Here is a 72,089-nt window from a genome sequence, read left to right as displayed (position 1 = left end):
AATCACTGAATTGTACATTTAAAATGGGTGAATTTTATGGTATGTAAAGCATACCACAATAAAGTTGTTGATAAATAAATTGCTTCACAATGACTCCCCTACATATGCCTCTACACTTGACAAGAATACCAAGGAAACAAATTACCTTTGCCAAGACAACAGGAATAATTTTATAACATTTTAAGTTTGACTTTCAGGACAATAATATAGGTGTAATGGGGTTCAAAGCTTCAATATCGTGATCTGAGGGTAATTCCACCACAGGTGTACAGCTTAACAGGGTGTTAATTGAGAAGCCCGTGAACGCCTCCTCCACAGGCAGCCCAGAAAACTGCGCCAGGATTTGCTAGTGAATAGAAGAATTCAAGAGCCAAACCCATGATCAAAAATCAAGAGAAATTTAACTTGTTTTTATACTGCTGCCATTACCACACAAAATGACTTAAAGCACATTTTAATTGGAGCTGAAGGCTTTTTGATTTTACCACTAATCAGAACCACTTCAGGTTTTGGAAATATTTCTCTGCTGTGGAAGGAAAATAAAAGAGCCAAATTAAGGGCTGAGGTTTTCTAATAGAAATAACTTCCCTACATTTAGTAGGTTGGTTTACTCAGCATGGGTAAGAAAAAGGTCTTGCTGATTCCCTGGGGAATCAGACGTCCAAGGTTTCTACATATAATAGAAGCATGGCTAACTGATAATGTACTTTTCCTCTCTGATAATGCACATTGCTCCTCCCAAACTCTGAGCCCCCAGCTACTAGAGTAGGGGATGGTGAAAAGCTCTTTTCTGGGAAGGTAGCTAACACTCTCTGGAACTGAGAGAACTCAGGACAAGAAATTTGCATTCTAATTGGAGTCCACAGGGTTCTAAACCCTACATCTTTAGCTTGCCCTGGATGTCCATCCCCTGCTCTTCCTGGAAGACTCGAAGAAATAAGGAATCAATTACTCTCCAGGGACAAAAGCCACCGGCTCAACAATAGGATGATTTTGAAAAGCCTCAATGCCTTTCCCTAGGTAGAAGAGTCTTCTACATTTATGGGAAAATGGTTTGAAATGAAAAACTTCTGGGGGACTTCCCTTCCCTGGTGGCACAGTGGTTGAGAATCTGCCTGCCAATGCAGGGGACACTGGTTCGAGCCCTGGTCTGGGAAGATCCCACATGCCGCGGAGCAACTAGGCCTGTGAGCCACAAGTAATGAGCCTGCGCGTCTGGAGCCTGTGCTCCGCAACAAGAGAGGCCGCGATAGTGAGAGGCCCGCGCACCGCGATGAAGAGTGGCCCCCGCTTGCCGCAACTAGAGAAAGCCCTCGCACAGAAACGAAGACCCAACACAGCCAAAAATAAATAAATAAATAAATAAATAAACTCCAATCTCTAAAAAAAAAAAAAAAAAAAAAACTTCTGGTGATATTATTAAATAAGATAGCTTTCCGAGAGCCCTAGTCCCATCCAAAGAGTAATGGATAGCAATCTTGCTCTTTTTTAACCCTCTTAATACATAAGTGTATAATATGCCTAAGAAAAACAGAAATTCTCTTTCTTATATCCAACAATATTTGTAGAAAAATGAAGTCTAAAACAAAGCATAAAACTAAGAAGGCATGGCTGTCCTTCAGGAGGCCCCAAACTTGCCTTATGGGAAAGGCAGTGTTTTCCCACAAACATTTCCAATCGCTTCATCCCAATCTAACATTGCATAAAAGCAATTATCCCCAAATCTCTACAACCAACCAAGCTCTCTGAAAACACAGAAAAATTGCCCTGTCCTTGGCCCAGTGCCAAGTACAGTTTGACATATTAAAACGTGCTAAAACAGTCTCTTAGCATTTGCCATGAGTGATTTGAACCACGTAATTTAATGAGATCCACAAAACTAAATTTCACTTTAGGCATAAGAAATGAAATTCTTAAGTTTTTTGATATCCAGATTGAAGTAAACTCTTTACTTTCCAACTTGTTCTGCCTTATCTTGGTACTACTTTGGATAGAAGATATAGAATTTAGACCTAGTCCACTGCAGAAGCAGCATAAATTTAGAGTAATTTTTTCCAGTGTGTTTCACAGGACAAAGTTAAACATACAAGACTTCTTAGAAACTTTAATGTGATCATGTTCATTGCGAATCTCTAAAGTGACTGTATAGTACAGCATGTCCTGAAATTTCTTTAACCATGGTCCCCTTTCCTGTAGAAAATCTAACATAATAACATTCTGAGGACCACACTTTAAGAAATATAGTGGAATGATCACAAGGGACCGGGGCTCCAAGTCTGCCAGTAGCTACCTGAGATTGCAAAGATAAGCCACTTGACTTTTTCACCACCTTCATTTCTTCCTTTTCATAGTCTGGTCTCCTTTACTTCTTCTTTTCTGATTTGGATAAATTTTATTTCTTTTTCTTCTCTGATTGCTGTGGCTAAAACTTCCAAAACTATGTTGAATAATAGTGGTGAGAGTAGGCAACCTTGTCTTGTTCCTGATCTTAGTGAAAATGGTTTCAGTTTTTCACCATTGAGAATGATGTTCGTTGTGGGTTTGTCATATATGGCTGTTATTATGTTGAGGTAAGTTCCCTCTATGCCTACTTCCTGGAGGGTTTTTATCATAAATGGGTGTTGAATTTTGTCGAAAGCTTTCTCTGCATCTATTGAGATGATCATATGGTTTTTCTCTTTCAGTTTGTTAATATGGTTTATCACATTGATTGATTTGCATATATTGAAGAATCCTTGCATTCCCGGGATAACCCCACTTATTCATGGTGTATGATCTTTTAATGTGCTGTTGGATTCTGTTTGTTAGTATTTTCTTGAGGATTTTTGCATCTATGTTCATCAGTGATATTGGCCTGTAGTTTTCTTTCTTTGTGACATCATTGTCTGGTTTTGGTATCAGGGTGATGGTGGCCTTGTAGAATGAGTTGGGGAGTGTTCCTCCCTCTGCTATATTTTAAAAGAGTTTGAGAGGATAGGTTTTAGCTCTTCTCTAAATGTTTGATAGAATTCTCCTGTGAAGCCATCTGTTCCTGGGCTTTTGTTTGTTGGAAGATTTTTAATCACAGTCTCAATTTCAGTGCTTGTGATTGGTCTGTCTATATTTTCTATTTCTTCCTGGTTCAGTCTCTGAAGATTGTGCTTTTCTAAGAATTTGTCCATTTCTTCCAGGTAGTCCATTTATTGGCAAATAATTGCTTGTAGTAATCTCTCATGATCCTTTGTATTTCTGCAGTGTCAGTTGTTACTTCTTTTTTTTTTTTTAAACATCTTTATTGGAGTATAATTGCTTTACAATGGTATGTTAGTTTCTGCTTTATAACAAAGTTAATCAGTTATACATATACATATGTTCCCATATCTCTTCCCTCTTGCATCTCCCTCCCTCCCACCCTCCCTTTCGACCCCTCTAGGTGGTCACAAAGCACCAAGCTGATCTCCCTGTGCTATGCGGCTGCTTCCCACTAGCTATCTATTTTACATTTGGTAGTGTATATATGTCCATGCCATCTCTCACCCTGTCACATCTCACCCCTCCCCCTCCCCATATCCTCAAGTCCATTCTCTAGTAGGTCTGTGTCTTTATTCCCGTCTTGCCACTAGGTTCTTCATGAACTTTTTTTTCCCTTAGATTCCATATATATGTGTTAGCATACTGTATTTGTTTTTCTCTTTCTGACTTACTTCACTCTGTATGACAGACTCTAACTCCATCCACCTCACTACAAATACCTCCATTTCATTTCCTTTTATGGCTGAGTAATATTCCATTGTATATATGTGCCACATCTTCTTTATCCATTCATCTGATGATGGACACTTAGGTTGCTTCCATGTCCTGGCTATTGTAAATAGAGCTGCAATGAACATTTTGGTACATGACTCTTTTTGAATTATGGTTTTCTCAGGGTATATGCCCAGTAGTGGGATTGCTGGGTCGTATAGTAGTTCTATTTTTAGTTTTTTAAGGAACCTCCATACTGTTCTCCATAGTAGCTCTATCAATTTACATTCCAACCAATAGTGCAAGAGTGTTCCCTTTTCTCCGCACCCTCTCCAGCATTTATTGTTTCTAGATTTTTTGATGATGGCCATTCTGACCGGTGTGAGATGATATCTCATTGTAGTTTTGATTTGCATTTCTCTAATGATTAATGATGTTGAGCATTCTTTCATGTGTCTGTTGGCAATCTGTATATCTTCTTTGGAGAAATGTCTATTTAGGTCTTCTGCCCATTTTTGATTTGAGTTGTTTGTTTTTATGATATAGAGCTGCATGAGCTGCCTGTAAATTTTGGAGATTAATCCTTTGTCAGTTGCTTCATTTGCAAATATTTTCTCCCATTCTGAGGGTTGTCTTTCCATCTTGTTTATGGTTTCCTTTGCTGTGCAAAAGCTTTTAAGTTTCATTTGGTCCCATTTGTTTATTTGTGTTTTTATTTGCATTACTCTAGGAGCTGGATCAAAAAGGATCTTGCTGTGATTTATGTCATAGAGTGTTCTGCCTATGTTTTCCTCTAAGAGTTTGATAGTGTCTGGCCTTACACTTAGGTCTTTAATCCATTTTGAGTTTATTTTTGTGTATGGTGTCAGGGAGTGTTCTATTTTCATACTTTTACATGTACCTGTCCAATTTTCCCAACACCACTTATTGAAGAGTCTGTCTTTTCTCCACTGTATATGCTTGCCTCCTTTATCAAAGATAAGGTGACCATAGGTGCGTGGGTTTATCTCTGGGCTTTCTATCCTGTTCCATTGATCTATATTTCTGTTTTTGTGCCAGTACCAAACTGTCTTTATTACTGTAGCTTTGTAATATAGTCTGAAGTCAGGGAGCCTGATTCCTCCAGTTCCATTTTTCTTTCTCAAGATTGCTTTGGCTATTCGGGGTCTTTTGTGTTTCCATACAAATTGTGAAATTTTTTGTTCTAGTTCTGTGAATAATGCCAGTGGTAGTTTGATAGGGATTGCATTGAATCTGTAGATTTCTTTGGGTAGTAGAGTCATTTTCACAATGTTGATTCTTCCAATCCAAGAACATGGTATATCTCTCCATCTATTTGTATCATCTTTAATTTCTTTCATCAGTGTCTTATAATTTTCTGCATACAGGTCTTTTGTCTCCTTAGGTAGATTTATTCCTAGGTATTTTATTCGTTTTGTTGCAGTGGTAAACGGGAGTGTTTTCTTAATTTCACTTTCAGACTTTTCATCATTAGTGTATAGGAATGCAAGGGATTTCTGTGCATTAATTTTGTATCCTGCTACTTTACCAAATTCATTGATTAGCTCTAGTAATTTTCTGGTGGCATTTTTAGGATTCTCTATGTATAGTATCGTGTCATCTGCAAACTGTGACAGCTTTACTTCTTTTTTTCCGATTTGGATTTCTTTTATTTCTTTTTCTTCTCTGATGGCTGTGGCTAACACTTCCAAAACTATGTTGAATAATAGTGGTGATAGTGTGCAACCTTGTCTTGTTCCTGATCTTAGTGGAAATGGTTTAAATTTTTCACCATTGAGGACAATGTTGGCTGTGGGTTTGTCATATATGGCCTTTATTATGTTGAGGAAAGTTCCCTCTATGCCTACTTTCTGCAGGGCCTTTATCATAAATGGGTGTTGAATTTTGTCGAAAGCTTTCTCTGCATCTATTGAGATGATCATATGGTTTTTCTCCTTCAGTTTGTTGATATGATGTATCATGTTGATTCATTTGCGTATATTGAAGAATCCTTGCATTCCTGGAATAAACCCCACTTGATCATGGTGTATGATCCTTTTAATGTGCTGTTGGATTCTGTTTGCTAGTATTTTGTTGAGGATTTTTGCATCTATGTTCATCAGTGTTATTGGCCTGTAGTTTTCTTTCTTTGTGACATCTTTGTCTGGTTTTGGTATCAGGGTGATGGTGGCCTCGTAGAATGAGTTGGGGAGTGTTCTTCCCTCTGCAATATTTTGGAAGAGTTTGAGAAGGATAGGTGGTAGCTCTTCTCTAAATGTTTGATAGAATTTGCCTGTGAAGCCATCTGGTTCTGGGCTTTTGTTTGTTGGAAGATTTTTAATCACAGTCTCAATTTCAGTGCTTGTGATTGGTCTGTTTATGTTTTCTATTTCTTCCTGGTTCAGTCTCGGAAGGTTGTGTTTTTCTTAGAAATTGTCCATTTCTTCCAGGTAGTCCATTTTATTGGCATATAATTGCTTGTAGTAATCTCTCATGATCCTTTGTATTTCTGCAGTGTCAGTTGTTACTTCTCTTTTTTCATTTCTAATTCTGTTGATTTGACTCTTCTCCCTTTTTTTCTTGATGAGTCTGGCTAATGGTTTATAGATTTTGTTTATCTTCTCAAAGAACAAGTTTTTAGTTTTATTGATCTTTGTTATCGGTTCCTTCATTTCGTTTTCATTTATTTCTGATCTGATCTTTATGATTTCTTTCCTTCTGCTTACTTTGGGTTTTTTTTTGTTTTTCTTTCTCTAATTGCTTTAGGTGTAAGGTTAGGTTGTTTATTTGAGATGTTTCTTGTTTCTTGAGGTAGGATTGTATTGCTATAAACTTCCCTCTTAGAAATGCTTTTGCTGCATCCCATAGGTTTTGGGTCATTGTGATTTCACTGGCATTTGTTTCTAGGTATTTTTTGATTTCCTCTTTCATTTCTTCAGTTATCTCTTGGTTATTTAGTAGTGTATTGTTTAGATTCCATGTGTTTGTATTTTTTTTACTGATTTTTTCCTGTAATTGATATCTAGTCTCATAGCGTTGTGGTTAGAAAAGGTACCTGATATGATTTCAATTTTCTTAAATTTACCAAGGCTTGATTTGTGACCCAAGATATGATCTCTCCTGGAGAAAGTTCCATGAGCACTTGAGAAGAAAGTGTATTTTGTTGTTTTTGGATGGAATGTCCTATAAATATCAACTAAGTCCATCTTGTTTAATGTATCATTTAAAGCTTGTGCTTCCTTATTTATTTTCATTTTGGATGATCTGTCCATTGGTGAAAGTGGGGTGTTAAAGTCCCCTACTATGATTGTGTTACTGTTGATTTCCCCTTTTATGGCTGTTAGCATTTGACTTATGTATTGAGGTGCTCAATATGTATTAAGGTGCTTATGTATGTTGGGTGCATAAATATTTACAATTGTTATATCTTCTTGGATTGATCCCTTGATCGTTATGTAGTGTCCTTCTTTGTCTCTTGTACTAGTGTTTATTTTAAAGTCTATTTTGTCTGATATGAGAATTGCTACTCCAGCTTTCTTTTGATTTCTATTTGCATGGAATATCTTTTCCATCCCCTCACTTTCAGTCTGCATGTGTCCCTAGGTCTGAGGTGGGTCTCTTATAGTCCACATATATACGGGTCTTGTTTTTGTATCCATTCAGCCAATCTATGTCTTTTGGTTGGAGCATTTAATCCTGTTACATTTAAGGTAATTATCAGTATGTATGTTCCTATTACCATTTTATTAATTGTTTTGGGTTTGTTATTGTAGGCCTTTTCCTTCTCTTGTGTTTCCTGCCTAGAGAAGTTCCTTTAGCATTTGTTGTAGAGCTTCTTTGGTGGTGCTGACTTCTCTTAGCTTTTGCTTGTCTGTAAACGTTTTAATTTCTCTGTCAAATCTGAATGAGATTCTTGCTGGGTAGAGTAATCTTGATTGTAGGTTTTCCCCTTTGATCACTTTAAATATGTCCTGCCACTCTCTTCTGGCTTGCAGAGTTTCTGCTGAAAGATCAGCTGTTAACGTTATGGGGATTTCCTTGTATGTTATTTGTTGTTTTTCCCTTGCTGCTTTTAATATTTTTTCTTTGTATTTAATTTTTGATAGTTTGTTTAATATGTGTCTTGGTTTGTTTCTCCTTGGATTTATCCTGTATGGGACTCTCTGTGCTTCCTGGACTTGATTAACTATTTCCTTTCCCATGTTAGGGAAGTTTTCAACTATAATGTCTTCAAATATTTTCTCAGTCCCTTTCTTTTTCTCTTCTTCTTCTGGGACGCCTATAATTCGAATGTTGGTGCATTCAATGTTGTCCCAGAGGTCTCTGAGACTGTCCTCAATTCTTTTCATTCTTTTTTCTTTATTCTGCTCTGCAGTAGTTATTTCCACTATTTTATCTTCCAGGTCACTTATCCGTTCTTCTGCCTCAGTTATTCTACTATTGATTCCTTCTGGAGAATTTTTAATTTCATTTATTGTGTTGTTCATCATTGTTTGTTTGCTCTTTAGTTCTTCTATGTCCTTGTTAAATGTTTCTTGTATTTTCTACATTCTATTTCCAAGATTTTGGATCATCTTTACCATCATTACTCTGAATTCTTTTTCACGTAGACTGCCTGTTTCCTCTTCATTTGTTTGGTCTGGTAGGTTTTTACCTTGCTACTTCATCTGCTATGTGTTTCTCTGTCTTCTCACTTTGCTTAACTTACTGTGTTTGGGGTCTTCTTTTCACAGGCTGCAGGTTCGTAGTTCCCATTGTTTTTGGTGTCTACCCCCAGTGGCTATGGTTGGTTCAGTGAGTTGTGTAGGCTTCCTGGTGGAGGGGAATAGTGCCTGTGTTCTGGTAGAAGAGTCTGGATCTTGTCTTTCTGGTGGGTAGGACTGTGTCCGCTGGTGTGTTTTGGGGTGTCTATGACCTTATTATGACTTTAGGCAGCCTCTTTGCTAATGGATGTGGTTGTGTTCCTGTCTTGCTAGTTGTTTGGGATAGGGTGTCCAGCACTGTAGCTTGCTGGTAGTTGAGTGGAGCTGGGTCTTAGCATTGAGATGGAGATGTCTGGGAGAGCTTTCACCATTTGATATTACGTGGAGCTGGGAGGTCTCTTGTGGACCAGTGTCCTGAACTTGGCTCTCCCACCTCAGAGGCACAGGCCTGACACCCGGCCAGAGTATGAAGACCCTGTCAGCCACACGGCCAGGTTCGTGGGGAGTTTCTTGCCTTTTGGGAAGTCTGAGGTCTTCTGCCAGCATTCAGTAGGTGTTCTGTAGGAGTTGTTCCACATGTGGATGTATTTCTGATGTATTTGTGGGGAGGAAGGTGATGTCCACGTCTTACTCCTCTGCCATCTTGAAGGTCTTTCGAGTTATATACTTTACATAGGTAAATTTTATGGTATGTGAATTATATCTCAATAAAGCCAAAGGCTGCAGAGATCCCACAGTAGGACATGGGGACTGGTCCAAACACACAGGAGAACCAAGCAGCTGGAGGTAACGGCAGCATTCGTGTGACCCAGATTTGCATCCCTAGAAACCAAAAGTTGGCGTCCAGGGTCATCACACAATCCACTAAACACTTGTATTTTGACTTTAGTTTTATTGGCACATTAGGTAAATACATGTTTAAGAACCACTGGGATATAGATTATGGCCTAGATTGAGATCTCTTTGCCTATTGGTATAAATACTTTGTTACAAGGTACCTGAAACAAAAAGTCAGATTGTGTTGATATAGTAGTTGTACTTGCCCACTTGATAAGAAAATTGAAAATTTGTGTCTTTTTGTTTCTTTAGGAAAACACTACAAGTGAGAGCCATAGTTATCCTTTACTTGCTTTTTATTTCAGCTATCTAAACTGCCTCAATTGAGCACTGTTCCAGGTCCTGACATGGGAGGGGGCCTGACAGGGAAGGAGTGGTAGAAAGAGAGAGGCTGAGAAGCCTGAATTCTAAGTGTGGTTTCTGAGACTGTAACTCTGATCCTCCGTTTCAGATGGCAGACCTGTCCTTCACTATAGTTGTCCTTTTCCTTTCCCCAGTTCTCCACTTTGCTCATTTCCTTCTTCCTCTCCTTTTATTTTCCTTGTTCTTTCCCTTACCTCCTCTTAATCTCCTTCTGAATAAATTGCAAATCCATCCTTCCTCCCTCCCTCCCTCCCTTCCTTCCTTCCTTCCTTCCTCAAAATTCCATGCAGTGCAGCAGTCAGAGGCTGAACAAAAGACACTACTGTATACAAAATATATCTATTTTATGCAACAAGGACCTACTGCATATCATATGGAACTATACTCAATATTTTGTAATAACCTGTAATGGAGGGACTTCCCTTGTGGTCCAGTGGTAAAGAATCTGCCTTGCAATGCAGGGAAATGGGTTCAATCCCTGGTCAGGGAACTAAGATCCCACATGCCACAGGGCAACTAAGCCCACACGCCACAACTACTGAGCCCGTGCGCATCAACTAGAGAGAGAAAAAAAAAAACCTGCATGCCACAACTAGAGAGAAGCCTGCACGCTGCAATGAAGAGCCCACACACCACAATGAAAGATCCCACATACCGCAACAAAGATCCCACATACGGCAAGTAAGATACAATGCAGCCAATAAATAAATAAATAAATAAATAAATAAATAAATAAAACACCTATACAGGAAAAGAATCTGAACAGGAATATATATATATCTGAATCACTGTGCTGTACACCTGAAACTAACACGATATTGTAAATCAACTGTACTTCAATTTAAAAAAAGACAGTAGACTTTCTACTTCTGTTAACCCCTACATCTTTGGCTACATGTAAACTCCATGACTCCTCTACCCCAAGCCTGCCCAGTTGAGTTCTTCATGCCAGAGTAGAGAACCTTACATTTATTCTTGTTGCATTTCATCCGCTGTGACTCAGCTCAATCATCCCAACTTTTCAAGATCTTCTGCAATTCTTTTTCTGTTACACAGGATATTGCTTGCCCAGATGGTCATCTAGAAATCTAGTAAGTATGGATAAAAAATGTTGGCTAAAGGAGTTCCCTGGTGGTCTAGTGGTTAGGATTCGGTGCTTTCATTGCTGTGGCCCGGGTTCAATCCCTGGTCAGGGAACTGAGATCCCACAAGCCACGCAGTGCAGCCAAAAAAAAAAACATGTTGGCTAAGACAGGAAAAAGAAAGAGTTTGGGTCTGGGAGAGGGTTAAGATAGTCTATGGGTTGATCTAGTCTATAAACTGTAACTCATTGTACTGCAAAGATATTATTGTACTATGAGAGCAAAGAAGATGTGGAAAGGTAGGCATGGTTTTCCACAGAGGACAACCCATGGATTTGGGTCTGTAGGATTCCTCTCTCCCGGACCCCCATAACTTTGAAGTTACTTTAGAATCTCAGAGCAATTGGACATGGAAATGTTGGTGAAAGCTGAGATGATGACCATGAGTTCCCTTTATTAATGTTTGTGAGTCCTCATCTATTAATGAAAGTAGTTTATTTTCTATCAACAAGTGATTTGAACAGAATTTCATCCATGACCCAAACTTTCAGTCATCTGTCTCCGAACTGATCTCCGAACAATTTAGTGCTCCTTTGTTAAGGAGAATGTCTGACTCCAAATAACCTAAGCAACAAGTAAATACCTGTTTGCCTAGTAGAGAGGGAAACAGTAAGTAATAACGAAGAGACTAAATGAAGAGCAGAGGTCTTGGTAAAGTTAGAAAGACCTAGTTTTTGAAAGATTCTGAGATGGAAAAACACTTTTTTGTTAATAAAACTTCTGCCCTGACTTCAAATATAAATTTTGGAGCAGGAAAGTAGACATGTGCAGGTTCTCCTTAAAAGCCTGTTGTCTACATCCTCCTTTCCTGATCAATGTGAAAACAATGTGATTATTTATTTTTAAGATTTTTCTGATTATATTGAATTATAGGTTATTACAAGATATTGGATAAAATTCCCTGTGATATACAGTAAACCCTTGTTGCTTATCTATTTTATGTATAGTAGTTTGTATCTGTTAATCCCATACTCCTAATTTGTACCCCTTCCCCTCTCTCTCCCATTTGGTAACCATAAGTTTGTTGAAAACAATAGGATTAAACCTTTCATTTTCTGATTCCTGAAACTATGAGAACCAGAAGCATGAGAAATGAGAATAAATTCAATAGAAATTGCCCAGTTATTTTTATTATGCTAATGTCTCTTCATTTTAGGGGTATAGAGGAAGTATTGCATACATTTATGTTAGCATAAAAAGCGATTTTTAAAAATTTTGTTCCATCTAAACAGAAGTACTGGATTCCTGTTGATCAGTTAGCTTGATATCTCATACTGTTTTTTTCCAACCCATAAACCAATTATGGTGATCTTTCAATTGATTTAGAATAAAAAAGCTCATACCTCATACCTTATACTTTAATATCTGCTTATACATCAAGCACCATGTATCACAGCAGGTGTTCGATAGAACAGATCTTTTTACAGATGGTTGAGTGGGAGAATCCCCTATAAGTTTGAATCTTTCTTCAAAAAAATCTTTAAACATGGGTGGGCTTTTGGGGGTGTTTTATGGGTTTTTTTGACACCACCTAATTTATTGTAGGTTGTCAACAAATGTTTTTGAAATGATTTGTTATTGTGTTACATAAAGGGTAACTTAGTAATAATAATTTCAAGCTAATTAAAAAGCCTAAACATTGATGCTGACAATCTACTGTGATGAGATAATCAGCCTTTGTTAGCACTGTTAATTTAGCAAATGTGGTTCTTTAAAAACACATTTTTGAAACTAACAATTTATAAAAATGAGAGAGTCAGAGAAATTACTGCTCAATTTTAGGATTATATCAGAAGAGAGGTCCAAGGAAAACTAGCCAAAATGAAATAATTACTTCATGTTGCCAGAATATGAGGGGCTAAGGATATTGTCCTATTCATCTTGTACACTTCATAATACCTAGCATACAGCCATGTACAGGTTGGCCTTTAATGGATTTATTTTTTGAATCACTAAATTTTTATAAATCAAACAATAGTTGGAAGTCATAGACTTTTAGAGCTAGCAGTGTTCTTTTAATATAGTGGAAAGAGCACATGCTTTGAAATTAGAAAGAATCACTTTCAAATATCAAATCTACCACTTAGCAATTGTGTCCTTAGGCAAGTTACTTACACATTTTGAGGTTCAATTTCTTCTCCTGTAAAATTATGAGGATGTTATTATGCAAGAATTAGGTGAGATAACATATGTAAATAGCTTTGCACATTTCCTGGCTCAATAAATGTTAGTTATTTATTATTTCAGTATTATTATTTTTAAGCATAGATAGGACAACCATTTGACAGATGGGAGATAATAGAAATGATAATGGTTAATGTTTATTGAGTATTTGTTATATGCTTGTTATTGTGCTAAGTGGTTTATGAGCCTTATTTCATCTGTTTACTTTTTTTAAACAGCCCATCAGGTAAATGAACCCATCAGGTAAATGAACCCATCAGATATTTACTTAGACTTTACAGATAAGGCAACTGAGGCTAATAGAAGGTAAGTAATCTGACTAAATTCACACAGCTGGTGAGTAGCAGCCATCCAAGCTGTGTAGGAATAGAAGGCATTAATCTGAGTCCCAGGCTTGAAGGTAGATGTTCAACATCATCCTGATGGATAAAGTCAGAGTCAAGATTAGCATTCAGAGCTTCTTCTTGCTTCTGAGCCTGTTTTTCCATTTACCTAAGAGGGAGATTAATCCTTTGTCAGTTGCTTCATTTGCAAATATTTTCTCCCATTCTGAGGGTTGTCTTTCCATCTTGTTTATGGTTTCCTTTGCTGTGCAAAAGCTTTTAAGTTTCATTAGGTCCCATTTGTTTATTTTTGTTTTAATTTCCATTTCTCTAGGAGGTGGGTCAAAAAGGATCTTGCTGTGATTTATGTCATAGAGTGTTCTGCCTATGTTTTCCTCTAAGAGTTTGGTGGTGTCTGGCCTTACATTTAGGTCTTTAATCCATTTCGAGTTTATTTTTATGTATGGTGTTAGGGAGTGTTCTAATTTCATTCTTTTACATGTAGCTGTCTAGTTTTCCCAGCACCACTTATTGAAGAGGCTGTGTTTTCTCCACTGCATATTCTTGCCAAATTTATCAATGATAAGGTGACCATATGTGCGTGGGTTTATCTCTGGGCTTTCTATCCTGTTCCACTGATCTATATTTCTGTTTTTGTACCAGTACCATACTGTCTTGATTACTGTTGCTTTGTAGTATAGTCTGAAGTCAGGGAGCCTGATTCCTCCAGCTCCGTTTTTCTTTCTCAAGATTGCTTTGGCTATTCAGGGTCTTTTGTGTTTCCATACAAATTGTGAAATTTTTTGTTCTAGTTCTGTGAATAATGCCAGTGGTAGTTTGATAGGGATTGCATTGAATCTGTAGATTGCTTTGGGTAGTAGAGTCATTTTCACAATGTTGATTCTTCCAATCCAAGAACATGGTATATCTCTCCATCTATTTGTATCATCTTTAATTACTTTCATCAGTGTCTTATAATTTTCTGCATACAGGTCTTTTGTCTCCTTAGGTAGGTTTATTCCTAGATATTTTATTCTTTTTGTTGCAATGGTAAATGGGAGTGTTTTCTTAATTTCACTTTCAGATTTTTCATCATCAGTGTATAGGAATGCAAGAGATTTCTGTGCATTAATTTTGTATCCTGCTACTTTACCAAATTCATTGATTAGCTCTAGTAGTTTTCTGGTAGCATCTTTAGGATTCTCTATGTATAGTATCATGTCATCTGCAAACTGTGACAGCTTTACTTCTTCTTTTCCGATTTGGATTCCTTTTATTTCTTTTTCTTCTCTGAGTGCTGTGGCTAAAACTTCCAAAACTATGTTGAATAATAGTGGTGAAAGTGGGCAACCTTGTCTTGTTCCTGATCTTAGTGGAAATGGTACCTAATAGGGAAAATAATCCCATCACAAAGGTTTAGGAGATAATGTGGGAATAGGACATAGGCTAGAATTTATGAGAACATAAGGGCACCAAGAAAAGGAGATGAGAAGAAATCAAAGACAAAGCTTTCTGACTTCAGAATTTGGCCTGGAGCCTACCCTTTGGCAGGCAGGAGGACTGCAGATCCCTGAGAAGGCAGTTTATTTTTATTCATTCATTCATGCATGCATTTATTCATTGACTCATCCATCCATCCACTTGTTATTTATTAACCACTTATAATGTGCTCACCCCTTCTAGGTCTCAGGGGTACAATGGTGAGCACAATACAGATAAGGAGCCTGTTCCTGATTTTGGCTGGATGCTGCCAAGATTTGGGGAACCTCATGGAGGCTAAGACACCTGTTAACCACTGGACCTCTGAGCCAGAAATAAGATTCCTACTACTCCTGCTTGCATCTTTTGTATTTCTGGCCGAATCCAAAGCACTGGTCAACTTGCTGGTCCCATAATGTTTGGGTTTTCTGAGGACCAATAGAGACAGGTCTGGAAAGGGAAAGTGGCTTATATAATGAAGGAGAAAAGCCTCGTTAAGCCAACATCACACAGGGATGTATATTCAATAGAACTAATTGCTCTGCTGTATTTGTTGAGTAGTCCACACTGTAAATTTATGCTAACAATAAATGGCTTAGTGCAAACAAGGTCAAGTCACTTTGCTAGTGGATAGCTTTGGCTTTACAGTTCTCTGAGTATAGTAACTCAGCTTGAAATTGTTAGAGGCACTTTATCACAGAAAAGGGTAGTTTCCAGTTATCACATTGCAGCTTGGTTTATTTGCCTCTTGAAGATTTTGTGACATTCCCTAAAATTAATTTGCATTTACTACATGAGAAATAATATCATACATAGTATCTTTTTATTGGGAAGGCTTATTTTCTGATAGTGGTCAATATGATTCTCTCTTAAGGGAAAGTATCAGAATGTTTCCTTTTAAAAAATAATAAATCTGTATTCTATCATTAATATCCTAATGAGAGACAAGATAAAATATATATTATTAAAACTCAACAGTAACCACAGCTTTGATTTAGACCTTAGGTGTACTGTCTAATATGGTAGCCATTAGCTACATGTGGCTATTGATATGTGAGCACTTGATATGTGGCTACTTCAAATTGAGATGTGCAGTAAGTATAAAATACACACCATATTTCAAAGACTTCATTCGAGAAAAGAATATAAAATATCTCATTAATATATTTTATATTAACTATACGTTGAAATGACAATATTTGGGATATATTAGGTTAAATAAGTTTATTATTCAAGTTAAATTCACTTGTTTCTTTTTACTTTTTAAAATGTGACTACAAGAAAATTTTAATTTAATAGCCTTTCAAAAAAAGAAATGTCTGGGCCCAGATGGTTTTACCAGTGAGTTCTACCAAATAGTTAAAGACAAAATGATACCAGTTCTCCATAATCTCTTCTAAAAAATAGAAGAGGAAATACTTCCTAACACATTCTATGAGACCATTATTACCCTAATAACAAAACCAGATAAAGATATTACAAGAAAGGAAAATTACACCAATATTTCTCATGAACATAGAAATAAATATCCTCAACAAAATATTAACAAATGAAATCCAATAATGCATATAAAGAATTATATACCACACTCAAGTGAGATTTATAACAGGTATGCAAGACTGACTCAACATTCAAAACACAATCAATGTAATCCACATCAACAGTCTAAAGAGAAAAAAAATCACATAAACATATCAATTGTTTTAGAAAAAGCATTTGACAAAATTCAGTACCAATTCATGATTTTAAAAAAAAGAAAAACTCTCAGCAAACTAGGAATAGAAGGGAACTTCCTCAAATAGATTAAAAAAAAAAATCTACCAAAACCCTACATATAACATCACAGTTAATGGTGAGAAACTGAGCACTTTCCCCTAAGATCAAGAACAAGGCAAGGGTGTCCTCTCTCACCTCTCCTACTCAATATAGTTCTAGTTAATGCTATAAGGTGAGAAGAGAAAATAAAAGATATAGAGACTAGAAAGGAAGAAATAAAACTCTCTACTTACAGATGACATGATTGTCTATGTAGAAAATCCCAAAAAACCAACAAAAATCTCCTGGGACTAATAAGGAACAAGGTTGCATATGCAAATGTCAATTGCTTTCCTATATACCAACAATGAATAAATGGAATTTGAAATGTTAAAAAAATACCATTTATAATAGCACTTAAAAAGCAAATACTTAGGGATAAATATAATAAAATACATACAGTACCTGCATGTAGATAACTACAAAACTGATTAAAAAATCAAGGAAGATCTAAATAAATGGAAAAATAGCTCATGTTCATGGATTGGAAGACTCGACCCACTTTTCTTTCTTCTCCTTCTGGGATCCCTATTATGCATGGGTTGGCATGTTTTATATTATTCCATAGATCTCATATGTTGCTTTCATTTTTTTCATTTGTCTTTCTGTCTGCTGTTCTGATTGTGTGGTTTCCATTATTCTATCTTCCAGATCACTTATTCATTCTTCTTCATTATTTAGTCTGCTATGCATTGCCTTTAGCTGGGTTTTTATCTAGGCAATCGAGTTGTCTAATTTTGATTGGTTCCTCTTTATAATTTCTAGTTCCTTGTTACAGTCATCTACATTTCTAATGATAACCTTTCTTATTTCCTTTAGCATTTTTATTACCTCCTTTTTGAACTCGGGGTGTGATATACTGGAGAGGTCTGTTTCATTGTCTGTTCTTTCAGGAGATTTCTCTTGTCCTTTTAATTGGGAGTATTTCCTCTGCTTTTTCATTTTACTTAAATTTCTCTGACTCTATGAATTTAGGAGAAACAGTTATCACCACCTGTGGTCCTGAAGGGCTGTTTGTATGTGGAAGCATCCCTGTGTAGACTGCGAGAGTCCAATATTTTGGTGTGAGGGCTGTGCTTGGTATGGATGCCTGCCACGTCTTTCCTCAGAATGTGCTGGCTGTTGTCCTCTTGATAGGGGGTGTTTTTGGTGTTGTGGTGACAAGAGCCTGCACTAAATGTTAGGCGGAGCCTCCTCTTTGCTCTATGGCTGTCACAGTCCTGTTGGGGGAAGGGTCTGCTCCCCAGTTGTTGGAGTAGAAGCCCCCAGATCTGGTTCTAAGCTGCAGTGTGAGGTAGGTGGGACTGGAGCACTCTCACTGGGAAAGGAGCCACTGGGTATTCCTCCCCAGGTGCTATCCGCCGGGGACATGCAATTCTGTGATGTCACCCACCACCCAGTGTGCATGCCCACAGTCCGCTCCTGCTGGTGCCACCCCCAGACTTGTCCCCACTGTGGGAGCACTGACAATTGGCTTGGAGGTCAGCCCTACCGCTGGTGAGTGTGAGCTCCCGAAGGGCACCAGAGCCACATCCACTGTGGGAGCACTGACAATCAGCAATTTTATGCTCTGTAAATGACAATGTTAAAAGAATGAAAAGACAAGCCACAGACTGAGGAAAATATTTTCAAAGCACATAGCTGATAAAGGACTATTATCCAAAATATACAGAACTTTTTTTTAAAACATCTTTATCGGAGTATAATTACTTTACAATGGTGTGTTAGTTTCTGCTTTATAACAAAGTGAATCAGCTATATGTATACATATATCCCCATATCTCCTCCCTCTTGCATATCCCTCCCACCCTCCCTATCCCACCCCTCTAGGCGGTCACAAAGCACCGAGCTGATCTCCCTGTGCTATGCAACTGCTTCCCACTAGCTACCTATTTTACATTTGGTAGTGTATATATGTCCATGCCACTCTCTCACTTCGTGCCAGCTTACCCTTCCCCCTCCCTGTGTCCTCAAGTCCATTCTCTATGTCCGTGTCTTTATTCCTGTCCTGCCCCTAGGTTCTCCAGAACCAATTTTTTTTTTAGATTCCATATATATGTGTTAGCATATGATATTTGTTTTTCTCTTTCTGACTTACTTCACTCTGCATGACAGTCTCTAGGTCCATCCACCTCACTACAAATAACTCAATTTCATTTCTTTTTAAGGCTGAGTAATATTCCACTGTATATATGTGCCACATATTCTTTATCCATTCATCTGTCGATGGACACTTAGGTTGCTTCCATGTCCTGGCTATTGTAAATAGTGCTGCAATGAACATTGGGGTACATGACTCTTTTTTTTTTTTTTTTTTTAAATGTATTTTTTTTTTTTTAAAGTTTTACTTGATTTTATTTATTTATTTATTTATTTTTGGCTGTGTTGGGTCTTCGGTTCGTGCGAGGGCTTTCTCCAGTTGCGGCAAGCGGGGGCCACTCTTCATCGCGGTGCGGGGACCGCTCTTCATCGCGGTGCGCGGGCCTTTCTCTATGGCGGCCCCTCCCGTCGCGGGGCACAGGCTCCAGACGCGCAGGCTCAGCAATTGTGGCTCACGGGCCCAGCTGCTCCGCGGCACGTGGGATCTTCCCAGACCAGGGCTCGAACCCGTGTCCCCTGCATTAGCAGGCAGACTCCCAACCACTGCGCCACCAGGGAAGCCCCCATGACTCTTTTTGAATTATGGTTTTCTCAGGGTATATGCCCAGTAGTGGGATTGCTGGGTCATATGGTAGTTCTATTTTTAGTTTATTTATTTATTTATTTATTTTACTTATTTAGCTTTGGCTGCATTGGGTCTTCATTGCTGCACACAGGCTTTCTCTAGTTGTGGTGAGTGGGGGTTACTCTTCACTGCGGTGTGCAGGCTTCTCATTGCGGTGGCTTCTCTTGTTGCAGAGCATGGACTCTAGGCATGTGGGCTTCAGTAGTTGTGGCACACAGGCTCTAGAGCGCAAGCTCAGTAGTTGTGGCGCATGTGCTAATTGCTCCACCGCATGTGGGATCTTCCCGGACCAGGGCTCAAACCTGTGTCCCCTGCATTGGCAGGCAGATTCTTAACCACTGTGCCACCAGGGAAGCCCTATTTCTAGTTTTTTAAGGAACCTCCATACTGTTCTCCATAGTGGCTGTATTAATTTACATTCCCACCAACAGTGCAAGAGGGTTCCCTTTTCTCCACACCCTCTCCAGCATTTATTGTTTGTAGATTTTTTGATGATGGCCATTCTGACCGGTGTGAGGTGATACCTCATTTCAGTTTTGATTTGTAGTTCTCTAATGATTAGTGATGTTGAGCATCCTTTCATGTGTTTGTTGGCAATCTGTATATCTTCTTTTGAGAAATGTCTTATTTAGGTCTTCTGCCCATTTTTGGCTTGGGTTGTTTCTTTTTTGATATTGAGCTGCATGAGGTGCTTGTATATTTTGGAGATTAATCCTTTGTCAGTTGCTTCATTTGCAAATATTTTCTCCCATTCTGAGGGTTGTCTTTTCGTCTTGTTTATGGTTTTCTTTGCTGTGCAAAAGCTTTGAAGTTTCATTAGGTCCCATTTGTTTATTTTTGTTTTTATTTCCATTTCTCTGGCAGGTGGGTCAAAAAGGATCTTACTGTGATTTATGTCATAAAGTGTCAAAATGTACAGAACTCTTAAAACTCAATGACAAGAAAAGAGACAACCCATTTAAAATGGGCAAAAGACCTAAACAGACACTTCATCAAAGAGGACATACAGGTGGCAAATAGGCATATGAAAAGATGCCCAACATCATTTGCCATTAGGGAATTGTAAAATAAAACAACAATTGGATACAACTACACACCTATTAGAAAGGCTGAAATCCAAAAAACTGACAATACCAATTGGTGACCAGGATGCAAAAGCAACAGAAATTTTCACTCATTGCTGATGGGAATGCAAAATGATACAGTTTTTTTGGAAGACAGTTTGGCAGTTTCTTACAAAACTAAATCTAATATTCTCATATGATCAGTAATCTAACAACTAAGTGCTTACCCAAATAATTTGAAAACATGTTACACAAAAACTTGCATTCAAATGCTTATAGCATCTTTATTCATAATTGCCAATCCTGGAAGCAACTGAGATGTCTTTCAATAGATGAATGAATAAACAAATGATGGCACATTTATATTATGAAATTTTATTCAGTGATAAAATGAAATAAATTATCAAGCCACAAAAAGACATGGGTGAATCTTAAGTGCAAATTACTAAGTGAAAGAAGCCTGTCTGAAAAGGCTACACATTGTGTGATTCTGATTATATGATGTTTTGGAAGAGGAAAAGCTATAAAGACAGTAAACCGATCAGTGGTTGCTAGAAGCTTGGGGTGTGAGGGGAGGGTTGTATAGGTGAAACACAGGAGATTGTTTAATTCAGTAAATCTATTTTGTGTAATATTGTAATGGTGAATATAAGACATTTAAGTATTTGTCAAATCCCATAGAACTTAAAATACAAAGAGTGAACCTTAATGTATGTAAATTTAAAAAAATCATTTAGAAAGTTGGAGGATTCCAGAGTGGAATGCCGAATGTGACAAAATAGTCTAACTGTATTACAAATGTATAAAACAACCTCACTGAAGGGGATGGGGGAATAAGGTGCTAACCTAAGTAATTTTGGAAATGAGTGGAGTTGTAAGAATAAAGGCAAAAGGAACTATACATAAGTACTGCTCTAGCTGATAAAGTTTTTCCCCATGGGCATATGGGGTAATAAACAGCTATACGTACATGTACACATGTATACTGTAATAAACAACTAAGTAAATGGATAATGGATAGTGGGTGCCAGGTTTCTCACTGTTGGAGCAGGAGATTACAGATAGGCAAGAGGAAGAGGCTAGAATGAGTTGTTGATATCCATATGAACTCATGATTAGCTTAATAGAGATATACATAACTACATATAGGAACGTTTGTAGGTATATGTATATACATGGGTTTGTATACACACATATGTCTTTTTGCTCCATCAACTGAGAGGGCCTACAAGCAATGAAACCCCAATATCTAGTACCCAGATCTTGGTTTCTAATATTGTTCTCCAATAAAAGGAACCAAGGCCCCTTGGAGAAATGGCAGATTTTAGGAGGGAGACAAGAAATATACAAGATGAGTCTGGAGCATCTCATAGTGCCAGAAAGTAAGGAAATACAAACAAATAAATAATGATTGGCATATGTCAAAGGGATACAGGAACCAGCTGACTGAAGTAATTATTGATAACCAAAGCTGGGGCAATTTGAGAAAAAAAATAAAGTAGTATTGGATTATAACCCAAAGAATAAAATAAATATTCCTAAGTCCACACTGATAGAAATAAATGAATAAATAAATGGGGGAAAATAGACAAACTTCCTGTACAGAATTCCAAATAGTTTATATAGACACTGCCTTTCAAGGAGGTGGAGCTTAACTCTTCAACCCTTGAGTATGGTCTGTACCTAGTGACTTGCTTTCAAAGAGTATAGTATAGAGGGAGTAGCTGTACAGTGGAGAAACCTGACAAACATTACCTCAGCCAGATGATCAAGGTTAACATCAACAGTGATAGGTCATGTTGATGGTATGGACCCTTGATATGACGTGATGAGAATGGCACTTCACCTCTGTGATCTTCCTGCCCAAATCCCATAACCCCAGTCTAATCATGAGAAAAACATCAGACAAACCCCAATCGATGGACATTCTACAAAATATTTGACCAGTACTCCTCAAAACTGTCAAAGAGCATCAAAAACAAGGAAAGTCTAAGAAATTGTCACAGCCAAGAGGGGTGTAAGGAGACCCAATAATTAAATGTAATATTGTGTCCTGGATAGATCCTAGAACAAGAAAAGGACACTAGTGGAAAGCTAAGATAATCTGAATAAAGTATGAACTTTAGTTAAAATAATATATAATATATTGATTCATTAATTGTGACAAATGCACTATTCTAATGTAAGATACTAATCATAGGAGAAACTGGATTTGAGGGGTATGGGAACTCTCTGTACTATTTTTACGATAATTCTGTAAATCTGAAACTATTAAAAAATAAAAAGTTTATTTTAAAAAAGTATATTGATCCTATCTATTCCCCTAGCAGTTTTTTTTTTTTCATTTTTTACTATCCTTGAGAATTATCAAAACAATCCAAAGCTTCTACAACTCTTCTCCTGTTGCCTGCCAATGGTAGGCAAAGAGAAACAGGAATCCCATTGGGGAATGTCATTTTCTCTGAATCAAGACAATTGTTAGGATGGTGCTGGCAATGGCGTTTGCGTCATAAATGTTTGACTTTGTGCATGATGTATCTTAGTCTTCCAAGACCTCTTTCTTTGATAGCAGGAGGCTGAAATTCTTACATATCTTATTATTCATAAATCCCCAGAGCTGAGGGCTCCTGGCTATTCCTCACAGACATTTCTCGGAAAGAAGGATGGATGAGCTAGAGAAAGATTTCATTCTCTTGAGTAAGTACTGATTGTTATAATGCTAAGCATCTTAGACATACTTAGCTGTGGATTATGGATTAAAATTACCCTGCTTTATTTTTCTAGCAGGCACAGTGTTACTAATAAGGTTCACAAAGTTTGAGTTTTTTTCTTAGGAAGTAAAAGGAACACGGAGCTCATTAACTAGTTAGATCTTTTAGACAATAGTGCTCAGAGGAAGGAAATGTGAGAGAGCAGTAGGGATTGGGGGAGGCGTTTACAATTTACAGCTCAATGAGATGCAAAAATATTCATTGTTAATAGCTTCTGCTGGGAGTTCAGCAACCCCAAAAAGAAAAGGAGTATTGACTCGTTGGTCTATAGAGGCCACTTGCCTGCTTCTTCAATTGTTTTGAAGGAGCCAGTAAGTGCCCCATGAATCCAGCCTGGCACCTGCATGGCGATATCTTGGGTGAGCTATGTTAAATAGAACATGAAAGCGGTCAAACTCACACATTGTTTTCTAAAAGTTACGTGCAATGGGTAAATGAAATGAAAGGGAAATCTGAGTAAAAGAAGAAAATTGTGAAGACTTTATTTTACCCATTGTACACAACTTTTAGAAAACAATGTGTGAGTTTGACCACTTCTCTACCTTTTTCCTTCCTAACATCTACCATCAGCATCACAAATGTTCTAAACTTACCGGGAAGTTGGAAGCTTCCTTAATGTGGCACAAAATAATGAAGTAACTGTGTATTATGTGGTCCTGGGAGAGTGCTCTTTTACTGCCCTACTGCTGGATGATGCTCTTCTCCTCTACAAAGGCCACTGGGGCTGCCCTTAGAAGGTGCACATTAAGTCAGGGTTAGTGTCAGAATGATAATAACAAACACGCATAGCATTTACTATGTGCCAGGCTCTCTTCTGAGCGTTTTTCATAGATTACCTCATTGTAATCGAGTCCATTACTCGATAAGGTACATGTAGTTTTATTTCTCCCATTGTTTAGATGAGGAAACTGAAGCACAAAGGCTGTTTTTGAGATTTTTACTGGTTGATGCCTCACCTGTGCTGCACAAGCCCCCATAAGCCTTGGATTTGTCCTTAAGGAAGGTAATTTCGTTTGTTTACGGTGTTTGCCTCACTCTCCACTGCTTCTTTTCCTAAAGCTGGCATTTCTGACCTGAGAAACCTTGGTATGCCTGTCTCCCGAAATCCTTTCCCTTTCCATGTAAAGATGGATGGGGTCCTTTTTGGTATCAGCCGCTCTGGCATTTCCTCCCATCTGCGCATACCTACATACTTCTTGCGCTCAAAGCTGCCTGCACCTCAATCTTTGCCCTCAGCACCTCTTGCCTTAGCTCTCCTGACAGACCTGCTTTGCCTTCACCCTCTCTCCATCTGTTTCCGGGTGACCCGCATCACCACAGAACTGCAAATCTTTGGAACTGATTTCATTTAGCACAGTAGGTTCCCTTTTCCCTTTCTGGTCTTCCCACTTATAAGGGGGAAGTCTTTTTTATGTCTTTATCTTATTTCTTTCTGGCCTATAAGACCTTGACATTCAGCCTCTGCAGCCAGTTCCTAACTGTGCTGAAACATCACTTAAATTGTCTCTATCTATTGATTACTTTTCTTCCTATTTAGGGATTCTGCACTGTATTTCTGTTTAGGCTCACTAACACATTTGGGTAACACAGAACCAAAGGAGCCCAAATTACGGACATTATGTAATGTGATAAATATGGCTACATTGGCAATCATATTACAATATATAAATGTAACAAAATAACAGCTGTACACCTTAAACTTACACGTTAACACATCAAATTTATTCAATAAAAATAATAAGAATGTGCTACTAAAGTGCTCCTTTTGTTGCATTATAAATCTTAAACATAAGCATATTCTAACCTAGTATATATTAACAAAAAAATATGTTCTGACAGCACATACTGTGTTCAGAAACTTTACTGCTCTTGGAAGAAGTAATACAGGAGACACGAAGATGTATTTAACAATATCAGTAGGGACTATATTCATAGTGAAGTAAAATAAATCATAAGTGGTGCATAGATAACTCAATACCAATTAATACTGTGTAAAGTGTTGTGGAAAATATAAAATATTGGATTGGTCCTGAGTGGTGAGAGGCACAAAATCACCCTGGCATGAAATTCCTTTAACCGAGAACAGTTATTTTTCATTCTATTGTACATGAAGGATAAAATATTTACTTGAGAATGCTGTTTGCAATCAGCTAACTAATTAAGGGTTGTAAATAATTTCCTGTTTTGATAGCAGGAAGGGGTTTTTAACAAGGAGAAGACATGAAGAACAAAAATGTATATACTGAATATTCAGAGTTACTGAGAAGGAGGTAAGGGAGTCACCGAGAGGGAAGAAAGGGAGAAGAAAACTCGCTCAGACTTTTCAATGTTACCTATGGTTGTCCTGATTCTGCTGAATCACTGAAGCAACTACCCTTCCTGAAATTCTTGCTGTGTGCTAAATGTTGTTGTTACTTATATTTTCTCTAACCTAACAGCAAGCCTATATTGTAGGTGAGACAATGTCCAAAGTTAAGTAACATGTCCAGGGACACAAAGCTAGCACGTGGCAGAGCTGGGGTTAGATCTCAGGCCCAGCTCACTCCCACACCCTCTTCTCTTTCCTGTTCAGCAGAGCTGCTTGTGTGCACTATTCATCAGCACACCCACGCTGCAGAGGAGGGGATGCTGCTGACATGTGGCTGTGTATGCGTGTGTAATTTCTATGATTTATGAAGATGGATTTTTTTATTGAAAAAAGCATTTATTTCATAAAAGTAATGCATGTTTGAGATTTAAAAATCAGAAACATGCAAACAAACAGAAAACAAGGAAATGTAAACTCTTCCACAAACCCTTCTAACATAGAGCCAGCCAATCTTGGCATCATCCTATCTATTCTTATAGCCTGTAAGCATATATAAATCAAAAGGCACAGGCATTTGTAAGGCTTTATTTAAGCACTGCCATATTGCCAGAAACATTGTTTTAGCATAGTATACAATATTAAAATGAAACTTCATTATTGGGAATTTGCTAATTGAAGTATCATGGAATCATGGTCAAGCTTCTGTGACATCTCTGAAATTTCCTTCTAGAGAAACCTCTAAGATTTTATCATATAAATTTTTTTTTTGCTTAAATAACAAATAGTTAGAATTTATAATGAAGGAAAGCACCACTTTTACAATAGTGTCAATGACATTGAAAAAGCATAGGAGTATATTTACCAAGAAATATCAAAAACATGTGAAGAATAATTTAAATCACTTTTGAAGTACACCCAAGAAATGAATGGAAAAGCAACCCATGTTCTTGCATGGGAAGACTCAATTTGCAAAAGCTGTAAATTCTAAGTTTATTCATAAATTCAATGTGATAGCAATATGAATTGCAGTAGATATTATTTACTTGTTTAATTTTGATGATGTGGGTAGGAATAAGACAAAATCACTCTAAAACTCATACAGAAAAGTAAATAAGAATAATGGGGAAAATTTAGAAATGGGGTAAAGTAGGGAAGACCATCTCTACCAATCAGAAAAACATTTTATGAGCCCTCAACAATGTGATATTAGTGCATAAATATTAAGGCAAATAATTGAAACAGAAGAGAAAATACAGAAGTAGACTGAAATACATACAATAATTTAATTTATGATATAGGTGGCCTCTCAGATCAGTGCTGAAAAGACAAACATTCGATATATTGTTTTGGAAAAACTAGGTAACTATCTGGAAAATAATAACTTTGGATCTATACCTCACAGCATCTGCCAGGATAAATTCCAAGTAGATCAAAAATGTAAATCAAACCCTATAAGTGCTGGAACAAAACATGGAGAAATTACTTGATTACCTCAGAGTAGGGAGGTTCTTTTAAATTTCAAAATTCGGAAACTATAACATTAAAAATGGATAAATTTGACTACCTAAAAAATAAGTTTCTGCTTAAAAAATCATCAAGTCGAAAGACATGGAAAAACTAAAAAAAAAAGTGCAATTTATAATACAAACAGCTCATACAGCTCAATATCAAAAAAACAAACAACCCAATCAAAAAATGAGCAGAAGACCTAAATAGACATTTCTCCAAAGAAGACATACAGATGGCCAACAGGCACATGAAAAGCTGCTCAGCATTGCTAATTATTAGAGAAATGCAAATCGAAACTACAATGAGTTACCATCTCACACCAGTCAGAATGGATATCATCAAAAAGTCCACAAATAACAAATGCTGGAGAGCGTGTGGAGAAAAGGGAACACTCCTCCACCATTGGTGGGAATGCAAATTGGTGCAGCCACTATGGAGAACAGTATGGAGGTTCCTTAAAAAACTAAAAATAGAACTACCATATGATCCAGCAATCCTACTCCTGGGCATATATCCAGAAAAAGACAAAAACTTTAATTCAAAAAGATACATCCATCCCAATGTCCATAGCAGCACTATTTACAATAGCCAAGACATGGAAGCAACCTAAATGTCCATCAACCAATGAATGGATAAAGAAGAGGTAGTATATATATATATACATATATATATATATATGTATATATACACAATGGAATATTACTTGGCCATAAAAAAGAAAGAAATAATGCTACTTGCAACAACATGGATGGACCTAGAGGTTATCATACTAAGTGGAGTAAGTCAGACAGAGAAAGACAAATAGCATATAATATCACTTGTATGTAGAATCTAAAAAAAATGATTCAAATGAACTTATTTACAAAACAGAAATAGACTCACAGATACAGAAAACAAACTTATGGTTACCAAAGGGAGGGTAGAATAAATTAGGAGTTGGGATTAACAGATACACACTACTATATATAAAATAAACAAGGACTTACTGTACAGTACAGGGAACTATATTCAATATCTTGTAATAACCTATAATGGAAAAGAATCTGAAAAAGAATATATATACACATATATATGTATATATATATATAAATAACTGAATGACTTTGCTGTACACCTGAAACTAACACAACATTGTAAATCAACTATACTTCAATTAAAAAGTGCAATTTATGCCACAAACAAAGGATTAATTCATTTTAATTGTTCATGTTAATTCCTGAAACAGCCCCTACTCCACTGAAGATCAGGTATATAAAGCAAATATAGAAGCACCAAAGAAAAATTGGGGGCCATTTAGGAAAGCAAAGTAACATATAATTAGACAATCTTTTGGCAGACAAACCCAGTATTTCATCCAAATAAAGAAAGCATATTAACCAAACAAACAACTTTGAAGAGCACTTAACAGGGACACAAAATAGCCTCACTCTTTCTATGAACATTTAAATATTTCAGTTCTAAATAACCCTGTTCCCACTGTGGTTGTGGCTTTCCTTTATCCTGGCTCTCTCACCTAGAATTATGGTAAACATGAAAGCCCTTTGGACATGCTCAGAGTTGGCTAAAATTCTAGGCTGCAATTTATTCTTGTGGACAGAGCCTGAAACTGACCATACATCACCACTCGACTGCTTTAAGACCCCTTTTTTGTACCTCAAGTAGTCTTGGAAGTTTGGAAGTGACCTGTGTGAACCTGGAGCTAGGTTTAGGCTGGTCTATGGGCAGTAACAGCCACAGCCTCCCCAGGGGACCCCTGGCCTTCACACTGCCGCAGCCTGGTTAAGTTTCCCCAAATCATTTCAAAAATAGTCATGGAGCAGGAATGCTTACCTGGTCCCAAGTGATAAAGGACCACTGGTTTCAGGCTATGCTCTGAAAAACCTTACCACAGCTAGGATTATAAGTCATTTCAGCTGCCAATTGAAGAAAATTCCATTAAATTGTGTTCACCAGAATATATACATATTATTTGACTTATTATCATTTGCTTTGCTTTTCAGTACACTTAAAATCATTTGCCAAAGAATGTACAGCTCTTGTCTAAATATATTTTGGTTAAATTTATAGTTAAATTGACACTAATTCAACAAGCATTAAAGGTTTTAGTTTTTGGATGTATTCTGTGTATGAAAGTAACCCTTAATTGACAAGAAAGAAAGAATCAGGAAGGGAGGGAGGGAAGGAAGGAAAAAATGAAAACATGAGAAAACACATATAACCAATGATGCATTTAGCACAAACAAGAGGATTTTCCAATAAACTACCACAGTAAACTTGCTTCTGCCTCTAGCAAAATCTATTGATCAAATCTTTGGTTTGTCACTGTTGGTTTGGAAATCAAGTGCAAGTGTGTTACTGCTTCCAGCCTAGGCTGAAAGGGATATTCAAAGCACTACTGCTCAGTCCTGTAAGCTATAGATAGGAGTAACTGCTGGGACACAGTGTCAAGAGCGCTGTCCTTCTGGGCATCTGGGAACATTTAATTTTCTATCCAAAGACATATCTAAGAATTCATCCATGTTTATTTACCCTAATGGTGATTTTTAATGTGTGTATTTTAAGAGATACAAAAGATGGGGACAAAACAGGGTAGGTGGCAAAGTAAGGCCCTGGTAATTTCAGTCTCCTGGACAGCTCCCTATCCCCCTTGGGAGTTTCAAGAGTTCTCATGAGATTCCCCCATTACTTTCATTCTTTTCCTCAATCAATACATGAGATTAGATGCTTCAGGAATGTGAAGATGCAAATAACCAAGGACAAAAGACATTGTTAGCTCCCTAGGGAACTGCATTCCACCTATGATTACAGCCTATAAATAGACAAATAAAACTGGTTCAGCTCCTTATGGGAAAGAAAAATTTTGATCAAGAGACCTGAAATTCCAAATTACAGTTAACCATTCATTGTACCTACTCAAAAATTCATTTATTCACTTAGTTATTCTTAGATTTATTCATTCATTCATTTGATAAATATAAAGAGAGCATCAACAATGTGCCAGCCATAGCACTATATTCTTAGATTCAAAGATAAACCAGTAGGTAAAGCCTTCTTAGATATGATATAATATGAAATAATGGCTGAAAACTTCCCAAGCTTAGCAAAAGACACAAAGAAGTTGAGCAAAGCCCAAAGAGACTTGAAAGCAGCCAGAGAAAATGATGCATTACCTGTACAGAAACACCAATTCAAATGACAGGAGATTTCTCATCTGAAACCATGGAGGCCAGAAAGAACTGTTGAAAGAAAGGAACTATCAACCATGAATTCTGTATCTGGCAAAATGATCCTTAAGAATGAAGGAAAAATTAAACACATCTCAGATAAAAGAGAATTAAAAGAATTTGTTGCTAGAAGGCCATTTTAAAAAGTTGACTAAAGGAAATTCTTCAAACAGAAATGATTAAAAAAAAAAAAAGACGCTTGGAGCATCAGGAACAGAAGAGCAAGACTATGGGTAATATAATAGAATATGCTTTCCCTCATGAGTTTTATAACTCATGTTTGATGATTAAAACAAAAATTATAGCACCATATGATACTCAAGACAACAATATTTTAAAGTAGTGAAGGTAAATTTACCTAAATTGAAGTGAGGTTTCCACACTTCACTCAAAGTGGTGAAATGTTGATACAAGTAGACTGTTATAAGTCACATATGTATTGTAATGCTCAGAGTAATCACTACAAAAACTTCAAAGAGAGATACATCCAAAGCTACTATAAATAAATCAAGATTGAATCCTAAAAACTACTCAAGTAACCCATAAAAAAACAAAACAAACAGAGGAAAAAGACCCTGTGGAAATAAATTAAAAACAGGTAACAAAATGGCAAACTTAATTAAGCACTAACATATCTATAATTACTTTACATATAAATCATATAAATATACCTATCAAAGAACAGAGATGGGCAGAGGGCATTTAAAAAACACAACCCAACTGTATGCTATTTTCAAGAAGCTTACTTCAAATTCAGTGACACAGGTAGGTCGAAAGTAAAAGAATACGAAAAGATAAACCATGCAAACATTAATGTGAAAAAGCAGAAGTGGCTATATTAATACCTGATAAAATGACTTCCAATAAAAATTCTAGAGAAAAAGAATGACATTATATGATGATAAAAGGATCAATCCACCAGGAAGATATAACAAATCTAAATGTGTATGCACCCAACAAGAGAGTTTTAAAATACATAAAGTAAAAAGTGATAAAGCTGAAAAGAGAAATAGATAAATCCACAATTATAGTTGGAGACTTCATCACCTCTATCTCAATAACTAATAGAACAATTAAACAGAAAATCATCAAGGATATAGAAGAACTTAACATCTCTATCAACCAACAGAATCTAGTGGACATTTATAGAACACTACACCCAACAACAGCGGAAAAAACATTCTTTTAAAGTGCCCATGGAATATATACCAAGATAGACCACATCCTGGGTCATAAAACAAACATCAACAAATTTAAAAGAATTGAAATCATAGCAGAGTATTTTCTCTGACCATGGTGGAATTAAACTAGAATTACCAGAAAGATAAAGGAAATATCTCCAAAGACTTAGAAATTAAATAACACACTTCTGAATAATCCATGGGCCAAAGGGAAAATGGGAAAATATATTGAACTGAATGAAAATTAAAATACTGCATGTCAAAATTTGGGAGGCACAGCTAAAGCAGTGGAGAGGGAAATTTAGAGCACTAAATGCTTACATTAGAAAACAAGAAAAGTCTTAAATCAATAGTCTAAGCTCCCATCTCAAGAACCTAAAAAAAGAACAGGAACATAATCCCAAAGCAAGCAGAGGAAAGGAAATATTAAAGATAAGAGCAGAAATCAACAAAATTGAGAACAGAAGAATAGAGAAAATTAACAACACAAAGAGCTGATTCTTCAAAACAGTCACTAAAATGGACAAACATCTAACAAGACTTACAAAGAAAAAAGAGAGAAGACACTAATTACCAGTATCAGGAATGAAATAAGGGATATACCTGTAGATGCTGTAGACATCAAAAGGATACTATGGGAATATTACAAACAATTTTGCAGGCACAAGTTTGACAACTTATATGAAATGGACCAATTCCTTGAAAAACACAAACCATCACAACCAACCCATATGAAATAGAAAATTTGAATAACTAAATATAAAATAACTAAATAAAATTTGAATAACCTATAACTACTTAGGAAATTGGATCTGCAATTTTTAAATTTCCATAAAATAAATGTCCAAGCCCAGATGCTTTCACTGGAGAATTCTACCAAATATTTAAAGGAGAATTAACATAAATTCTACACAGCCTCTTCTAGAAAATAAAAGAGAGAGAATACTTCCAATTCATTTTATGAAGCTAGTATTACCATGATATCAAAATTAGAAAATGACTAAAAATAAGAAAACTACAGAGCAATATCTCTCATGAATATAGATACAAAGATTCTCAACACAATATTAGCAAGTAGATTCAGCAATATATAAAAAGAATTATAGTGTGATCAAGTGGAGTTTATCTCAGGTATGCGAAGCTAGCTCAATATTCAAATAACAAGGTGATTAATCAACAGGATATAGAAGAAAAATCATATGTTTATATCAATTGATATAGAAAAAGCATTTGAAAAAATTCACCACACATTCATGATAAAAATTCTCAGAAAAATAAGAATAGAGGGAACTTGGTAAAAAGCATCTGCAAAATAACCTACAGTTATCATTATACCTAATGGTGAAAGATTGAATACATTCCTCCTAAGATCAGGAATAAGGTGAGGATATCAGCTAACACCACTGTTATTTAACGTAGTGCTGGAGGTTCTAGCTAGTTCAGTAAGGCAAGAAAAGGAAATAAAAGTCATATGAATCATAAAGGAAGAAAGAAAATGGTTTCTATTTGCAGATTGCATGATTATCTATGTAGAAATTCTCAAGGAATCTACAAAAAAGCAAAACTCCTAGAACTAATAAGTGAGTTCAGCAAGATTTCAGGACACAGGGTAAATATATAAAAATCAATTTTCCCTCTATATACTACCGATGAATACATGACCACTGAAATTTTAAAAATATAATATCATTTACAAAACCAGATAAAAAAGAAAAAAATAATATCATTTACCATTGCTCAAAAAAATTAAATACTTAGGTGTGACTCTAACCAAAAAGATGCACAGCATTTATATGCTGAAAAATACAAAATGCTGATGAAAGAAGTCATAGAAGACCTAAATAAATGGAGAGTCATGTCTTGTTCATGAATTTGAAGATTTAACATAGTAAAGATGTCAATTCTCCCCAAACTGATATACAGGTTCAGTACAATTTCTATCAAATCCCAGCCAGATTCTTTTTCTAGATACAGACAAGATTTTTCTATGTGGAAGTGCAAAGAAACCAGAATGGTTAAAACAATTTTGAAAAAGAAGAATAAAATGGGAAGAAACAGTCTACCTAATTTCAAGACTCACTATATAGCTACAGTAATCAAGACTGTGTGCTATCATTGGCAGAGGGATGAACACACAGAAAAATAGAATAGAATACAGACTCTTGAAATCAACCCACACAAATATGTCCAACTGACTTTTGACAAAGGTGCAAAAGTAATTCAGTGGAGAAATGATAGCCTTTTCAATAAATTGTGCTGAAGCAATTGGACACCCATAGGCAAAAAAATAAACCTTGACCTAAGTCTTACACCATATACAAAAATTAACTCAAAATTGATCACAGATTTAAATGTAAAATGTAAAACTGCAAGAGTTTTAGAACAAAACATAGGAGACAATCTTCAGAATCTGGGGCTAGGCAAAGAGTTTTTAGACTTGTTACCAAAAGAATGATCCACAAAAGGAAAAATTGATAAACTGGACTTCAACAAAATTAAAAAGTTTCCCTTGCAAAAGACCCTGTTAAAAGGATGACAGACAACTAGAAGAAAATATGTGCAAACTACATATCCAGTAGAGGACCTGTATCATAAATATATAATGAACTCTCAAAACTCAACAGAAAAAAAAATTCAATTAAAAAATGGGCAAAAGACATGACCAGACATTTCACCAAAGAGGATATATAGGTAGCCATTTAATAAGCACATGAAAAGACATTCAATACCATTGGCCATCAAAGAAATGAAAATTAAAACCACAGTGAGATAACCCTACACCCATCAAAATGGCTAAAATAAACAATAGTGACAACATCAAATACTGATGATGATGTGGAGAAACTGGATCATTCAAACATTGCGAATGGAAATGTAAAATTGTACAGTCCTGCTGAAAATACTTTGGCAGTTTTCTTTTTTTAACTAAACATGTAATTACAATACTTCCTGGAATTTGCAGTCTTGGGCATTTATCCCAGAGAAATAACAACTTATATTCACACAAAAACCTGTACACAAACGTTCATAGTAGCTTTATTTATCTGCCCATATGTTCTTCAACAGGTGAATAGCTAAAGAAACTGTGGTAGATCCATACCATGGAATGCTACTTAGCAAGAAAAAGGAAAGAACTATTGATACACACAACTACTTTGAGGAATCTCCAGGAAACTATGCTACATAGGTTGCATACTGTATGATTCCAATTATATAACTTTTTGAAATGACAACATTTTAGAAATTAAGGAGAGATTAGCAATTGCCAGAAGTTAGAGACAAGGAGGGAGGGGCAAGAGTGGGTGTAGTTATAAAAGTGCAACTTGAGAGATCTTTGAGTGTTGGAAATGTTAAATACCTTGACTGTGGTGGTGGATATATGAAACCACATGGCTGATACAATTGTTTAAGAAGTAATACATAGACACAAACATGCACACACATACATACAAACACAAATGAATACAAGTGAAACTGGAGAAATATGAATAAGATGATTGCATTGTACCAATGTCAATATCCTGGTTGTGATATTCTATTATAGTTTTGCAAAGTATCACCATTGGATGAAACTGGGTCAGGTGCACAAGGGAATTCTATTTTTTTTTCACAACTGTATGCGAATCTACAAATATTTCAATAAAAATTTTAAATAAAAGTAATATGGATCTCAACTTTATTTTTGGATACATTTTATTGTTTTTTTTCTCTTGAACTTGATGTGGACCTAGACTACCAATTAGGATACAAAGTAAATGTGAATTGAATATGTTTTATAACAAAATTTTTTCATTTAATTTTTATTTTATATTGGGGTATAGTTGATTTACAATGTGTTAGTTTTAGGTGTACAGCAAAGTGATTTGGCTATACATATACATATATCCATTTTTTTTTTTTTTTTTTTTTTGGCTGCGCTGGGTCTTCGTTTCTGTGTGAGGGCTTTCTCCAGTTGCGGCGAGCGGGGGCCACTCTTCATCGCGGTGCGCAGGCCTCTCACTATCGCGGCCTCTCTTGTTGCGGAGCATAGGCTCCAGACGCGCAGGCTCAGCAGTTGTGGCTCACGGGCCCAGTCGCTACGCGGCATGTGGGATCTTCCCAGACCAGGGCTCGAACCCATTTCCCCTGCTCTGGCAGGCAGACTCTCAACCACCGCGCCACCAGGGAAGCCCCATATATCCATTCTTTTTCAGATTCTTTTCCCATATAGGTTATTACAGAATATTGAGTAGAGTTCCCTGTGCTATACAGTAGATCCTTGTTGATTATCTATTTTATGTATAACAACTTTGTTTTTTAAATATATAGAAAAAACAAGAGGATTATTCAATGATCTGCTAACAATGATTGTTTTGGGGTTGTGGAATTATGGATGATTATTTCTTCTTTATACTATTCTGAACTTTCCAAATATTCATGATGAACATATAAAGATGATACTGTCAGAAAAATGAACTATTTCATCTGAGCATCAATGTAACAATGTTCTTTAGAAATATACAAAGAGAAAGATTGAAGCTAGGGAGACAAATAAATTTTAGTAATACTAACATTTCAGCAAAGATGGAAAGGAGAGAATATTGGACTTCCAATATCATTTCTGCCAACCTTTCTTGGTTTCTCAGTTTCTAAAGACACCTTCTATACTGAGTAGAAGGCACAATTCACTAGGTCATAAAGTTAAAAGGTCTAGTTATAAAACAACATGACTGATGGACCTACACGTCTGAAAGTTATTCTTGTTTGAAGTAGAGGAGAAGAAACTAAAGACATAGAGCCTACGTGTGTTAATTAAGAGAGAGGGGGAGTGGTGGAGTGGAGTTTGAAAAGTAAGACCAACAACCCAGGTGAAAGGTAGTGAGAAACTGATATGTGTAAGATAGTGGTTGTAAGAAATGGACAGGAATGAACAGTCACAGGACATATTAAGGAATAGGAATTTGACTGTATCAGTTGGGGACTTTAATGCAGAGAGTTGATTACACAAATGAGAGAGGAGCTGGGAGCCAAACAGAGCACGGTGAGGAACTACAGAGATTGTCAACAGTAAGAAGCTCCCACCACTCCTCAACCAGAGGGCAATAGATGAAGCCACGTTACTGAAGCTCAGGGGCCAGGATTACACAGAGGAAGTTGGAAATACAGTAGCTTGTCTGGCAAGAACTGAAGCCACAGATGTAGCCACAGCTGGAAAATCTGCCTACATCAGAGAGAAAGGGTATAAACACCCTAGCTTCTTTCTCATTCCCACCCTCCAATCTCCTACCAATGTCAAGTCCAGTTGCGAGCCAGATGACTTGAGAGTCTGGATAATGTAACCCACAGAAGTCAACTCCCTAGGATACAGAGCAGAGCTGGGGAAAGGCAAGAAACAGATGTGGGGGCAAACAGACAAAGGACTAACATAGTCAGTCTTCTTAGCTACTCAGCATCCATTCTCACCTCATAGCCACATTTAACAAATTCATGCTTCTGCCAGACATGAGACAACTACCCATGATACAAGTCACAGCTCTCTCCAACAAGGGGAGGAAGAAAGTTTCATTAGTCATTTTTCTATCTTAAGTCCAAGCCTTCTTGGAATTATGGAATCACTCTTGTAAATACTAGATGTAGTTCCTTGGAGTCTGTTGACCTGTAAGTTTAAAAGCCAAGTGCTTATTATCAACATTCCTCATACAAAATAGTAGGGAGAGAGAAATGAAATGAAAAGGGACATTGTTGTTTAATACAGACATAATGAAGTACACCTCGCTGCTGCAATTCTTGTTCCTGTAACTGGGCATGTGGCCATAGTTGATATTTATCACTTTATTCTTCTACCTCATGTTTTGTTATTCTTGCCCTCTCAGCCAGCACATTGACTGGTTGGAGTAGTTTTCCCAGTTGGGCAATCCAATCCTTCATTCCTTTTCAGGATCTTTCTTTCTGAATCCTTGGTGCTCCTATACTTAAATTAGGTTGCTGGAGACTTTGATTGGCTTTTACTATCAGACACAGAAGTACTAAAAGATGTTCCCATGAATCTTCTGGGTTTCAGACATAGTCCTCCCAACCCCCATTGTATAGCAGCAAGCCAATTGCCCATCGTTAATCATGATCAATCACATCAGCCAATATAATTACCCTTTCTCTGATTGTTGGTTCAGTGGTATGAGGAGCTCCAAATGCCAGGTGACAGTCTCAACTTCTAGTTTATATTGACACTGACTGGAAGCATTTTTTCCTTTGGAACCAAGACTTCTATACCCATAGAGCTAAATGCTGTGGACAGGAAGCAAAAGTTCTGTGAGGTGACTATTAGATATAATAGTGAAAAAGGTCATTACCACTTCTTCCTCTTAATTCCTGGACCCATGTATTCTATGTAAGGGAGAAACATACCATATATGTTGGTCACTGGTTCAAAGAATATGCCACATCCTGAGGGAGAACATCCCAACACCACAGAATGTGACCTCCCAGTTGTTACCATAACTGCATCTTAATTAAGACATTCTACTATTTTATCAGTCTGGCAGCTCCTGAGTGATGGGGTACAAGCCAAGATCAGGAAATTGTAGTGGCATGATTTATTACTGTACTTTCCCTGCAGTGAAATATATCCCTTAGACAGAAGCATTGTTGCATGTGATAACATGATGGTGAATTAGGCATTCCATAAGCCCATAGATGGTAATGTTGAGAAGGCAAACCTATACTCATAATAGTAAGAACAAACTGTGGCCCCTCTATGATAAGAAAGGGTCAGATGTAATCAACTTGCCATCAGGTAGCTGGCTGGTTCCCCACAGAGAATGATGCTAAATTGGGAGCTCAGTGGTGCCAAATTAGTCCTTGATTTGGTGGGCCAGGACTCAGCAGTAGCAGTGGCAGATCAGCTTTGGCAAAAAAAAGTCCCCATTATTGAGTCTTGCTAATCTCTAACACCAGGGCCCCTCATCAAATAAAAACTCAATCAGAAGCTGGTTGATATAAAAGCCTGACAGATGCAAACTGCAGGGCATCAATCCTCCTGAGTAGAGCAGGGGAATGACAGGGAGCGATTCTGAAGGAAAATAGGCCTGGCTTACTGAAGAGAGAATGTGGTTTCCCAGTTTTCTACTGTAGGTGACTGGGCAGACACTAATTCACTGGGCTGAGGATACAGGAGTTTGGGATTGTGTTGTGTTTAAGGTGCCTAAGGGAAATCATTGTAAAGCTGCCAAGGATGCAACCTGAAGTTCAGGAGAGAAGTCTGTGATAGAGATATATAACCAGGAGTCAACAGAACGTGAAAAGTCTTTGAAATCATGGGCGTAAGTGAGTTCACTCAGGGTTAGTGTAGGATGATCGGAGAAGAGGACCAGAGACAAAGCTTAGACACCACCAACACTCAAGTGACTGGCCATGGAAAAGAAGGCTGTGAGGAAGAAGTCAGAGTGGTGTCTCAGAAACTAAGGGAGAGGGCTTCCCTGGTGGTGCAGTGCCTAGGAATCTGCCTGCAATGCAGGGGACATGGGTTTGAGCCCTGGTCCGGGAGGATCCCACATGCTGCAGAGCAACGAAGCCTGTGCGCCACAACTACTGAGCCCACAAGCTACAACTTCTGAGCCCACGCACCACATCTACTGAAGCCCACGTGCCTAGAGCCTGTGCTCCGCAACAAGAGGAGCCACCGTGATGAGAAGCCTGCGCACCGCAACGCAGAGTAGCCCCCGCTCGCCGCAACTAGAGAAAGCCCGCGCGCAGCAATGAAGACCCAATGCAGCCAAAAATAAATTAATTAAATAAATTTTAAAAATAAAATAAAGGTATCATTATTAAAAAAGAAAGAAAGAAAGAAAGAAACTAAGGGAGAAAGAACCACCCAGAAAAAAGGGAGTTATCAAAAAGGTCTAACTCACCTGAGAGGTCAAGTAAGATAAGGCTGGAAAGATCCAAGAAAATGGATCAATAGGAGCTTGATGGCTCAAATTGGAAATGGAGGACTCCTTAGCCAAATCCTTCATTTTACTTTCTTTCTTTATTTCTCAGAACATTTGTCCTGAAAGTTTGATCAGTTTGAGGGAAAATAATTTCCAATCCAAAGTTTAAGTGTTCATGTCTGAGCAAGAAAAGTGATGTGCTTTGTGGGGAGTCTGGGCAGGGCATGTGACAGGGAGAGAAGGGCATAGGAGGCAAAGATTGCTCTCACCATTCTCTCTGCTGTGTACTGGAGAATGGAAAAGGCTAAACAAGCAAGTGATTACTTGTTGCTTCTGGAAGCTGTAAGAATTGTGATCCTGCTGATCTGGGGACAATTTTCTTTTTAGAGATATTATGTGAAAAGTATTTATTCCTTTTTATTGAAGAGTTAATATAGTAACAAATATTTTTTAGATCTGTTAAAATAACATTTAAAACCCTCAAACCTACCATCCTGCCATTAATTATTAAATAGTTTCTTTCATAAGTATACTTTTACATGGTTGTAATCATACCATGTGATTTTTTTTCCAAATTAGAGTCACAAAGTTAAAATAAAAGTTTAGAATTTTACAACGTCCCCTTGAGATCCTTAGAACTAGGAAATCTTGCCTTTGAAAACTGGGAAGTGTGTTGAATTCTTAGAGTCCTGAGAAATCTGGAAGAGACTTTAGAGGTTATCTTATCCAACCCCTCATTTCAGAGATGACTAAATTGAGGCCCAGAGAAGTAGAGTGGATTTATTTAAGGTCAGGAAATAATACATGGCAAGACCTTCTCTAGAACCCTGGGCTTTGGAGTCCAGTTTCTAGCATGCTTGCCACCATCACACCTCTGTCTCTAGCAGTAGGATTGCTTAGCATAATTGTGATTAGGGTGCCATGCATTGTATGTACACTTCATCCAGGAGACTGCAAATACAGCAATAGCCTGCAGCTCCTACCATCAGGAGATAGTCCATTTATCCACTTTTTGAATCTGTGACTTGCTTTGACCACAGACTGTAATGGAAATGATATTGTATCAGATACAGATATTGTCAACCTAGGTCTTAAGAAATCTTGCAGCTTCTGCTTTCATACTCTTAGAACTCTGAGACCACCAGGTGTAGAACCCAGGGCTAGCCTGATGAATGATGAGAGACAAGATATCTGAGTGAGACTGTCTTAGGTCATCCAGCCTTTAGCCAACCTGCCAGCAGAGATTAGTGGACCAGAAAAACTGCCCAACCAACCCACAGAATCATGAGTGAAAAGATTGATTGCTTTAAGGCACTAAGTGTTGGTATTTTTTTAACACTGCAAAAGCTCATGGATGCCTACATTTCTTTATTGTGCTGATAACCCTCTCCATTAGAATAAATCATACTTCATATCTTATGGTTTCTTGAATCAAGAGACTAGGAAGTGTATTTTTTTCTGGTCTTAATTTTTGTTTTATTATTTTCTTTTAGATGTTTAAGCTTTAAAAAGAAATTTATAAAACAAATTTTTGGACATGTGAGTCTATGTACAGCTTTTTGCAGGCCATCTGCTTTGAAAAAACCGTTGGTAGAGCCCTTTATTTTTACCAACAATCTCCACTTCTCCTGCCCACATCTCAAGGCATTCAACATCAATCTATACATATGGATCAAGGTGATACTAAAGTGGTGGTGGGGCAGGTGAGGAGGCAGCTCCACTGTAAATTAGGAAACAGCAGTGACTTTTTTTCTTAGTTTGATTCCAGCCTGGGGCTTTCTAAATAAACATGGCAGAAGCATCTCCCCAAGTGACGCAATGAGGAAAATGAAGTAGAATGAATATATTCCTGATCTGCAGCATGGCAGATGAACAGGCTGAAAACTCCTACTCCCATCAAAGGCTCTAGGGATTTATTACTCATAGCTTTTCATTTCCATGGAATCTTGAATTTGATACACACTAACTCTTAACAAAAATGCACTTATAGAAAATGTCCATATTTGCCTGATTAGGTACTGACGTCACATAGACTTTCAACATGCAGTGATTCAATCTTGTGACCAAGTTTGATATTTACTTTGATGAGATTGCATCAAGCACTGCTGCCTGGGCTCTGAAACACAGCAAAACACTGAGCTGGACAATTTTTGACTGTTGCCATTACATGCCTATACTATCTCTCAGAAAAGAGAGTGTGGAGGGGATTATTGTCTTTTATAGGTTTAGTCCCTGTAATTACATCCTGGTCAGTTGAGATCTTTTCTTTTTATCGTTTAAATACACTTCAAAGATAAGTCAAAATTCTTTAGACCATAAAGTTTGCAGCCAGCTGTTTCGCCTTCTTTATTGGCTTCTGGGGCCACTTATGTTACTTTTTCTCTTCTTTTTCTCCATCAGATTCCTCTAACAAGAGATAAGCAACAAAAATAGTCATACGCAATGACACAGAATCTAACAATAATCATCAACTAAAGAGCACTCTTGTCACAGTCAAACTCTGAGCAGAAAGACAAAAGACAAGAAGAAATCTTAATAATCAACAAGTATTCATCTTTTAGCAACCATCATTTATTCAACAGAAGTTTACTGAGCACCAATCCTGTGCCAGACAAGATGCAAGACTCTAAAAGTTCCGAAGTGAACAGGAAAAATCCTGATCTCACCCTTAGGGAATAGTCAAGAGTCCTGGCCTCAGCCTGATTTCTATATTTCTTCTAGTTTCATCTTTTATCTCAGTTATAGGTCTGTACCAAGAGAAAAATTGCCTAGTAATGTGGTTTCTTTACAAGTAATAATAATAATAATAGCTAATACCTTTATAGTGCTTACTATGTGCCAAAAAGTATTCTATGCATTTTCATACATTAACTGATTTAATCTTGAACAATCTTTTGAGGTACCATTATGATTCCTCTTTTTTACAAATGAGGAAACTGAGGCAGAGAGAGGTTAAGTAATTTACACAGATTCAAACTATTCACTACACTGTTCTTACTAGGGCAGAACACTGTAGAGAGTTGTTATTTTTTAGCAACAAGGATTAAAGAAAATGTGATGTTGTTGACCCTAAGTTAATTAATAAATTTGAATGTCAAAGTATCCCCTTCTCTAAGCATTCAGCCTAATTGAGACTTAATAATCTAATATGAATGTTTTCCACCAAACAGGTGCACTTAAAAACCACATCCAAAGGAAAATAAATTGTAGAGAGTGTTGACTTTTCTTAAAAAGTGCTGCTGATTTATAACTAGCCTGTCCAATCAGGCTTTCAGCCCGTAAGTTAGTACATCTGCTTCTATATTGAAATGGAATATCAGGTCCCACATATTCCCAGAGGAAACCAGGGAAATTTGGCGAAGTGTTTACTAGAATTTCCTTGTAGGTGCCTTCTTCCAAAGATATGAAGATCCTCTATCTAGAGTTTTCTGAAAAGACCCAGTGTCAATGATAGTAAATCATTGATAGTAAACCATTGTCAGAGCATATATCAGATGAACCTTTATGTCTTGTCTCTTGTACATATGTATGTGTACCTGAATCATGTGGGTAGGCACTCTGAAGAATGTTTTGCCTAAACTTACTCTGGTCTCCTGGAGATAACCGCTAGCCTACATCTGATACCTGGGGCACAGAACATTCTGAACAATAGGCAACAACTGCTTATTTTAACAGGCAAACTAGCACAATGACAACCCCTGTTTGCCCCCAAAGACACATGAGTAAGTATCTTCCAAAATTAAAGATAACCTTTAAAAATAGCAATGATGATGTTGGCAATGATTGTAGTAAATGAAATTTGTTTAGCTCTTATAATATGCTGAGTTCCATGCTAAATGCTTTATAGCAGTTAAAGTCTCTTTAAATCTTGCAATAATCCTCATTCCAAAGGAATTTTAAATGACCACTGTGGCAAAGTTTTCAAACTTATATGTGTAGAAATTAGCTGGGAAGCTTATTAAAAATGTAGCTTCCCAAGCCCCACTCTGGAACATATGATTCAGTAGATATGAGGAGTAGTTCAAACACCCTTTAATAAAAATAATGCAAAACTGGTTAAAATGACTGCTGTCAATCAATCCAGTTAAATAAAATTGCTATAGATTATGTCCTCCCAAAATTCATGTTAAATCCTAACCCCCAAAGTGATGGTATTTGGAGGTGGGGCCTTTGGGAGGTGATTAGGTCATGAGGTTGGAGCCCTCATGAATGGGATTTGTGCCCTTATAAGAGAGCCCACAGAGCTCCCTTGTCCTTTCTGCCATGTGAAGACACAATAAGACAACCATGAACCAGGAAGTGAGCTCTCACCGTACACCGAATCTGTTGGTACCTTGATCTTGGACTTCCTACCCTCCAGAACTGTGAAAAATAAATTCCTACTGTTTATAAGCCACCCAGTCTATGGTATTCTGTTACAGCTGCCCAAAAGGACTAAGAAAAAAATTTGCTGAGCTTCTACTCAGTCCACACAGAAATGAACAAAATAAGAATCCTTGTTGCTCATCATCTTATAAAAAGAATGACAGTATTGAACATATCCTTCCCCAAGGCAAAAATGTTTCTGTTGATTGTGAGACAAATTTGGGGGAAAGCAAGTAAAATTAACAAGAAAGGAAGGAGAGGGAGAGGAGTGTAAAAAGCAGGGGGATATTCTGGTTATCTATTGCTTCACACCAAACCACTTTGAGATTTAAAAGAACAGTGATCAATTATTTTGCTTATGAATCTGAAATTTGGGAAGGGCTCATTGGGGGCAATTTGTCTTTGCTCCATGTAGTGCCACCTATGGTGGCTTTACTTGAGCTGAGCTCAGCTGGGTTGAGCATCTACTTCCAAGATGGCTCACTCATATAGCTGGCAAGTTGGTACTGGTTATTGGTTCTTCTCCATGTTGGACTATTCCATACAGTGGCTTGGGCTTCCTCACAGCATGGGGGCTGGGTTATAAGAATGATCTTCCCAAGGGACAAGAAGTTGAAGCTGACAATTTCTTGAGGCCTGGGCTCAGAAAGTAGCACCACATCACTTCTATAACATTCAATTGGTCAAACAATCACAAAGCCCAGATTCATGGGGAAGGGATATAGATTTCACTATTCAATTGTAGGAATGTCAGAGAACATTGGGGTAATGCTTTAAAATTACAACAGGGACAGAGAAAGGGAAGTCTGAGAACATGAAAGAGAAAATTTGCCTGCTTTGCTAAGGCCAGTTTTTTAGAAAATTTAATTGAGGGCAGTTCAATCTGAATTTTTCTTAAAAACTACTGCTGACTCTTAGTCAGCCTGTCCAAATGTCTTCTCAGGGAAAGTTTCTTAACCTTTTGAAGCCTCAGTTTTATCATCTATAAATTAGGGATAACAATCTTTCCCTTCCAGTGAAGATTGTGAAGACAACCTGACTGAAGTCACTGAACATGTATCTTTTCAGGCCTGCTTTTCCAAACTGAAGTAAGCTGACTGTCTGGGGTAGTTGGTCACATGAGAATTTGAAACGAGAGTTGAGATAGCAATATCTCCTCATCACAAATAATGCCAATAAAGACTATTTCTCTGATTCTAAGTGGATTGCTCAAGTTCAATTACTTAAAAATATACTCAATGATTTCTTCCTATCATTTCAAGGACCAAGGTCATGGTTTTCCATTGAGAATAAAATATTAGGATGGGGGAGACCTTCAAGATGGTGGAGGAGTAAGACCTGGAGATCACCTTTCTCCCCATAAATACATCAAAAATACATCTACATGTGAAATAACTCCTACCAAACACCTACTGAACATTGAGAGAAGACCTCAGACTTCCCAAAAGGCAAGAAAATGCCCACGTACCTGAGTAGGGCAAAAGAAAAAAGAAAAAACAGAGACAAAAGAATAGGGATGGGACCTGCACCTCGGGGAGGGAGCTGTGAAGGAGGAAAAGTTTCCATACACTAGGAAGCCCCTTCACTGGTGGAGACGGGGGTAGGGGGGGGAAGCTTCAGAGCCATGGAGGAGAGCTCAGCAACAGGGGTGCAGAGGGCAAAGCGGAGAGATTCCCACACAGAGGATTGGTGCTGACCAGCACTCACCAGCCTGAGAGGCTTGTCTGCTCACCCGCCAGAGCGGGTGGGGCTGGGAGCTAAGGCTTGGGCTTTGGAGGTCAGACCCCAGGGAGAGGACTGGGGTTTGCTGCATGAACACAGCCAGAAGGGGGCTAGTCGGCACAGCTAGCCGGAGGGAGTCCGGGAAAAAGTCTGGACCTGCCTAAGAGGCAAGAGACCATTGTTTCGGGGTGCATGAGGAGAGGGGCTTCCTTCCCTGTCTGCCCACAGAAGGCAGAGCACTGCTTAAATGAGCTCCAGAGACAGGCGTGAGCCACGGCTATCACCTCGGACCACAGAGACAGGCATGAAACGCTAATGCTGCTGTTGCAACCACCAAGAATCCTGTGTGCAAGTGCAGGTCACTATGCACACACATCCCCCTCCAGGAGCCTGTGCAGCCCGCCACTGCCAGGGTCCCATGATCCAGGGACAACTTCACCGGGAGAACACACATCACCCCTCAGGCTGTTGTAATGTCACGCTGGCCTCTGCCACCTCAGGCTTGCCCCGCATTCCAATTATGACTACTGCACCACTCCCTGCCCCCAGCCTGAGTGAGCAACAGAACCCTAATCAACCGCTGCTTTAACCCCGTCCTGTCTGGGTGGGGAACAGACTCCTGAGGGCAACCTACATGCAGAGGCGGGGCCAAAACCAAAGCTGAACCCAAGGAGCTGTGTGAACAAAGAAGAGAAAGGGAAATTTCTCTGTGTAGCCTCAGGAGCAGCAGATTAAATCCCCACAATCAACTTGATAAACCCTGAATCTGAAGAATACCTGAATAGACAACGAATGTTCCCAAAATTGAGGTGGTGGACTTTGGGGGAAACTATAGACTTGGGCTTTGCTTTCTGCATCTAAGTTGTTTCTGGTTTTATGTTTATCTTAGTTTAGTACTTAGAGATTATTATCATTGGTGGATTTGTTTATTGGTTTGGTTACTCTCTTCCTTTATATACATATTTTTTCCCTTTTTCCCTTTTTGTGAGTTTGGTTGTGTATACTTCTTTGTGTGATTTTGTCTGTATAAGTTTGCTTTTACCATTTGTCCTAGGGATCGGTCTGTCTGTTTTTTTGGTTTTATTTTTCTTTTGTTTTGGTTTTTTGGTTTTTATCTTTCTTCCTTTTCTTCTGAGCTATGTGGCTGGCAAGGTCTTGGTGTCCTGGCCAAGTGTCAGGCCTGAGCCTCCAATATAGGAGGGCCGAGTCCAGGACATTGGACCACCAGAAACCTCCTGGCCCCATGTAATATCAATTGGTTAGAGCTCTCCCAGAGATCTTCATCTCAACCCTAAGACTCAGCTCCAGCCAATGGCCAGAAAGTTCCAGTGCTGGATGCCCCATGCCAAACAACTAGCAAGACAGGAACACAACCCCACCCATTAGCAGAGAGGCTGCCTAAAGTCATATAAGTTCACAGACACCCCAAAACACAGCACTGGACACAGCCCTGCCCACCAGAAGGACAAGATACAGCCCCACCCATGAGAACACAGGCACCAGCGCCTCCACCAGGAAGGCTACACAAGCCACTGAACCAACCTCACAGGGAGCAGACACTAAAAATAACAGGAACTATGAACGTCCAGCCTGCAAAAAGGAGACCCCAAACATAGTAACTTAAACAAAATGAGAAAACAGAGAAATATGCGGTAGATGAAGGAGCAAGGTAAAAACCCACCAGACCAAACAAATGAATAGGAAATAGGCAGTCTACCTGGAAAAGAATTCAAGTAATAATAGTAAAGGTGATCCAAAATCTCAGAAATAAAATTGAGAAAATACAAGAAATGCTTAACAAGGACCAAGAAGAACTAAAGAGCAAACAAACAATGATGGACAACACAATAAATGGAATTAAAAATACCCTAAAAGGACTCAATGTCAGAACAACTGAGGAAGAAGAACGGATAAGTGACCTGGAAGATAAAATAGTGGAAATAACTGCCACAGAGCAGAATAAAGAAAAAATAATGAAAAGAATTGAGAACAGTCTCAGAGACCTCTGGGACAACATTAAACACACGAACATCAGAATTATAGGGGACCCAGAAGAAGAAGACAAAAAGAAAGGGACTGAGAAAATATTTGAAGACATTATAGTTGAAAACTTCCCTAACATGGGAAAGGAAATAGTCAAGTCCAGGAAGCGCAGAGAGTCCCATACAGGATAAACCCAAGGAAAAACACGCCAAGACACATATTAATCAAACTATCAAAAACTAAATACAAAGAAAAAATATTAAAATCAGCAAGGGAAAAGCAGCAAATAACATACAAGGGAAACCCAATAACGTTAACGTCTGATCTTTCAGCAGAAACTCTGCAAACCAGAAGGACGTGGCAGGACATATTTAAAGTGATGAAAGGGAAAAACCCACAACCAAGATTACTCTACACAGCAAGGATCTCATTCACATTCAACGGAGAAATGAAAACCTTTAGACAAGCAACAGTTAAGAGAATTCAGCACCACCAAATCAGCTTTACAAAAAATACTAAAGGAGCTTCTCCAGGCAGGAAACACAAGAGGTGGAAAAGACCTACAAAAACAAACCCAAAACAATTAAGAAAATGGTAATAGGAACATACATATCAATAATTACCTTAAATGTAAATGGATTAAATGCTCCAACCAAAAGACACAGACTGGCTGAATGAATACAAAAAAAAGACCTGTATATATGCTGTCTACAAGAGACGACTTCAGACTTAGGTACACACACAGACTGAAAGTGGGGGATGGAAAACGATATTCCATGAAAATGGAAATCAAAAGAAAGCTGGAGTAGCAATTCTCATATCAGACAAAAGAGACTTTAAAATAATGACTATTACAAGAGACAAAGAAGGACACTACATAATGATCAGAAGATCAATCTAAGAAGAAGATATAACAATTGTAAATATTAATGCACCCAACACAGGAGCACCTCAATACATAAGGCAAATGCTAACAGCCATAAAAGGGGAAATTGACAGTAACACAATCATAGTAGGGGACTTTAACACCCCACTTTCACCAATGGACAGATCATCCAGAATGAAAATAAATAAGGAAACACAAGCTTTAAATGATACATTAGACCAGATAGACTTAATTGATATTTACAGGACATTCCATCCAAAAACAACAGAATACGCTTTCTTCTCAAGTGCTTATGGAACATTCTCCAGGATAGATCATATCTTGGGTCACAAATCAAGCCTTGGTAAATTTAAGAAAATTGAAATCATATCAAGTATCTTTTCCGACAACAGCAGTATGAGACTAGATATCAATTACAGGAAAAAAACTGTAAAAAAAACAAACACATGGAGGCTAAACAAGATACTACTAAATAACCAAGAGATCACTGAAGAAATCAAAGAGGATATCAAAAAATACCTAGAAACAAATGTTAATGAAAATACGATGACCCAAAAACTATGGGATGCAGCAAAAGCATTTCTAAGAGGGAAGTTTATAGCAATACAATCCTACCTCAAGAAACAAGAAACATCTCAAAAAAACAACCTAACCTTACACCTAAAGCAATTAGAGAAAGAAGAAAAACACCCCCACAAAGTTAGCAGAAGGAAAAAAATCATAAAGATCAGATCAGAAATAAATGAAAAAGTAATGAAGGAAACAAGAGCAAAGATCAATAAAACTAAAAGCTGGTTCTTTAAGAAGATAAACAAAATTGATAAACCTCTTGCCAGAATCATCAAGAAAAAAAGGGAGAAGACTCAAATCAATAGAATTAGAAATGAAAAAGGAGAAGTAACCACTGACACTGCAGAAATGCAAAGGATCATGAGAGATTACTACAAATAACAATATGCCAATAAAACGGACAACCTGGAAGTAATGGACAAATTCTTAGAAAAGTACATCCTTCCAAGACTGAACCAGGAATAAATAGAAAATATAAACAGACCAACCACAAGCACTGAAATTGAGACTGTGATTAAAAATCTTCCAACCAACAAAAGCCCAGGACCAGATGGCTTCACAGGCGAATTCTATCAAACATTTAGAGAAGAGCTAACACCTATCCTTCTCAAAGTCTTCTAAAATATAGCAGAGGGAGGAACACTCCCAAACTCATTCTACAAAGCCACCATCACCCTGATACCAAAACCAGACAAAGATGTCACAAAGAAAGAAAACTACAGGCCAATATCACTGATGAACATAGATGCAAAAATCCTCAACAAAATCCTAGCAAACAGAATCCAACAGCACATTAAAAGGATAATACACAGTGATCAAGTGGGGTTTATCCCAGGAATGCAAGGATTCTTCAATATATGCAAATCAATGAATGTGACACACCATATTAACAAACTGAAGGATAAAAATCATATGATCATCTCAATAGATGCAGAGAAAGCTTTTGACAAAATTCAACACCCATTTATGATAAAAACTCTCCAGAAAGTGGGCATAGAGGGAACCTACCTCAAAATAATAAAGGTCACATATGACAAACCCACAGCCAACACCGTTCTCAATGGTGAAAAACTGAAACCATTTCCTCTAAGATCAGGAACAAGACAAGGTTGCCCACTCTCATCACTATTATTCAACATAGTTTTGGAAGTGTTAGCCACAGCAATCAGAGAAGAACAAAAAAATAAAAGGAATCCAAATCAGAAAAGAAGAAGTAAAACTGTCACTGTTTGCAGATGACATGATACTATACATACAGAATCCTAAAGATGCTACCAGAAAACTACTAGAGCTAATCAATGAATTTGGTAAAGTAGCAGGATACTAAGTTAATGCACAGAAATCTCTTGCATTCCTATACACTAATGATGAAAAATCTGAAGGAAAAATTAAGGAAACACTCTCATTTACCATTGCAACAAAAGAATAAAATACCTAGGAATAAACCTTCCTAAGGAGGTAAAAGACCTGTATGCCGAAAACTATGAGACACTGATGAAAGAAATTAAAGATGATACAAACAGATGGAGAGATATACCACATTCTTGGATTGGAAGAATCTACATTGTGAAAATGACTATACTACCCAAAGCAAACTACAGAGTCAGTACAATCTTTATCAAGCTACCAACGGCATTTTTCACAGAACTAGAACAAAAAATTTTACAGTTTGCATAGAAACGCAAAAAACCCAGAATAACCAAAGCAGTCTTGAGGGAAAAAAATGGAGCTGGAGGAATCAGACTCTGTGACTTCAGACTATATTACAAAGCTACAGTAATGAAGAGAGTATGGTACTGGCACAAAAACAGAAATACAGGTCAAAGGAATAGGATAGAAAGCCCAGAGACAAGCCCACGCACATATGGTCACCTTATCTTTGATAAAGGAGGCAAGAATATACAATGGAGAAAAGACAGCCTCTTCAATAAGTGGTGCTGGGAAAACTGGACAGCTACATGTAAAAGAATAAAATTAGAACACTTCATAACACCATACACAAAAATAAGCTCAAAATGGATTAAAAACCTAAATGTAAGGCCAGACACTATAAAACTCTTAGAGGAAAACATAGGCAGAACACTCTATGACATAAATCACAGCAAGATCCTTTTTGACCCACCTCCTAGAGAAATGGAAATAAAAACAAAAATAAACAAATGGGACCTTATGAAACTTAAAAACTTTTGCACAGCAAAGGAAACCATAAACAAGACAAAAAGACAACTCTCAGAATGGGAGAAAATATTTGCAAATGAAGCAACTGACAAAGGATTAATCTTCAAAATATACAAGCAACTCATGCAGCTCAATATCAAAAAAAACAAACAACCCAATCCAAAAATGGGTGGAAGACCTAAGTAGACATTTCTCCAAAGAACATATACAGATTGCCAGGAAACACATGAAAGGATGCTCAAGATCACTAATCATTAGAGAAATGCAAATCAAAACTGCAATGAGGTATCACCTCACACTGGTCAGAATGGCCATCATCAAAAAATCTAAAAACAATAAATGCTGGAGAGGGTGTGGAGAAAAGGGAACTCTCTTGCATTGTTGGTGGGGATGTAAATTGATACAGCTACTATGGAGAACAGTATGGAGACTCCTTAAAAAACTATAAATAGAACTACCATATGATCCAGTAATCCCACTACTGGGCATACACCCTGAGAAAACCATAATTCTAAAAGAAACTTGTACCACAATGGTTATCACAGCACTATTTACAATCCCCAGGACATGGAAGCCACCTAAGCGTCCATCGACAGATTAGTGGATAAAGAAGATGTTGCACATATATACAATGGAATATTACTCGGTCATAAAAAGTAACGAAATTGAGTTATTTGTAGTGAGGTGGATGGACCTAGAGTCTGTCATACAGAGTGCAGTAAGTCAGAAAGAGAAAAACTAATACCATATGGTAACACATATATATGGAATCTAAGAAAAAGAAAAGGTTCTGATAAGACTAAGGGCAGGATGGGAATAAAGACGCAGATGTAGAGAATGGACTTGAGGACACAGGGAGTGGGAAGGGTAAGGTGGGACGAAGTGAGAGAGTGGCATGGATATATATATACTACCAAATGCAAAATAGATAGCTAGTGGGAAGCAGCCACATAGCACAGGGAGATCAGCTCAGCACTTTGTGACCACCTAGAGTGGTGGGATAGGGAGGGTGGGAGGGAGACGCAAGAGAGAGAGGATATGGGGATATATGTATACATATACCTGATTCACTTTGTTATACAGCAGAAACCAAAACAACATTGTAAAGCAGTTATACTCAAATAAAAATGTTTAAAAAAATTAGGATATCTTAAGAAGACTAAACTGTGATACACAATTCTCAATCCTCAAGAGCTGACACTTTTCTAACAGGATTAGTCATTGATATATCATAGAACATATTTTAAAAACACCTCCAAGTACCACATTGGAATATGAAGAAATATTTTCAAAATGGAATACAACCAAAGAGTAGATCAATAATCCATTTGCGGGCTTCCCTGGTGGCGCAGTGGTTGAGAATCTGCCTGCCAGTGCAGGGGACACGGGTTCGAGCCCTGGTCTGGGAAGATCCCACATGCCGTGGAACAACTAGGCCCGTGAGCCACAATTACTGAGCCTGCGCGTCTGGAGCCTGTGCTCTGCAACAAGAGAGGCCGCGATAGTGAGAGGGCCGCGGACCGCAATGAAGAGTGGCCCCCGCTTGCCACAACTAGAGGAAGCCCTCGCACAGAAACTAAGACCCAACACAGCCATAAAAAAAAAAAGCAGATATCCACATAAAGCCATTATCACACCTTTAAAAAAAAAATCCATTTGCTCCCATTTTCCAAGTCAAATCATTCATCCTTCTAGTTTTTGTCTGTGATATGTTATTCAGCTTAGCATCTGAAAAAACATTAATTTTTAGTTAGAATCATCTTCATAGTTTCTGCTTTTTGCTTAATCCAATATCCAAAATTTATCTGGTAAATGCAGGAAGTCTTTAATACCATTCCTACAACTCAAAATTGTGAGTTAAGACCCTCTAAATTAGTATAAAGAGGAGGAAAAAAGAAGCAGATACATATGAAACTTGACCTAAAAGCCAAGCGATTCCACATCAAGTCAGATACAGAAACAGTGAAGAACTGTTACAAATAATGTCGTTATTTTCTCTGTTGTGTACCTATTATCAGTATTTCTTTAGTAATATGAATTTATTTTTTCATTTTTACAAATAGAAATGAATCTTTTAATTAAAAAAAATTGTTCATTCTCGCATGTGTCATTATCCGGTTAGACTCCAAATGTTTGAGAAAAACTGTACAGATGGTGATGACATAAGCAGTGGGCTAGATTGGGCCAAGATATTGTAAATGAGAAGAGAGCCAAAGACAGATTCCAGGGAACACCCACATGAAAGAGACAAAGTAGAGTCAAAGAAGGAGATTGAGGAGGGAGAAGCCAGAGCTGTAGGAGGAAATGTGGGAGAAATTGTTTTCATGGGATCAAAAGGAAGCAAGAGTTTGAAGAAGATTTTCTTTAAAAAAAAAAAAGAATCAGTAAATTCAATGAGAGCAGTTTCAGCAGAGTGTTGTATCTAGAAACAAACTTTTTGCTTGGATTGTGGTGTGGGAGGGAATAAGGCAATAGAAACAGTGAGTACAGAATACTCTTTCCAGATTTTTGGCAGAAAACGGAAGGTGAAAGGATGGTAGCTAGAGGTATATGTAGTGTCAAGAGGATGTGTGTGTGTGTGTGTGTGTGTGTGTGTGTGTGTGTGTGTGTTCCTAATATAAAAGTAAATTAATTGTTTAAATACTAACTGAAATCAGTCAGTATAAAGGGAGTGTTTAAAAAGAGGGATAATAGAGCAAGGGTTTGAAGAGGCTACAAGGGATGAAATCCAGATCTTGATGCAGAGAATAACCTCAGATAGAAAAGAAACTTCTTTCAGAGTGACATGAAGAAAGTAAGAATGATTAGAAATGCAGTTTTTAAAAGGTGTAGTCGATGAAACAATATTGGCCATGAGTTGATCATTATGGAAACTGGATGATATGTACCTGAGGGTTCACTTTATATTCTGTCTAATTTTGAATATGTTTTAACTTTTCCATAATAGCTGAAAAATATCAAGAAAGAAATTTTAGGTAGAAGATTGCTGTAATACTCAGAAGATGGCTTAAGTTTCTCTGTGAAGTAGGAGAAAAGGGTTTCTGCTGGAAGTTAAGGTTGTGGATTGAGGGCTTAAAAGGAATGGTAAAAGTTTGAAATAGCTGTTCTGGGAATGAAAAAATGAGTGAACCCGGGACCAACTAGTTAATGATCCAGTTGAGGTTGGAGGTCTTGTATTTCCAGTGGCAAATATTTGTGTGTTGTAAGATTTTCTCTAGTAGCTCTCAGGAGCTTAAATGTAGGAGCTGTTGGGGAGATCCATAATTGATTTTTGATGGCCTGGTACAACTAAAGACTAAGAGAGGCATCAATAAGAAAGATTTAATGTGATGGAGCATGCTGTCTCTCCCCTCTTGAAAAAGCTATTGTGTTGTTTTTTTTTTTTAAGTAGGAAAATACTTCAGTAAAGCAGTCTTGGAGTTTTGAGTTAGATTCTGAGAAAAAAGAGAGAAAGACTAATTTGAGAGGTAGGATAATTTTTCCTTAAAAAATTCTCTCATGTAATAGTGATCATAAATATTTATAAAGAAATTGAATGATAGTCAAATAAAATAATCCAAATGCACTTTCATAAATATTTTTAGATTTTTTTTTTTAATATTTATTTATTTATTTATTTATGGCTGTGTTGGGTCTTCGTTTCTGTGCGAGGGCTTTCTCTAGTTGTGGCAAGCGGGGGCCACTCTTCATCGCGGTGCGCGGGCCTCTCACTATCGTGGCCTCTCTTGTTGCGGAGCACAGGCTCCAGATGCGCAGGCTCAGTAATTGTGGCTCACGGGCCTAGTTGCTCCGTGGCATGTGGGATCCTCCCAGACCAGGGCTCGAACCCGTGTCCCCTGCATTGGCAGGCGGATTCTCAACCACTGCGCCACCAGGGAAGCCCTATTTTTAGATTTTAAACCAAGTGTGCTTTTAAGTATTTACACATTATTTATACTTAAAAACCAGTATCTATCTACAGGCAAAATCATTTCAGATATTGACCTCCAAATTTAGTAACCTTTCTGCTATATCCACCGATGGCTTTACTTTCCATTCCAGGCTTTCAACTATTACTCTCAGATCTAAATGTACTTTTAATGGAGATTAGTTGTTGTACATCTTCCACACTCTTTACCAATATCCTCATAGCCTAAGTGTCCCTTGAAGCAAAATGACTTACCGTCCATTTGGGACCAGTGATCACTGACAAAATCTTCTCAATTTACCATATTGTGTTTATATTTTGCAAACTGGGCCATGGGGTTTAAATACTGTGGGCATTTGATTACCAGTAACCAACACTTTGCTTGCAAAATAGTGCTTCATTAATCAAAGTTAGAGAAAAGGAGGCCAGTACTAAGAGCAAGGTGGAAGTTAGTGGAAATCATGGTGCACTATGACTAGCATAAATGCAAATGTATTTGTATATATTGTTTCAATATGGACTTGACTGTATCCTTCAAATGATAGAGTTGTCGACGGTAACTAGTTTGCACTGTAAATTTTTAGAGGGAGAGGGACACCTGTCAAACTCTCTATGAATGAAAGCCAGCAGGTTGTGGAATGATATAATGTCATTGCCCGTTCAGGTAATTACAGACTGGAGAAGTCAAACCAACTCTCCCATTGATGACAACTGTAAAAGCTGGAAAAAATATAAAAAAATCTTTATAAAGGCATCAGAAAACTAAAAAGAGAACAAAAAATTACAGAACCAGGATGTGGTGAGGGCACAGGTCCCAGAAATTAAGACCATCACTTGGACCCTGTTTTCTCTGCGTGTGTTTTCCCATTTCAGAGGAGGATAGTAAGTAGTTGAGATGTTGAGTAGCATTTTTAATAACTTTGCAGGGCTGGGTAGACAGGGATTGGAGTCCTGGGACTGCCAAAGTTGGGATAGGGGAGGTCAGGGACTAGAGATTCTCACTTACAGATGGGACTCTGAAATCATGTATTCTAACAGAAGAGTGGACCAGAAGAAAGCGTCCATTATTCTGACTCTAGCTCAGCTTTAAACCATTATCTCAATCCCTAGACTTGCATTGAAATAAACCCTTATTTCTCGTGCCAACAATCCACTTGATGGAATCAAACATAAATCCCCTCTGGAGAAAAGAACATTAATTTAGGCCTCAAATAACTTCTAACAATTTTGCTAATACAATGTCCAACACACACACACACACACACACACACACACACACAATAATCAGGGACCAAAGAAAATAAGATACATGGTTAAAAACAAAGAGAAACAATAGACAGTAGGAATATACCCACAGAGATTCCATGTATTAGGGTTATCAGACAACAACTTAAAAATAATTGTGTTTGCTAAAAACAAGATAAAATACATGATTAAGAATGGAAATTCTAGAATTTAGAAATTAAAAAATTAAGAACTTGGTGGGTAGGTTTAACAGCAGATTGGACACAAATGAAAGGAGATTTAGTGAACTAGAAGATAGACCAGATGAAAATATCCAGACAGAAACATGGAGAGAAAAAAGGTTGACAAATACAGAAGGAAGAGTAAATTATCTAGAGGAATCAGTGATAAGATTTTGTTTATATTTAATTCGAGTCCCAGAAGGAAAGAAAAGAAATAACTATACAGGAGCAACAGTTAAAAAGATAATGCTGAAAAATTTCCAAAATTGATCTTTAAAAGTCATTTTAAAAGGCTTATAAACCCTAAGGAAGGAACAGGAGTTGAGGCTTGAAAGGCAGTTTGAAGTCAGTGTCAAGTACTCAGTCAGTCTAAGGAGTTGAATTGTGGCGGCTTGGCATATTGGAACGCTGAAGGAATGTGTCAGGGTGGGATCCCAGAAGCCTGAGGAAGGATGAGGGGCCATTTGCTTAAAGAAACCAAGAACAGTAAAGGGCAAAGTAGGAATACTGAAAGGAGGTTAAGGGTCAAATCTGAGAAAACTGAGCTTAATCATCAAGTGCGAGCAGATAGGAGAAAGACCAAAAGCAGAAGAAAAACACCCTACAGATTGGGACTTAGGCAGAACTGAAATAGAATAAGAAACTAGAGCCAAGCAAGGCTGTGAAATCTCATCCATTTCATGTAAACAGAGTCTGAGTATCTGAGGCAAATTGTTTAATTTGGTTTAAAGGCATAGTTCTAGAGTGGATGACTGAAGACTTTAAGGAGGTGAATAACTTGGTATTGTACAGTGTTTTATCAATACAAAGATAATTCTGTAGTCAGTGTGTGAGGTGAACTGGAGAACTTGTACTGTGATGGTTATGAGCTCACGATTGGGGATCGGGCAGTCCTGAGTTAAATATATAAATAAAGTGAATAAATTTTAGTGTTCCATATGCTAAAAAAATGCACCTCTACTAGCTCTGTCTCCTAAGACCTGTTACCCAAGCTCTCTGGATCTCAGTTTTCCCATCTGCAAATTGGAGCTATTCATAGGGTTGTTTTGAAGTTAATGAAGTAATGCATGAAAAGTGCTTGGCTCAATGTCTGGACTGCAGTAAGCATGCAGTGAACATCCAGTAAGCATATGGTGAACAGTAATAGGGCTTTTTGAGGAGAAACCAGAGGTAGCAAGAACAACCAGGATTGTACTGAAATGTCCTAAGGGAGCCTGGGGAGGTCCAGGCATGAGCCTGTCAACAGCTATAAGAATGAGGATGGGGAAAGAGGTAGCAGGGCTCAAGGCCAGGGACTGAGTGTGTAGGAAGGGGTGTGGGGGGCAAGGATAAGGACAGTGAAATAAGGCAAAGAGAGAACATAGGACTCCACACCCATATTTTTCCAGGGCACATGCTCTGTGCCCAATTGTGTGCAACTGACTGAACCCTATGCCCAGATAACACTGACAGTCACAGGCCTGATTAAACAAATTCATGCATGCTCCCATAGATAGAAAAAGATTCATTTGGTTTTCAGAGCTAAAGGGGCCTACCGTAGTCTGATATTCCATAAGAATGTGCAAGCCTAGTGTGAACTTTGACCAGAGGCAAGCACTTTATTTTTAATCTGTTTCAGCCATACCATGATTCCAACAATTGGTACAAATCCAGCATGCTATTAATTTCTCTTACAGCTGAAGAAATGATTCAGAAATATTAAAGAAAACTTGTTTAAGTCATCAACTTGCCCTTTTCACATGGCTACTCTTCAACTAAACCCAATACTTTATAAGAGAGCTCAGAACAGACACTGCTTATCTTCTCAGCCCAAGCAAGCTGTCTTGCAGAAGATAGATTAAGAATAGATTGCAATTCCCTCTAAGGTCTCTGTTTTCTCCCCTTGTTGCTCTTAACTAGACAAAAGGCAATCTGTTCATCAAAGGAGTTCCTGGGGCTCAAATTCTCTGGGTGACTAGCTGAGGTGTGAAAGCCAAATGGCTCACTAGGGAAGATTTCAATCAGTGGGCACCACCAGTGGCGGGGTTTACCCACTGATTATATTTTTGGTTACTTCAGCTCCACCACTGAGAGAAGCAGACAGAGGGATGTAAAGGGTGGCTAATGATGGGATGGTAAGGAGGTTGGGAGGAGGAAAACTTTCTCACTGTTCTATTACCTTAGAGAGTTTCATGACAAAACCCTGTTTCCCGCGAGTTAACCTCTCCACTGCCATCTCTCTTATCAGCCAGCCCTAGGAAAAATAGTGTAATAGTGGACATGATCTCTGGTGCCCTCAGCCCCCCTTTCTACTTGCTCCTCCTATCCATCTTTAGCCCCTTCTCCAATGATAAACTGCAATTGTCTTCATGCTGCGTCTCTCCCTTTGCCACTTACCAAGATGTGATCACATCCTGTGATTTGGACCTTTCTTTCCCTTGTTCAACTTTACCCCACAGAACCTGAGCTAATGTGTGTGTTTGCTCTAGCAACACCCCAAAGGAGCCCTGGCCCTTCACATTGACATGTTCAGGAAACTGGGAGCCCCATAACAGTTACTTTCAAGCAGTGGTATTTGTACTTTGCCAGGAAAAATGGCATCTTGTAGGAGCTACAACAAATTGAACAGACACAATATTTTGACCCTTTTACTCACCTTGACTAGGGTCTAAATTCAGTGCTAATTCAGGTTGCTTTTTGTTTTTGTTTCCACATATGGACAATAATTTGGAGGCTCATTTGGGAGTGGAACCATGCCCAGCTGGCTCATCTTCATGCCCACCCATACATGATCCCCCCTCCAACACCTGTGTGTGGCAATTGTTCCCCAGACTTAATGAGAGGAGCACGTGATGATTGATTTTCTTATTCTTAATCTTAGAGATACCAAGAAACACTTTTCCATTTTAAAAGCAGCTCCCCTTACAATATCAGTTTTAATATTTGCTGAGGGTTGTATAATCATTCAATAATTAATTCTCATATCTTATGGAATTTGTTATCCTTATGAAAGTTTTATGGATAAAGAAATTATGTTGAAATCCTGGTTTAAAAATAAGGGAAAGGCAAGATTTCGACTTGAACTCAGATGGAAATTGCTGAAAGCTAGATTCAGGCCAGTTTATGCTAAAGGTATTAATACCTGAAAAGGTATTAATCCGTGACAGTGAGGATGAAGATTCTGAGATGGCTATTTTCTAATTGGAAGTCCGTAACTATCTACTTAACACATTTGTCTTTCCCCTAAGAAGACATATTTTGATGAAAGGGAAAAATTGTCTTTTTAATGGTCTATCAAATTCTATGCTCAAGTATCTACACCATGCCAGTCCAGGGCATCATCACCCCCACAGTGGGGTGAGATTTAATGGCATTTGTCTAGATAAGGGCCAGATAGAATAGGGTTTCTGCCAGTAAGTGAACACTTGTTCCTGGTACGGCATGGATTTTGAATGCCTTGCTGGATATTCATGTACATGAAAAACATATAAATACAAAGTATTTTTTCCACTGGTTTACTATATACTCAATTTTCCAAAATTGCAAACACTGAATAAGTCAAAGGACTATTGGATATTGCCTTGTTCAGAACTTTACAAAGAATTGTTCACCATTTTGGAAAATCATTTTACTGACAGACACATCATTTGTGTCATGTAAATAACCAATACAACACATTTGTAACAGACTTTATTAGTAGCTGTTGCATTCATGGTAGATACATATATATATAGTTAGATATATAGTTATATTTAGTTCTTATTTCAAATGGTTAAATATGAAGAAAACACATTGACTATATTCAAATGAATAGTGTTACTTCAATCTAGATTTGTTCATTATAAGTAGTTGCAAGTATTTGATTCATTATGTCACCATCTACTGTAGTCATGCCAAAGTATTTATATATCAAAATGTGTAATATTTTAATATATAAAGTACTTTCTTTTATTTCTCCATATTACAGTTATAGCATTACATTTCTTTATTTTTCAAATTATGTGTAGGTTACATTATTTATAAATTTCATTTCAGGATATTAAAGAGGAGTATTATAAAATATTTATTATAAAAAGAGGGCATTGAGTCTAATATGATTGAAGATGACATGAGATTCTCAATAAATTTTGTATCTTTGCACCCCCCATACTCCACCACCAACCTCCCCACTCCACTCATGAGAGTGCGGCTCACTTCCATAGTAGCCTCTCTTCTTGCTTTGCCCTAAGGGAAGCCTGTGAGCCCAATTCCATTCCAATCCCTGCAGCCTCCAAATTTCAGAGGGCACAGATGTCCAGGTGGTTTTCTTAAACCACTCAACCAAGGAAAAGGAAAATAGGGAAACATGACAGTACTTCACTGAATGCTTCTCTAAAGAAATTTTCCCTATCAATTTCTCCTTATTAATCTTGTATGCCCTGTACATGTGATGACCTGAGGGGAGCAAACCAGCTTTTGCCACCTCTTCTGCAAGTCCTCTGTAGATTTTCTGGCACCTTGTTTTGGAATGTGACAGTTTTAGAAACTCTGCCACAACTCCAAGGCGAGAAGGTCTGAATTTTAACATTTGAGAGGGTGAGGATTCCTCTAGGAATGAATATGAGTATTGGGTGAGAATACCATTCTCTAAATGATCAGCTCACTGTTGAATATGGTTTTACTCAAGTGTCAATGGCAAACCTTGCATATTTGATACCCAGAGTGGATAATATTTTAACATCCCACTCCACTGTATGACAAAATTATATGTAATTCCCATGGTAACCACAAAGAAAATACCTATAGAATATACACAAAAGTAAGTCAGAAGTCAGAATGTACTTAATGCCACTGAACTGTACACTTAAAAATGGTTAATATGGTAAATTTTATTTTATATATATTTTACCACAATTTTAAAAACCTCTTCAATAATTGCAGTAATTGCTCAGAATTGAGACAAACAAAAGATTGGGGGAGGAAGAATTATGTAATTACTGATATTGATAGAATTGCTAGTACATGATAATAATAAAAGTAAGGTTGATTTCAGTTGATTTTATTTTTTACATTCTCTACAGAAAATATACCCCATTATTGCTTGTATCCATGGCATATCACTTCCTACTGCCCCACCCTTTGTACAACACTGTGATGGTTAATTTTGTGTGCCAACTTGACTGGGCCATGGGTGCCCAGTTTTGGTTAGACGTTTGGTTAAACATTATTCTGGGTGTGTCTGTGAGAATGCTTCTGGATGAGATTAACATTTGAATCGGTAGACTGAGTATATTGTCTTTGATCTGAGATGACAGTCTTCTCCTGCCTTAAGATGTAGACTCAAGTTAGAATTTACATTGGTTCTCCTGGGTCTCTAGCTTGCTGACTGCAGGTCTTGGGACTTCTTAGCCTTATACATATATACATATATATATATATATATAAAATCTATATACACACACTATTGGTTTTAAATATTATAAACACTATTATATATTTCTATATATACACATATGCTATTGGTTATATACATATTATTATTATATATATCATATATATATGATTTATTATATATACTGATTTCTCTGGGTTCTCCAGAGAACCCTGACTAATACAACCACTGTTTAGTAGAATCAGACTCCATAATCACATAAGCCAATTCCAAGAAATCATATAAATCTATAATAAATATGATTGATATATATAATAAGTATATATGAGATAGATAGATGAATAGATAGATATCCATCCTATTGGTTCTGTCCTGGAGAACCCTGACTAATATAATCACTGTTTGGTAGAATCATTTATTTGGACTGAAGAAAGTTTCCTGTAGATATATTAAAATTTGAGTACCCCTGGATTAAGGATTCTCAACTATTATGTTTGAGGGGCTAACTTTCTTTTATAAATTAATACAACAAAGTCCTCTGGTCAAGGAATCTTCTAGCCTCTGGGATACCGTGCTGAACAAGATAGACAAGGCTCCTGCTTTTGTGTAGCTTGCATGTATGAGGGAGAGGCAAACCTCTTAGATCACTGGCTTGGAAGTGGAGCAGGGAGTAAAAGGCGATGGAGAAATTTACAGGAACCCTTGGGGAAGAACCACACTCGTGGTCTCCTCCTACATCCCCTCACATTTGGATGGGCTATAGACAATGGGGAGTGAATACTCATCAGAGGATATCCTGTCTTTGGTAGAGTTGGGAGATGGGCAGATTCATCACAAAGTAGTAGATTGGGGGCCTTCCTCTGATTAAAACAGATTGCAAATAGATATTAATGCACTGAACTGAAATCAAAGCTCCATATTTCCCCCCATGTCACTATTTGATATATTTCTGTTTATGCTTTTAGCATTTAAAACATAGAAATCTTTTTAATGGATTGCATCATCAAATACACTCATGTCAAAAACAAAATGAGCAATGGCTTCCCATTTCACTCAGCGTAAAAGCCTACAAGGGCCTACACCATCTGTACCCCCTTTCCCCAACACACAATGTACACACATACACACATCTCTTTGACTTCAACTCTCTCCCTCTGTAACTTCTGCTGTTACTACGTTGACTGCTTAGCTGTTCATTGAACATCCTGGCAGAAACTTGCCTCAAGGCCTTTGCACTAGCTGTTCCCTCTGCCTAGCATAGTCTTCCAGATATCTAAATGGATCACTCCAAGTTTTTGTCAAAATATTACCTTTCAATGAGGTCATCTCTTTGTAATTACAACTCCCCTCCCCCACCCTACATACATACTTCCTATTCTCTTCCCTACTTAATTTATCTTCATAGCATGTATCATCATCTAAGAAACTATTTCTCTCCCCCTACTATAATTTAAGATGCATGGGGGCAAGAATTTTTGCCTGTTTTGTTTACTGCTATATCCCTAGCAGAGAGAACCTGGCAAAAATAAGGCACTAATTAAATATCTTTTGAATGAAGGAAGGATAGGAAAGGGAAGGAAAGGAAAAGGAAGAAAAGGAAAGGAGGAGAAAAGAAAAGAAATGAAGAGAAAGAAAACTAAAACTTCAGAAAAGATTCCAGTTTCAGGAAGACACAGCCAAATAGTGGCCAGCACACCAGTTTTCTTCTTCTCATTCTTGCTTCCTTTCATGGAGTAGGTAAGGAAGATAAGACTAAATAATGCACTAAATAAGGCACTTTTTAGAGCACTTAAGATCTTTCAAAACGTTTTTATATACAGTATCTTATTTGATTAAAATGTTGGACTACATTTCTAGAGAAGAAGTCTACTGGTAGAATGTGGCAATTTTATATTTGCATTTCTCACTTAAACAAATTAAATTTATACAGAAAACATTCCATATTTTTATCAGATAACTGAGACCTTCAAGTTATTTCGTTTTAAGAAGTCTGGGTTTCTCATTGTGTTCTGTATAGTCCTGCGTCTATCCCTTTGCTCGTGCTGTTCCCCTCATCAGAAAGGCTTTCCCCATCCATCTATCTAAATGCCATTAAGTCTTCAGGGCCCAGTGTTGAAAGTGTGGCAGGGGAGGAACATACTAGTACATATTAATGAATGAATTTCACTCTTCTTCAGTTACAAATTTCAATTGCAAAATCCTGCTTCTTGGTTGCTTGTAGAGAACTTCTAAATGTAGTCTTCGCTGGGAAGTGTTTTGTAGTTCTGTTTCCCAAATGCCCAATGGTTTCTCTATGAACCATTCCTGACACATAGTGGGTACTCAATTAATATTTGATACTTGAATAAATGAATTATTCTGAGTGTGTAGTCAGAATTCAGCTTAATTATGCCTTGAACCATTAAAGAATGAGACCACATCAGTGCTTATAAACTGAGTTAGAGAGTCATGACCATGCCATGACAGGGCATGTTTTCATATTTCCACATCCTCTAAACATACAGCCTTCTAACTGCTTCCTGCACTACCCACAGTATGTGCATAACGCTGTGTAATGGGCTTGCTTTGTGCAGCCCTCCTTTATGCGTAACCATGGCAATGCTGTCTACTTCATACTTGAAATGTCTGGAGGACTACGGCTGTGAATGTTAACTCCCTGTATGATGACTTGATGACTTGTTTTGCATGCAAGGGGAGTCTGTACATTTTTTTTTAATCATAATAATCAGAACACTCCCTCTGTTTCCTCCATGAAGTAAAACACCTATTTACAGAACAAACTAGAATAAAAATTCTAGGCCCCAAACTAACATCTCAAGGCACCGTCTGCCTCTGAAATCTAAGGATGAGGGACTCAGGGATTGTCCTCAGAGCTTCTATTTTCATCTTAAATCTGAATATTGGCAACAGAATTTGTATCACCATTTTGCACAGAAAGAATATTTTGGAGGGTGCTGAAAGTGCAGAGAATTGAAATGTAGTGCATCTTGCACATTTTGTCTCTGCACAGTTTCCAGCTATGACATGTGGCCAAGTCCTCCATGCAAGGAAGAATTTTTTGCTCCAGGGTTTGCGTTTATTTTTCATGTGAATATTTGGATGCTGCCGGAATCCCACCCACATGCCACTAATCTGATCAATTTTCGGCCAACACTTCCATTACTGTTAATTGGAAATATAAGACATGTTCAAATACCAAATAAGGCAAGCTGTTTTTTTAGCGCACACACACACGCGCACACACACACACACTTCCATATTCTGACAGCAAGTTTATAAAAGATTTTGAAATGAAATCCACATCCCACCTCAGATCTGTTAATGATTATATCATTATATAAACATTATGTGAGAAAGTCACAGATATTTTGCATTTAAAATGACTCAAATTTCAGTTGCATTTCAAGTAGTTTCATTATTGACCTATTGAAGGCAAATTTTTCACAAAAGCTTTAACCATTTTCTTTAGGAAGAATGTATAAGACTTGGAAATAGACTAAAACTCAAGTTTCAAATGATAGAACTAATATGTTTCAGGTTAACTTTTAAAGGTAATAAAGAAGTCCAAATTAAGACAAGTTGACACTTTATTCCATACTTAGAGCATCTTCAAAGTAAGTTGAAATACAATTTGATTCATTGCTGTGTCAGTCTTAATTTTAACTTGAAATAGCTTGTGTCACCATCTCAGCATTATATAGAATCTAAACTCTTCTAGGCAGAAATTGCTTTTTTCTATTTGCTTGCTTCTATATAATTTACCATCTTCAAGACGCTGTGTACATTTATGATTCTTTGTATCTATGATTCTGGAAATGTTGATTCAGACTTTTAAATTTATTCTCTTAATTTTACTTCTTTTTTTTTTTTTTTTTTTTTTTTTTTAAATATTTTATTTATTTATTTATTTATTTATGGCTGTGTTGGGTCTTCGTTTCTGTGCGAGGGCTTTCTCCAGTTGCGGCAAGCGGGGGCCATTCTTCATCGCGGTGCGCGGGCCTCTCACTATCGCGGCCTCTCTTGTTGCGGAGCACAGGCTCCAGACGCGCAGGCTCAGCAATTGTGGCCCACGGGCCCAGCCGCTCCGCGGCATGTGGGATCTTCCCAGACCAGGGCTTGAACCCGTGTCCCCTGCATTGGCAGGCAGATTCTCAACCACTGCGCCACCAGGGAAGCCCCAATTTTACTTCTTTTTCAGTGAGAATGTCTAAAGGAATAATAATATGGTGTGTCAAATTTGGCTTCAAAAGTAAAGATTTTCATTAATGAAGTCATTCTAGCCACAGTTGGGTTAACAAAACGAACAAATAAAAAACTCTTTTTAAAAAATAGATGATTTTTCATTATAAGATGAAATGTCAAAATATAAGGGGGGAGGAGGCATCAGTGAAAACGTTCAAATAAGGAACTCTGAAATTTTGCTTTTTAAAAAATGGATGATTTTCCATTACGAGATGAAATGTCAAAAAATAACAGGAGGAGACATTAGTGAGAACGTTGGAGTAAAGAACTCAGAAAATTTGCTGCTTCGTAAAAGCAATGAGAAAATTGACAGAAATTGTCAAAATCAACTTTTATAGTACTCTGGAAACTAGCTAAAGGCTTGCAGCAACACGGGGGAGTATTTAGTCCAGAAAAGTGGCTGCATCTTGATAGGAACAGCAAGATTTGTGGCATTTAAATGTACCCTAGTCCCATCCATGTCACCACAGCTCCACAGCCTCTTGAAAAATAACAGCCTACATTCTCAGTACTGAGAAAAGCAGAGGAGGGCTGGAAATCTTTTAAAACTTTACTCCTAAATAGGAGTCATTATCAAGTAGTTCCCTGGAAGACATCATTTGAAAGGCTTGTCTTTTCTTGGGCTCACTCAAATTCTCTTTCAAGCTTTTGGACCATGACTGATAGGGAGAAATGCATTAAATGCACGGTGATATAGCAGACACATCTTGTATGCATGTTTGTGTATCTGTATGTATGTGTGTAAGATTTTGTATATAAAACCTTCTCGAAATATATAAATATAACCTTGAAATGGTATTTATCTTCACTACATGCTGTGTACTCTAGTACTTTCTATTCTATTTCACTTTTTATTGCATTGTTGAGACCATTGGTATTTAAAATTTTTTCTTTAATTGTAAAGGTCTGGAAGGTTTCCTGTTAAACTTATAACCAGTGTGATACCAACTCTAATTCTGGTGTGTGGACGTGTATGTAGAGGAACTGTGGGACTGTTCATTTATCCCTACATTGGGTTTCCTTATTTTTAGACTATTTTTTTTAGAACAGGTTTAGACTGAGAACAAAATTCAGAGGGAGGTACAGAGATTTTCCCTGTATCCCCTGCTCTATACATGCATAGCCTCCAGCATTATCAACATCACTTACCAGAATGGTACATTTTTCTAAATGAAGGATGAACCTATACAGGCATATCATAATTACCCAAATCCGTAGTTTACCTTAGGATTCACTCTTGATATTGTACCTTTGATGGGTTTGGACAAATGTATGAGATATAGATCCATTATTATAATATACATAGTATTTTCACTGCCTTAAAAATCCTGTGTTCTGCCTATGCATCACTCCCTCTTACCTCTACCCATGGAAACCACTGATCTTTTTAATGTCTCCACAGTTTTGCCTCTTCCAGAAAGTCATATGGTTGGAATCATACTTTATGGAGCCTTACCAGATTGGCTTCTTTCACTTAGTAAAATACATTTAAATTTCTTCCATATCTTTTCATGGCTTGATAGCTCATTTATTTTTAGTGTTGAATAATATTCCATTGTCTGGATGTACCACCTACTGAAGGACATCTTGGTTGCTTCCAAGTTTTGGCAATTATGAACAAAGCTGATGTAAACATCCATGAGCAGGTGTTTCTGTGTACATAAGTTTTCAATTCCTTTGGGTAAGTACCAATGAGCATGACTGCTGGATCGTTAAGGAAGAGTATGTTTAGTTTTGTAATAAACCACCAAACTGTCTTCCAAAGTGGCTGTAATCATTTTGCATTTCCACCAGCAATGTATGAGACTTCTTATTGTTCAACATCCTTGCTAGAATTTGGTGTTGTAGTGTTCCAGATTTTGGCCATTCTAATAGGTGTGTAGTGGTATCTCACTGTTGTCTTAATTTGTATTTCTTTGATGACATATGATGTGGAGCATCTTTTCTTATGCTTATTGCAATCTACGTAGCTTCTTTCGTGAGGAGTCTGTAAAAGTCTTTGGCCCATTTTAATCAGGTTATTTGTCTTCTTACTGTTGAGTCTTCACAGTTCTTTGTATATTTTAGATAATAGTCCTTTATCAGATGTCTCTTTTGCAAATATTTTCTCCCAGTCAGTGGCTTGTCTTCTAATTCTCTGGATATTGTGTTTTGCAGAGCAGATGTTTTTAATTATAATGAAGTCCAGCTTATCAATTATTCTTTCATGGATCATATCTTTGGTGTTGATCTAAAAAGGCATCACAATACCCAACTTCATGTAGGTTTTCTCCTATGTTATCTTCTAGAAGTTTTATAGTTTTTCATTTTACATTTAGGTCTATGATCCATTTTTTAGTTAATTTTGTGACAGTTGTAAGGTATGTGTCTAGATTCAGTTTTTGCATGTGGATATCCAGTTGTTCCAGCACCATTTTCTGAAAAGACTATCTTTGTTCCATAATATTACCTTTGCCCCTTTGTCAAACATCAGTTGACTATATTTATGTGTGTCTATTTCTGGGCTCTCTATTCTGTTCTATTGATCTATTTGTCTATTCTTTCACCAATACCATACTGTCTTGATTACCGTAGCCTTATAGTAAGTCTCGAAGTTGGGTAGTGTCAGTACTCCAACTTTATTCTTCTTCAGTATTGTGCTGGTTATTCTGGGTTTTTTACCTCTCCAAAAAAATTTGAAAGAGTTTGTCAATATCCACAAAAAAACTTTCTGGATTATTGATTGAGATTGTATTGAAACTATAGATCAAGTTGAAAGAACTGATATTTTGACAATATTAATTCTTCTTATCCATGAACGTGGAATATCTTTCTATTTTTTTTAGTCCTTTGATTTCACTCATCAGACTATTGTAGTTTTCCTCATATAGATCTTGTACACATTTTGTTAGATTTATACCTACATTTTTGGGGGGAGGTGCTAATGTAAATGGTATTGTGTTTTTATTTCAAATACCACTTAATCATTGTCAATGTACGAGAAAGTGATTGACTTTTTAAAATTTACCATGCATCCTGCAATCTTGCTATAATTGCTTATTAGTTCCAGGAGTTTTTTGGTCAATTCTTTCAGAATTTTTATATAGACAATCATGACATCTGTGAAAATAGACAGTTTTATGTCTTCCTTTCCAATTCGTATAATTTTTATTTCCTTTTCTTGCCTTATTGCACTAGCAAGGACTTCCAGTATGATGTTAAAAAGGAGTGGTGAGAGCAAACCTCCTTTCTTGTACCTGATGCTAGTGGGAAAGCTTTGAATTTCTCACCATTAAATATGATGCTAGCTGTAGGTTTTGGTAGATAGTCTTTATCACATTGAGACAGTTCCCCTCTATTCCTAGCTTACTGAGTTTTTAAAAATTTTTTTATCATGAATGAGAGTTGGATTTCATCAAATGCTTCTTCTGTATCTACTGATATGATCATGTGATTTTTCTTTTTTAGTCTGTTGATATGATGGATTACATTGATTTTTGAATGTTGAACCAGCCTTGCGTACCTGGGGTAAATACTACTTGGTTATGGTGTATAATTCTTTTCATACTTTTTTGGATTAAATTTGCTAATATTTTGCTGAGGATTTTTGCATCTCTATTCATGAGAGATATTGACCTGTAGTTTCCTTATCTTGTAATGTCTTTGTCCTGTTTTGGTATTTGGGTAATACTGGCCTCATAGAATGATTTGGAAAGTATTCATGCTGCTTCTAGTCTCTGAAAGAGATTGTGAGAATTGGTATAATTTCTTCCTTAAATGTTTGGTAGAATTCACCAGTGAACCCATCTGGGCTTGGTGTTTTCTGTTTTGAGTGGTTATTAATTATTAATTCAATTTCCTTAATCAATACAGGTCTATTCAGATCATCTATTTCTTCTTGTGTTAGTTTTCACAAGTTGTGTCTTTCAAAGAATTGATCCATTTCACCCAGGTTATCAAATTTGTGGGCATAGAGTATTACTTTATTATCCTTTATTATTATCCTTTAAATTTCCATGGCACCTGCAGTGATGTCCCCTCTTTCATTTCTGATATTAGTATTTGTGTTCTTTCTCTTTTTTCTTAGCCTGGCTAGAGGCTTGTTGATTTTATTGATCTTTTCAAAGAGCCAGCTTTTGGTTTTGTTGATTTTCTCTATTGATGTCCTGTTTTCGATTTTATTGATTCTGCTGTGATTCTTAGAATTTCCTTTAATCTGGTTACTTTGGATTTAATTCTCTTCTTTTTCTAATTTCCTAAGGTAGAAGCTTAGATTACTGATCTTAGATCTTTTTTATTTTCTAATATATGCATTCAATGCTATGAATTTTCTTCTGATGACTGCTTTCACTGCATCCCACAAATTTGATAAATTCTATTTTCAATTTTATTTATTTCAAAATACTTTTAATTTCTCTTGAGATTTTTTTCCTTTGACCCATGTGCTATTTAGAAGTGTGTTGTTTAATCCCCATATATTTGGGGATTTTTCAGCTATCTTTATGTTATCGATTTCTAGTCTAATTCCACTGTGGTCTGAATGGAGACATTGTATGATTTCTATTTTTTTAATGTGTTAAGGTATGTTTTATGGCTCAGCATGTGGTCTATCTTGGTAAATGTTCCATGTGAGCCCCCCAAAATGTGTATTCTGCTGTTACTGGATGAAGTAGCCTATCTATTATACTCAGTAGATTAATGGTGTTGTTGAGTTCACCTTTGCCCTTACTGTTTTCTGCTTGCTGGATCTGTGTATTTCTGATAAAGGGGTGTTCATGTCTTCAACCATGATAGTGGATTCATCTATTTCTCCTTGCAGTTCTATCAGTTTTTGCCTCGTGTAATTTGATGTTCTGTTGTTAGGCACATACGTGTTAAGAATTCTCATGTCATCTTGGAGAATTGACTCCTTTGTTGTTATGTAATGTCCCTCTTTATCCCTGATAACATTTCTTACTTTGAAGTCTACTCTGTCTGAAATTAATAGAGCTACTCCTTCTTTCCTATAAAGGTGTTAGCATGGTATATTTTCCTCCATCTATTTACTTTTAATCTATATGTGTCTTTATATTTAAGATGGGTTTCTTGTAGACAGCATATAGTTGGATCATATTTTTTGATCCATTCTAACAATCTCTGTCTTTTAACTGGAATATTTAGATGCTTGACCCTCAAAGGGATTACTGATATATTTGTATTAATATCTACCATATTCATTACTGTTTCCTATTTGTTGCCCTTGGTTTCTGTTCCTGTTTCTGTCTTTTACTCTTTTTCTTCATTTTTTGGTTTAATTGAGCATTTTATATGATTCCATTTTCTCTCCTTTTTAGCATATTGGTTATACTTTAAAAAAAAAACAGTCTAGTGATTGCACTAGAGTTTGCAATATACATTTTACAAGTAATCCAAGTCCACTTTCAACCAACACTATACCACTTACAGGTAGTGTGAGTACTTTATAATAACCAGATTATAATAATTCCTTCCTCCCAGTCTTCGTACGATTGCTGTCATTCATTTCATTCATTTCAATTATATATAATTATACCTAAGCATATATAATTGAGTACATTGTTGTTATATTTGTGAAGTAACTGTTATCTGTTAGACCAATTAAGAATAAGAAAAAAAGTTTTAATTTTAGCTTTACTTATTCTTTCTTTTAAACTCTTCTTTTCTTTATGTAGATCTGAGTTTCTACCTATATTGTTTCCCTTCTCTCTAAAAGAACTTCTTTTTACCATTTCCTGCAAAGTAGGTCTACTGACAACAAATTTCCTTAAATTTTATTGAGATATAATTGACACATAACATTGTGTAACTTTAAGGTGTACAACATGTCGATTTGATATATTTATATATTGCAATATGATTATCATTGAGGTGTTAGCTAAGATCCCTATCACATCACATTATTATTTCTTTTTTGTGGTAAGAATAGTTAAGATCAAGTCTCCTAGCTTCCTTGCAGTTTACAATACAGTATTGTTGACTATAATCACTATGGTGTGTATTAGATATCTAGAACTTATTCATCTTCCAGGTGCAATTTTGTACTCTCAAACAACATCTCCCCAATTCCCCCACCCCCAAGCCCCTGGTGACCACCATTCTGTTTCTATGAGATTGGCTTTTCTAGATACAAGTAATATCATACTGTATTTGTCTTTCTCCTCAATT

The 72,089-nt window shown here is 37.3% G+C and overlaps 1 long non-coding RNA gene across 1 annotated transcript; it reads left to right on the top strand.

Moving 5' to 3' along the window:
- Positions 1-22,970: 22,970 nt before the first annotated feature.
- LOC130706538 (uncharacterized) lies at positions 22,971-42,318 on the top strand. Its single transcript, XR_009006758.1, has 3 exons — positions 22,971-23,055; positions 24,029-24,132; positions 41,659-42,318. It is a non-coding gene; the product is annotated as an uncharacterized LOC130706538 (long non-coding RNA).
- Positions 42,319-72,089: the final 29,771 nt, after the last annotated feature.

The sequence above is a fragment of the Balaenoptera acutorostrata genome, chromosome X (genome assembly GCF_949987535.1).
Source record: "Balaenoptera acutorostrata chromosome X, mBalAcu1.1, whole genome shotgun sequence".
Taxonomy (NCBI): Eukaryota; Metazoa; Chordata; class Mammalia; order Artiodactyla; family Balaenopteridae; genus Balaenoptera; species Balaenoptera acutorostrata.
The sequence above is the reverse complement of the archived record's forward strand: the minus strand, read 5'-3'. Positions and strand labels throughout refer to the sequence as shown.